Source organism: Lissotriton vulgaris, chromosome 1_1 (genome assembly GCF_964263255.1).
Source record: "Lissotriton vulgaris chromosome 1_1, aLisVul1.2, whole genome shotgun sequence".
Lineage (NCBI taxonomy): Eukaryota > Metazoa > Chordata > Amphibia > Caudata > Salamandridae > Lissotriton > Lissotriton vulgaris.
In genome coordinates, this window is record NC_141685.1 from 124,382,187 (window position 1) to 124,454,275 (window position 72,089).

At 47.0% G+C, this 72,089-nt stretch overlaps 1 protein-coding gene across 1 annotated transcript; it reads left to right on the plus strand.

Annotated features, from left to right (window-relative positions):
* The first annotated feature begins 3,830 nt into the window (after nucleotides 1–3,830).
* Nucleotides 3,831–57,484, plus strand: LOC147737738 (uncharacterized). The gene is made up of 2 exons (XM_086942534.1): nucleotides 3,831–3,958; nucleotides 55,220–57,484. Exon 2 carries the CDS (start codon nucleotides 55,870–55,872, stop codon nucleotides 56,914–56,916), a length of 1,047 nt encoding a protein of 348 aa, XP_086798660.1. The 5' UTR covers nucleotides 3,831–3,958; nucleotides 55,220–55,869; the 3' UTR covers nucleotides 56,917–57,484.
* Nucleotides 57,485–72,089: the final 14,605 nt, after the last annotated feature.

Genomic DNA, 72,089 nt, shown 5'->3' on the forward strand with positions numbered 1-72,089 from the left:
CCCCTGTGTGGGTGAAATACCCCCTCTGTCCTCAGACCCCATCCACTGCGTGAGAGACCCCTGTGTGGGTGAAATACCCCCTCCGTCCTCAGACCCCATCCACTGAGTGAGAGACACCTATGGGTGAAATACCCCCTTTGTCCTCAGACCCCCTCCACTGAGTGAGAGACCCCTATGGGTGAAATAACCCCTCCGTCCTCAGACCCCATCCACTGAGTGAGAGACCCCTGTGTGAGTGAAATACCCTCTCCATCAGACCCCATCCACTGAGTGAGGGACCCCTGTGTGGGTGAAATACCCCCTCCATCAGACCCCATCCACTGAGTGAGAGACCCCTGTGTGGGTGAAATACCGCCTCCGTCCTCAGACCCCATCCACTGAGTGTGAGACCCCTGTGTGGGTGAAATACCCCCTCCATCAGACCCCATCCACTGAGTGAGAGACCCCTGTGTGGGTGAAATACCCTCTCCATCAGACCCATCCACTGAGTGAGAGACCCCTGTGTGGGTGAAATACCCCCTCCGTCAGACCCATCCACTGAGTGAGAGACCCCTGTATGGGTGAAATATCTCCTCCGTCCCCAGACCCCATCCACTGAGATAGAGACCCCTGTGTGGATGAAATACCCCTCCGTCCTCAGACCCCATCCACTGAGGGAGAGACCCCTGTGTGGGTGAAATACCCCCTCCATCCATCAGACCCCGTCCGCTGAGTGAGAGACCCCTGTGTGGGTGAAATACCCCCTCTGTCCTCAGACCCCATCCACTGAGGTAGAGACCCCTGTGTGGGTGAAATACCCCCTGCATCCATCAGACCCCGTCCGCTGAGTGAGAGACCCCTGTGTGGGTGAAATACCCCCTCTGTCCTCAGACCCCATCCACTGAGAGAGAGACCCCTGTGTGGATGAAATACCCCTCCGTCCTCAGACCCCATGCACTGAGTGAGAGACCCCTGTGTGGGTGAAATACCCCCTCCATCCATCAGACCCCGTCCGCTGAGTGAGAGACCCCTGTGTGGGTGAAATACCCCCTCTGTCCTCAGACCCCATCCACTGAGTGAGAGACCCCTGTGTGGGTGAAATACCCCCTCTGTCCTCAGACCCCGTCCGCTGAGTGAGAGACCCCTGTGTGGGTGAAATACCCCCTCCGTCCTCAGACCCCATCCACTGAGTGAGAGATCCCTCTGTGGGTCACACCTGATGGTTCTGTCTCATGACTTTATTGAGACTACAACCTGCTTCTTCCCTTGTTTTATGAGTGAGCCCCTGAAGGGGGAAGTGGACAAAAAAGCAGCAGAGAAATGCAAAGCCTGATGTGGTGCAAAGCAACGGGAGAGAGTTGATTGTCGGAGGTAGTCATTGTGGCGAGGTCCGGTCTGTACAATTGCTGCTCCTCGAGAGGTATCGGTTTTTGTCAAAGTGTACTTTACATTTTATTAATAGCCTGTTTAGCCCTAGTCTAATACCAATCCCCAGAGACACCAGATATTGTCTTACCTGTGCCTCACTAGTTCCCTGGCCAAACACCTTCTAGACACGAGTGGTCAGCGCCAAGATGCTCCGTGGAGTGTAAGTCACGCTTTACAAAAATAAAATTACACTACATTACAATTACTCTATTTAGTAAACAGGCTCTCTTGGTTTCTTCTAGCGAACTTAATTCAGCGCAGCTTACATGCTCAGTATCTATGTAGTAGCTCTCTGTGACAGCAACGTCTGAAAACAAATGTGTGCAGGGCCCTTCTGTTCACCTGGGCAGTGTGCGGGCTCTGCATTCACATCATAATGTTATGCAATTATTTCAGAACTTGTTGCAGAGGCCTGCTTGGGAATTGTTTAGCAGTCATACGAGTGTATGTAATACCGAACCTCTCTTGTTTTGCACATACTCCGGTTCTTAGCTACATGACTGCATTTTTGTCTAAACGATTGCATTTTATTTTCCATGGGCTGTTTCTTTAGTACATTGTGGCGTCTCGAGGTCACCTAAAAGCGATCATGGGAGTTCTGTACTTCGTTTTCATGTTACACCTGACGTAGCGCTGTCATCCGTACTGGAGTGTGCACGTGCCCTGCTCTACACATGCGGCCTAAGCAGAATATTGCTTGTAAGACCTGAACTCTTCTGTTTTTATAAATGACAAAACACAAACCTTTTTTGAAAAGCAGTATGAAGACTGAAAAGGGAGAAATGGTCCCTAATACTTTCACTGAAACGATGAAAATGTCACACATGCAATCTGAAACCTTGGCAGCTATGGTTTGGGGATTCACGGGCCTGTCAAATATACAGAATCACCCCCAGGAACAGGAACATTCGAAACGCTGCTCAGCCTCATTGCAGCAGTTGTGTCTACATTGCACACATTGAATGAAATACAACTCCTCATTTCTATTCACTCCTGAATATCATGTCTGTTCCTTTGCAGAAGTTTAAAAAATGAACAAATTGCTGGTATTTCACTGAGGCAGGGAGCAGAGCTGGCATGAGGGGCTGAATCTGAGGCTCCTCAAGAGCACACCATTCAAGGGTGAGGCCTGTCCTTGGACAGTGAGTGTCTTAAACACCCATGTCTGTGTCTTTACAGGAGCCAATGCTTGTTTCCCATAACACCCATGTCTGTGTCTTTAAAGGCACCTATGCTAGTTTCCCATAACACCTACGTCTGTGTGTTTACAGGAGCCAATGCTTGTTTCCCATAACACCCACGTCTGTGTGTTTACAGGAACCAATGCTTGTTTCCCATAACACCCATGTCTGTGTCTTTACTGGCGCCAATGCTTGTTTCCCATAACACCCATGTCTGTGTCTTTACTGGCGCCAATGCTTGTTTCCCATAACACCCATGTCTGTGTCTTTACAGGTGCCAATGCTTGTTTCCCATAACACCCATGTCTGTGTCTTAACAGGCGCCAATGCTAGTTTCCCATAACACCCACGTCTATGTGTTTACAGGAGCCAATGCTAGTTTCCCATAACACCCACGTCTGTGTGTTTACAGGAGCCAATGCTTGTTTCCCATAACACCCACGTCTGTGTGTTTACAGGAGCCAATGCTTGTTTCCCATAACACCCATGTCTGTGTCTTTACTGGCGCCAATGCTTGTTTCCCATAACACCCATGTCTGTGTCTTTACAGGTGCCAATGCTTGTTTCCCATAACACCCATGTCTGTGTCTTTGCAGGAGCCAATGCTTGTTTCCCATAACACCCATGTCTGCGTCTTTACTGGCGCCAATGCTTGTTTCCCATAACACCCATGTCTGTGTGTTTACAGGAGCCATTGCTAGTTTCTCATAACACCCACGTCTGTGTGTTTACAGGAGCCAATGCTTGTTTCCCATAACACCCACGTCTGTGTGTTTACAGGAGCCAATGCTTGTTTCCCATAACACCCACGTCTGTGTGTTTACAGGAGCCAATGCTTGTTTCCCATAACACCCATGTCTGTGTCTTTACTGGCGCCAATGCTTGTTTCCCATAACACCCATGTCTGTGTCTTTACAGGTGCCAATGCTTGTTTCCCATAACACCCATGTCTGTGTCTTTGCAGGTGCCAATGCTTGTTTCCCATAACACCCATTTCTGTGTCTTTACTGGCGCCAATGCTTGTTTCCCTGCTGGAGGCAGCGGTTCCTTCCGCGGCCACCAGAGGGAGCTCCTCGTCTGCTGATGAATCCACTGAGCTGCACTTGGGATGGAAGGGAGAAGAGTTTCTTCTTCCGGGTCAGCGGCGGCAGAGACAGCACCAGCAGCGGCGGTGACATCACTTCCTGTCTCTCCTGGTGTTGTGTTCAGCCTGCAGCAGAGGAGGAAGGTGCCCTGCCTTTGTGTGCAGTCACCTTCATCTACAGACCCTCAGAGCCCCCCCAGGCCCCAGAACTGCCCCCCTCAGACCCCAGATCTGCCCCCCTGGCGGAGGAGAGAGCCTGGACACGTCTGCGTAGGTCTCTGCTCAGGTAGGAGATTGCCAGCACCTTCTGCTGTGTTTGTAGAAATAGACTGAATAATCCTGGATCTGTGCGCTGCATCTTACTGCACCATGAGGAATCTACACACTGCACTGCATCTTACTGCACTGTGAGGAATCTACACACTGCGCTGCATCTTACTGCACTGTGAGAAATCTACACACTGCGCTGCATCTTACTGCACCATGAGGAATCTACACACTGCGCTGCATTTTACTGCACCATGAGAAATCTACACACTGCACTGCATCTTACAGCACTGTGAGGAATCTACACACTGCACTGCATCTTACAGCACTGTGAGGAATCTACACACTGCACTGCATCTTACTGCACCATGAGGAATCTACACACTGCAATGCATCTTACTGCACCATGAGGAATCTACACAGTGCGCTGCATCTTACTGCACTGTGAGGAATCTATACAATGCGCTGCATCTTACTGCACCATGAGGAATCTACACACTGTGCTGCATCCTACTCCATCATGAGGAATCTACACACTGCGCTGCATCTTACTGCACTGTGAGGAATCTACACACTGTGCTGCATCCTACTGCACCATGAGGAATCTACACACTACACTGCATCTTACTGCACTGTGAGGAATCTACACACTGCACTGCATCTTACTGCACCATGAGGAATCTACACACTGCACTGCATCTTACTGCACTGTGAGGAATCTACACACTGCGCTGCATCTTACTGCACCATGAGGAATCTACACACTGTGCTGCATCTTACTGCACTGTGAGGAATCTACACACTGCGCTGCATCTTACTGCACCATGAGGAATCTGCACACTGTGCTGCATCCTACTGCACCATGAGGAATCTACACACTGCGCTGCATCTTACTGCACCATGAGGAATCTACACACTGCACTGCATCTTACTGCACCATGAGGAATCTACACACTGCGCTGCATCCTACTGCACCATGAGGAATCTACACACTGCACTGCATCGTACTGCACTGTGAGGAATCTACACACTGCACTGCATATCACTGCACCATGAGTAATCTACACACTGCGCTGCATCTTACTGCACCATGAGGAATCTACACACTGCACTGCATCTTACTGCACCATGAGGAATCTACACACTGCACTGCATCCTACTGCACCATGAGGAATCTACACACTGCGCGGCATCTTACTGCACCATGAGGAATCTACACACTGCACTGCATCTTACTGCACCATGAGGAATCTACACACTGCACTGCATCGTACTGCACTGTGAGGAATCTACACACTGCACTGCATATCACTGCACCATGAGTAATCTACACACTGCGCTGCATCTTGCTGCACTGTGAGAAATCTACACACTGCGCTGCATCCTACTGCACCATGAGGAATCTACACACTGCGCTGCATCTTACTGCACTGTGAGGAATCTACACACTACGCTGCATCTTGCTGCACCATGAGGAATCTACACACTGCGCTGCATCTTACTGCACCATGAGTAATCTACACACTGCGCTGCATCTTACTGCACTGTGAGGAATCTACACACTGAGCTGCATCTTACTGCACCATGAGGAATCTACACACTGCGCTGCATCTTACTGCACCATGAGTAATCTACACACTGCGCTGCATCTTACTGCACTATGAGGAATCTACACACTGCGCTGCATCGTACTGCACTGTGAGGAATCTACACACTGTGCTGCATCCTACTCCACCATGAGGAATCTACCCACTGTGCTGCATCTTACTGCACTGTGAGGAATCTACACACTGCACTGCATCTTACTGCACCATGAGGAATCTACACACTGCAATGCATCTTACTGCACCATGAGGAATCTACACACTGCGCTGCATCTTACTGCACTGTGAGGAATCTATACAATGCGCTGCATCTTACTGCACCATGAGGAATCTACACACTGTGCTGCATCCTACTCCATCATGAGGAATCTACACACTGCGCTGCATCTTACTGCACTGTGAGGAATCTACACACTGTGCTGCATCCTACTGCACCATGAGGAATCTACACACTGCACTGCATCTTACTGCACTGTGAGGAATCTACACACTGCGCTGCATCTGACTGCACCATGAGGAATCTACACACTGCACTGCATCTTACTGCACCATGAGGAATCTACACACTGCGCTGCATCTTACTGCACCATGAGGAATCTACACACTGCGCTGCATCTTACTGCACTGTGAGGAATCTACACACTGCGCTGCATCTTACTGCACCATGAGGAATCTGCACACTGTGCTGCATCCTACTGCACCATGAGGAATCTACACACTGCGCTGCATCTTACTGCACCATGAGGAATCTGCACACTGTGCTGCATCCTACTGCACCATGAGGAATCTACACACTGCACTGCATCTTACTGCACCATGAGGAATCTACACACTGCACTGCATCTTACTGCACCATGAGGAATCTACACACTGCACTGCATCCTACTGCACCATGAGGAATCTACACACTGCACTGCATCGTACTGCACTGTGAGGAATCTACACACTGCACTGCATATCACTGCACCATGAGGAATCTACACACTGCGCTGCATCTTACTGCACCATGAGGAATCTACACACTGCACTGCATCTTACTGCACCATGAGGAATCTACACACTGCACTGCATCCTACTGCACCATGAGGAATCTACACACTGCGCGGCATCTTACTGCACCATGAGGAATCTACACACTGCACTGCATCTTACTGCACCATGAGGAATCTACACACTGCACTGCATCGTACTGCACTGTGAGGAATCTACACACTGCACTGCATATCACTGCACCATGAGTAATCTACACACTGCGCTGCATCTTGCTGCACTGTGAGAAATCTACACACTGCGCTGCATCCTACTGCACCATGAGGAATCTACACACTGCGCTGCATCTTACTGCACTGTGAGGAATCTACACACTACGCTGCATCTTGCTGCACCATGAGGAATCTACACACTGCGCTGCATCTTACTGCACCATGAGTAATCTACACACTGCGCTGCATCTTACTGCACTGTGAGGAATCTACACACTGAGCTGCATCTTACTGCACCATGAGGAATCTACACACTGCGCTGCATCTTACTGCACCATGAGTAATCTACACACTGCGCTGCATCTTACTGCACTATGAGGAATCTACACACTGCGCTGCATCGTACTGCACTGTGAGGAATCTACACACTGTGCTGCATCCTACTCCACCATGAGGAATCTACCCACTGTGCTGCATCTTACTGCACTGTGAGGAATCTACACACTGCGCTGCATCTAACTGCACCATGAGGAATCTACACACTGCGCTGCCTCTTACTGCACCATGAGGAATCTACACACTGCACTGCATCTTACTGCACTGTGAGGAATCTACACACTGCACTGTATCTTACTGCACTGTGAGGAATCTACACACTGCGCTGCATCTTACTGCACCATGAGGAATCTACACACTGCACTGCATCTTACAGCACTGTGAGGAATCTACACACTGCACTGTATCTTACTGCACCATGAGGAATCTACACACTGCACTGCATCTTACTGCACTGTGAGGAATCTACACACTGCACTGCATCTTACTGCACCATGAGGAATCTACACACTGCACTGCATCTTACAGCACTGTGAGGAATCTACACACAGTGCTGCATCTTACTGCACCATGAGGAATCTACACACTGCACTGCATCTTACTGCACCATGAGGAATCTACACACTGCACCGCATCTTACTGCACCAAGAGGAATCTACACACTGCACTGCATCGTACTGCACTGTGAGGAATCTACACACTGCACTGCATCTCACTGCACCATGAGTAATCTACACACTGCACTGCATCTTGCTGCACTGTGAGAAATCTACACACTGCGCTGCATCTTACTGCACTGTGAGGAATCTACACACTGCACTGCATCTTACTGCACCATGAGGAATCTACACACTGTGCTGCATCTTACTGCGCCGTGAGGAATCTACACACTGCACTGCATCTTACTGCACCATGAGGAATCTACACACTGAGCTTCATCTTACTGCACTGTGAGGAATCTACACACTGTGCTGCATCTTACTGCACCGTGAGGAATCTACACACTGCACTGCATCTTACTGCACCATGAGGAATCTACACACTGCGCTGCATCTTACTGCACCGTGAGGAATCTACACACTGCACTGCATCTTACTGCATTATGAGGAATCTACACACTGCGCTGCATCTTACTGCACCATGAGGAATCTACACACTGCGCTGCATCTTACTGCACTGTGAGGATTCTACACACTGCGCTGCATCTTACTGCACCATGAGGAATCTACACACTGCGCTGCATCTTACTGCACTGTGAGGATTCTACACACTGCGCTGCATCTTACTGCACCATGAGGAATCTACACACTGCGCTGCATCTTACTGCACCATGAGGAATCTACACACTGCGCTGCATCTTACTGCACTGTGAGGAATCTCTGCACACTCTTTGCTCGGCTGTCCCTGTTAATTTGTTGACTTGCACAACTCTATTGAATGTCAAGGCTACCCTGCTACCTCGTGCCACTTCTCTCCCTTTGCCAAGGTTTCCACCTCTCAGACTTGGCAGGAGCTTCAGTCACTGCAATAGTTTCCTGTGGCATAGGTTGGCCGGTGACATTATCTGCTGCAGAGATTGTGTGTGTGTGGGCAGGGACCTTGGGTCTGGCAGGGTGCAGGCTTGTCAAGCAGTGGAACTTACATGCCTGTGTTTTTAATGTACCTCTGCAGGGGGAGGTGTGTCGGCAGGGTCGGTGTGTGTACCTGAGTCTAGGGTAGGGTTGTCTTTGCAGGCTTTGTATGTACCTTTATGAGGCGTGTCTGCAGTGTGTCTCTTTGCAGGGTGTCTGTCTTGACAGATGTTAGCGGGGCTGTCAGTCACTCTTCCTGGCCTCTCTTCTCTATACAGAGATCTTTAGGATCACTGGCGGAAAAGAAGGTCTGCGCTGTGCAGAATAGTCGGGTACTACTCGGCACACCGCAGACGTCTGAGCAATGTAACATGTGAAGTCTTAGTTTTTCCCCATAGTTTGAAGAATTAGCCAGGTCTGAGACTTCAGCCTGACCTCCAAATGTGTGAGTGCCCGAAGCCCCCAGGATCCCTTGTGTGACAATGCTACAGAGGGTTGCTGCACTGTCTCATCATGCATCGATGAGGAGTGTATTATGATACAGGAGTCTATGTGAAGGGTCCAAGAGACTCTTGAAGTCATTCTGCTCTGCTTATTACTTCACCAGGAAGGGGAGAACAAGATGAGTGAGCACAAAAGCAAGAAGAGGACAGATAAGTAAGGGCGATACAGAGAGAAAAACGCAAAGGGTAGAGCAAAGTAAATAATAGATATTGGCAAAAATATGACAGAAATAGTTCTGAAGAAGAAAGAACTAGAGTTCGAAAAGAAGGGCAGGAAAGGGGTAAGAATAAACCTTATTTATGAATTCCAAAAAGTCGAATTGGTAGTGCTAAAAATATGATTTAAGTGTGATTAGAACATTGGAATGTTGGGAGCTCCATTGCAGACAATGGAATGCTCCCTGCTTCTACGGGCCGGTAAAGGCCCGCAGAGCATCATTCCAATGTTCTACCAAGGCTTCTCGAAGTTCGAGGGGATTTATATCGAGAACCCTTTGTTTAATTTGTTAGAACATTCTGCCCTCTAGTGGCAGAATGTTCTAATAGCCTTATAGCCCTTCGTAGCAGGGCTATACCGGCAATTAAAGTCCAGCTGTTTCGTTAAAGTCCCTCGCCTTGGGCCTTTACCGATTCAGCGGGCCTTTAATATCCGGTATAGCCCGCTGCGGCGGGCTATAAGGCTATAATGTGATTCTTCAAGAGTTATAGGTGTCATTTGCTGTGGAGTGGTACCAATACTTGAACCACGTTTAGTGATATGAATTTGGGTTTTAATTCAAGTCATCAAACAGTGTAAATGCATTATCTGGAGGGATCCATGTATTTTCCTGCGGGTTGTCAATTTCAACTCTAGTGAGGTAGCTAAGGGGTCCCAGGTTCCAACCGCCGTCCTGTACAAAAGAGTTAATTCTACAGCGCTGGGATGCTTCCGGGTAAACTTGCGCTTTACAAATGACAAATACAATACAAATACGATACAATACTGCACAGATCTGTTACCTTTGCATCACAAGTACCAATACTAATAAATTCCTAGTAAAAATTAAATTAAAAAGTACTCCACCAGTTTTGCACTCAAGCCCCCCTCAAGCTGTCCCAACTCTAGACATGTATTTACTACTAAAAAAGAGCTATAAATGTTTCTTATGGTCCAGCTAATATTCAGGTAGTAAGTTGGACAAGTGGATCTCTTTAAAGGGCAAGCTGATTCCTGCATCAATCTGCCCTTAAAACAAGCAGATTTTAAAAATAATTCCACACCCTGTAAATGGTATTTACAGACCTGTATGGTGTACAATTATCACTCACAGTAAGAGGGTGTTTAGAGATTAAGAAATCTGTGCACTCTGCGCTGATGTTTGGCCACACTGCGAGGGGCATTTACTTTTTGTGGAACCTTTCACACACTCTACCACTTATTACTGGCACTCTGAGTGGTGTTAAATAAATGAGGGAGTCTGTGGCCATTGCACTGTGCTGTACTCTTGCTGTATGCAGCGCTAGCAGAAGAGGAAACCTCTACACTGCACTACTGTTTACTTCACTGCAGACTTAATCTGTGCACCTGGCAGTGATTTTTACCACAACGGGGAAAAACAAGTAGGCTATGGATAATGGTATGTTATGTTAAGTGTATTTGTAGAGCGCTCTATCACCTGGGAGCGTGTCCTGGAGCTGTGCAGGTTTGGCAGTCTTGCCTCGTAGGCAGAGTCTTTCGAAGAGCCGGGTCTTCAGCTTCTTGCTTAACCCAAGAAGCGAGGAGGAGGCTCTGATGTGGCTCTGATGTGTTGAAGTCGCTCCATGCTTTAGGAACGATGTATGAGTAGGTGTGGCTCCGGATCTGTTTCTGTGTATGTCTGCGATGTGTCTGAGGATGAGTCCGGCTGAGCGGGGGTACCTATGGTGCTGTTGGAAGGAGTTGCGGTTCTTAATGTAAGCAGGGCCTTTTTTGTGTAGTGCCTTGAATGTGTGCGTGAGTAGTCTGAACTGTGGGTTCTTATGTATCTGGAGCCAGTGGAGCTCCCTCAGGTGTGGTGTGATATGTGTTCTGAGTGAGAGGGTGAGGATGAGTCTGGCAGCTGCATTCTGGGTGGTCTGCAGCCTTCTCGTGAGCTGTTTGATGATTTCCGCAGAGAGAGGGTTCCCGTTGTCCAGACTACTGGGGATGAGTGCATGGATGATGGGCTTCTGGTGTTGCTTGGGTGTCATTTGAAGATTTTCTTCAGCATTTTCAGTGTGTGAAAGCAGTGACGACGTTGACCTGGGCGGACATGTCCAGGCTTTTGTTGATAATGAGCCCTAGGTCACTGGTGTGCAAGCTGGGGGTGGGAGTAGGTCCTAGGGTGGATGCCATGAGGTGGAGTCCCAGGTGTTGTTTCCAAAGATCAACACATCTGTCTTCTCAGTGTTGAGTTTGAGACAGTTGGATTTCATTCATGTCATGCAGGCGGTAGCGTGTTCCTTGTGTTGGGTTTTATTCATAGAGTGACAGTATTAGTTGCATGTCGTTGGTGTAGAAGAGGATGGTGATGTGGTAGGCATGGATGACGTTGGCAACTTGGGGTATGCAAGTTTTGCAGAAGGTCCGGCTGAGAGATGAACCTTTGGTGCCAGCAGATGAGATTTCTGGTTTCCAAGGACTATGACTTCAGGTTGATTGACGGAGTTCTTTTTGTCAAGAAGGAGCAGATCTATCATAGGCAGGACCTTGAGTCCCATCTCGTGAAGATGTCCATGAGGATGAGGTGTAATACCAAGTGAAAAGCCGCCAAAAGGTCCCACTCTCTGCTCTGTTTATGATCATGTGTATAGCATAGGTGGGTGCGATGAGTGCTGTTTCCATGCTGTGGTTGGGCCTCGATCCGGACTTGGTGGCTTTGAGGAGCTGGTTGCTGATGAGGTTGTTGGTCAGACGCCTGTTGATGGTGTACTGTTGGACTTTGGCCGTGTATGGTAGGAGGGAGCTCGGTCAGTAGTTGTAGAGTTTGGTGAGGTCCATGGAGGGTTTATTCGGCAGGGCTGTACCAGCTGCCGGTTCCAAGGCTCCTGGGAAGAGTGCTGCATTGATGGAATCGATCAGGATGGGAGTGAGGACTTCACTGATAGTGTTTAGGCCTTTTTTAAAGTGTGGCGGGGTGGGTCTAACGGGGCACCGGAGTGGATGGCCTTCATGGTTGTTACAGTTTCGTTTGTGTTGATGGCGTTCAACATGGTTAAGGTCCATTCTTTGGTTGAGATTGGAAGACTGGCTGTGAGGTTGATGGGGTCAGGTGTTGGGTTGAAGTTGTCGTATATGGATGTGATCTTGTTCCAAAAGGATTTACAGAGATTGATGCAGGGGTCTTGTAAGGGGTGGATGTTGCTGGTGGTGGCTGCAGGCACCATGAATTCTCTGATGATGGTGAAGATTTCTTTGCTGCTGTTGTTGTTGGCTTGGATGCGGTTGGCATGGGCTGTTCATTTGGCATTTCAGACTTACTGGTGTCTTGGCTCATTCACCACTTGCTTTCCAGTTGCTTACAGTGCTCCATCGCCATCCTGAGTTTGTATACATACAAAGTGACAAAGCAAACCATGGCTGTGTATTCTACGCAGATGCGGCCAAACATTATACAGAGTCAAAACATTCACAGCCGGCAGGTATTCTTTTGTGGGTCGCTGTCGGGCATCAGTAATGCCATCGACTTTCTGACTGGACACTGATACGCTTGGTGCCATAAAACCCGCTCAGATCACGTTGGTGGGTCCTTTTGTTGCTTAAATGTTATTCTTTGTGGCAAGAAGGGATTTTTTGAATGTTTATAACTTGAGACACAGTAGCAGGGACTCAGACTCCATGAGTAGTCCAGCTTATATTTGGCTCCACTTTCCAATTGACTAGTTTTGCTCGAAAACGTTGGAAGAGCTACTGAGTCCTGAAGACTTCTGAGAACACCCAAGCGCTATCCCCGAGGAGAACATTGGACATGGGACTCTGTTAGAGGGAAAATATTCTCATTGTTGGGTTACCACCACCACCGTCTGATACAGGAACTCTAAAAACAGATAAGACTCTACCACAGAGCGAGGAATTACAACAGCATTTATTGTAAACACACTCGAGTTGAGAGAACGCTTCACTTAGAGTTCTCTGCCAGGCACAGGTTCACACAGATATTTATACATCTATCTGCAAATACAAAGGGCACGACTCCTGTGCAAAGTTACATGTAAGCTTGGAACATTCCTAAGAGCATACCGTTAGTCACATTCATCTGTTATCAGGTGGCACGTGTTGGATACTGCAGGAGGAGAGCTGAGTACATAATCATAATCAATTTACTAATTGTCTGGTTTACTTATAGACTCGCACAAGGCTATTTGTAGCTGGAAAACATCATGTGTGGTTGAAGACCTTCAGCACAGACTCGTGTGTCCTGTGATCAGCAAAGGAAAGGGGATGTGAGCAAACAGCACGTAGGAGCAAGAAATGACAGAATGGCTATCCAATGTGGGACATAGGTCAAATGTTTAGCTGATGTTGACAATGTAGGTTACAGGTTAACAACTCAATGTTATTTGAGACCTCAGCTCGTGCAGCTACATATAATAAACGTTTTTGGCTTCGTATCACTCCCCAAGAGGGTATCAGCATCTTCTGTATATTTTAGCTGCTCCTTTCTGTACCTCTTGGTGAAAGTCAAATCCCTATTTATCGTTGTATCTCTGGTTGAACATTGACCTTATTGTGTCTTTTACTATGTTGCACCGTGTCTGATTTCTAACCTGATCCAGGTGAGGCCTTGGCTGCTTGACCTTACTGCTTCAAGAGTCATTTACTCGAAGGAAGCAGCCTGGTCATTCAGTTGAAGTGCTGTAGCATTGGTGTCCCTGCTGAACACTGTGCCTGCCAGTAATACTGCAACTTCACCAGTGACTGATCACAGGACCCCAAGAAAAGGCATCTCCAGCCCCTGTATCTGACGGCTCCTCCCTGAGAGTGCCCAGGTGTAGCGTCTTCCTGGGTGTATTCAGCTGCTCTGGTCGGGACTTCTTCCTGCTCCCTTTCATTGAGCCGCCCTTGTATTTCTCACAGCTTTATTTTTTCAAAGATGGTCTCTCTGATTCCAGGAGGTCACAGGACGGGTCTTTCTAACCATGCTGGAGCCTCTTGTCTCTTCACACTTCTTCTGCCGTACTTCACAAAGTATTACTGTAGTTTGTAACTTTTCAAGCCTCCAAGGCTCACTGACTCAGTTATACTCTCTTGTGGTCATTTGTGTCCAGAGTTCAATTGCTTCACGCACACACTGGTTTATTGATCATTTCCAGAAGTCTCAGCATTTCAACTCTCACCAAATGTCTCAACACCTCAAATGAAACAATAATGGGAATATTTTATAAATGGACATTATTTAAATCGGCTCTTGATACAAAGTCGTTACTGTAGAGACATTATTCCAACTCTAGAACAAGATATGGTGTCTCAGGATTTTTCTACTAGAACTGGAGTCTGCCAAACTGCATATTGGAAGGTCATATCCAAACATACACACTCAAGTGAGGTTGATCCCCCTGCGAATACTTTGTTACAATATTTTATTCCCATTGCTTGTGGTCTATCAAAGAAGTCCATGTGTTGCTGCATGTGCGCTGTGTCAGCAATCCAGTGTCTTGAGCTGTTTCTACACTTTTGTGGTTGCTGATTTTGTTTTTGGAGCCGGGCTAGTGAGCTGAAGTTGTATCTTCCAGTGCACTTGTGAAAGAAAGCAACAAGGTACGTCTGCAGGATTCTTACTTCAAGGTTTGGGATATTTGCAGAGATTCTATCACAAAGATAATCTCAGTCTAATCTAATGACAAAAAGATGAAGTTTTAGCTGTCTATCCAAGCAACCGTAGACTCATCCACAAGTAGGCTTCTGGTCCTCTAACTTAACCAGGGTCAATCAAATCATTGCACCTTGCATCTCGCTCAACGGAAGACTTGCCATTAATTTCTACCTCATCTCAGGCAACCGGGCATTCCATGTCACCCCCACAGGCTATGTAGCCTGTACCAATTGGTACCATGGAAACTCTTGTCCTGTTCGTATACTTCCTCTCAGCCATAGTCCTGTGAGCACCTGTATCTCCCAGGACAATAGCTTTAATCCCTGTGGGCCTACAGAATAACACAGACCCCAAGATATTTGGATGGATGTCCCTATGAACATCTGTTGCCCGTTCCAAAATGTTGATCGCTACCAGATTGAGTGCAACAGGGCCCGTCACCTACAGTCAACACACTCACTATCATGGATGCAGCTGGGACAAGTTCTTTATTTCACCTGACAGTTTTTCTTTACTGAATGACCCTCATTGTGACACCTGTAGCAAGCAGTCCCTTTGAGTTTGGAAGAACATTCCTCTCTTTTGCTTTCGTACTGACTTGGAACCCAGTGCAAGCTTCTCAGAACCTTTCTCTGATAGATATTGCCCAGCTGGCGTAGAGAACTCCTCCTTGAGTCTAAGACTGCAAGCTTCTCAGAACCTTTCTCTGATAGATATTGCCTAACTGGCGTAGAGAACTCCTCCTTGAGTCTAAGACTGCAAGCTTCTCAGAACCTTTCTCTGATAGATATTGCCTAACTGGCGTAGAGAACTCCTCCTTGAGTCTAAGACTGCAAGCTTCTCAGAGCCTTTCTCTGATAGATATTGCCTAACTGGCGTAGAGAACTCCTCCTTGAGTCTAAGCCTGCAAGCTTCTCAGAACCTTTCTCTGATAGATATTGCCTAACTGGCGTAGAGAACTCCTCCTTGAGTCTAAGACTGCAAGCTTCTCAGAACCTTTCTCTGATAGATATTGCCTAACTGGCGTAGAGAACTCCTCCTTGAGTCTAAGACTGCAAGCTTCTCAGAACCTTTCTCTGATAGATATTGCCTAACTGGCGTAGAGAACTCCTCCTTGAGTCTAAGACTGCAAGCTTCTCAGAACCTTTCTCTGATAGATATTGCCTAACTGGCGTAGAGAACTCCTCCTTGAGTCTAAGACTGCAAGCTTCTCAGAGCCTTTCTCTGATAGATATTGCCTAACTGGCGTAGAGAACTCCTCCTTGAGTCTCTCTATCACTATTCCCTGGTTAAGGGCATGAAAATCTTTCAGCTCCATTCCTCTCGCCTTCTCATTTCAGTCACTCAGTACAGCATGAATCCAAGTACCACATGGAAAGCAATCCTCTCACTTGCTTTCCTCTGAATGTACTGAGCTGGAATCAGCCCAAACCGCCTGAGCAGAGCTTCCTTCATTCGCTCGGAGTCCATTTGATCAGCTGCAGCTGTACCTGCACTCTCAAGCAATCTTAAAGCTTACACACCCAGGGCTTGAAAAATCCACTCGCCCACTCGCACTGTCGAGCAAGATTTATTCAGGACGAGCTATTTTTAGGAACTACTCGCCCTTTCTGGTGAGTTGAAAATCCTCTAACTTTAATCCAATAAAAATGCCTCTTTTAATCTTGCCACAGTTGCTGGCTTTCAGAGACCGAGGTCAAAAGCCAGGTTATCTTATTACATTTATTTTTCTTTCTGTGGCTTAAGTTAGAGGATTTTGTAAAGTGAACTGTGTGACAATTGAATTGTGCAAAGTGTGTTAAATGAAAGGCTGTAAGATGGTAGGCTTTTTTCTAGCACAACACTGAAATAGCTAAGGGAACAGTTGAAACATTTAAAATATATTTCACTAGTTATGAAGACCCATTTTTGCAATTATGTGGTGAATAAAATATTTTTAGAAGATCAAAACAAATTAGAACACTTTAGCCTCTTCCATGGTCATGACGGCCTCTGGCCGTCATGAGTCACGCTGGGCGTGTGCGCACGACGGCCGGGGGCCGTATGAGCCACGCCCGTCATTGGAATGTCCAGCACTGCGGTGGAATTCGCACCGTAGTGGAGCCGTTATATATAAATAGCATTTTATCAGTAAAACTACATGTTGGTTTGAAAGGTTTGTGGCCATGTCAATGGAAAGTAACCATCTGTAAATGACACTGCACTACCACATCATGCTTTGGTAATATATTTATGAAATATGAGTATTTAAACATGAACTGGGAATTAGTCCTGCTCCTGCCCTGATGACAATGCTATTAATGAACTAAGAGGCAACCCAGGGATCATGTGTACCCTATATATGGACTTGATTCTTCTTAAACATGGAGCAAACATTAATTCTAGTAAATGAAGAGTTTTTTGTCTCACAGAAATAGTGAACTTGCATATTTGAAGGCGCTCTGTTATGTGATAAGAAAAAAATGAAAGGCGGCTCCATAAGACAAAATATTTGTCTAGGATCACACAATTTGAGATCAGTTCATAGGTTAAAGTACATTACAGTTAGGTCGAGTAGGTTATTTATGTTATGATTTTTCTGGCCTTGAAACCGTTCCAGCATACCTTCCCCCCCACATACATGTGCTGTAGCTCTTTTGGAACCTTTGCACATACTTCTGGTAGGTTGGATTTGGGATTGCCTTTCCCAGAAGTAGCTGGCTCTGCTGCCGTCTTCTTTGAGGCTATCATTTTACTCTCTAATACTCTGTCTTTTTCCTGTCTTTTCTTTTCCCTTTTCTCTACCCATGTCCCTTTTTATGTTTACTTGAGTCCATTCCTCCTGTTTCTCCTGCCCCCTTTCTCTTTTCCTCTTGTTCCTGCCAAGCCAATCTCACCTCTTTCTCTTTAACTTCCTGGCCTTCTCGTCTTCCACACTCCTAGCTTGCTGGAGAGCCAAATGTAAGTCCACAGTCTCAGTTAGGCTTAAATCAGACCGCGGTGCGTTGGTGCAGGGAATAATTAAGAACAGGAAAATTGACTCTTAACACACCTACACTCTGACTATAGGTGACATCACTACACAGACTGCAGAGATGCTGCTTTGTTGCTTCCACTTTAGAAGACTGAGCCAGGAGTTCCCACACTAATAGTGTCTGACTGTTCCTTCTGTGTGCAACCCAACAGTACAGATTCACTGCACTGGAGAATGACTGGATTGAGGGGTTCAAGAGGGAAACTAATTAGAAAGAAACAGCTCTGGGGAAAGATTATCATCTTACAACTCTCAAAAAAGTGACAGATGCAAATCTTTTTGGACTAGACCAGCGTTTGGCTGTTTTACAGAAAAGACAAGAGCTCAGAGACGTGCTATTGAATGTCAAGCATCCTGATTCTGCCACCAGTGAAGAGGTTTGGCCGTTCACAGGAGACCCCTAAGCAGGAGATCCAGTATGCAGAGTCCTGATAAAAAAGTATTTGGACCAGCGTCTCACCCACCTGTACCTGTGTTGGGGGTAAAAGGCGCACAAACGATTATTCTGTCCTTCTGAATGTCTCAAAAAGAATTGACAAGTATCAAAAAGCATGATATGGCCGATTCACTACAGTCGTCTCACTCCGCTACAACAAAGCAGGCCTCCGCGTAGATCCTCTGGTCCTCTCCCTACCCTGTAGGAGATCGAGCTCAACCATGAAGAGAACTTGAGTTCCTGGCGAAGGGCAACAGGGACTGGTGACACTTCCAGTTACAATCGTACAATTCCATGGAGGAATCTGATGACTCTGTTTCCGCAGGCACAACGGGGCACTTGAATACTGTGGTTTATTATGAACCCCCTAGAGAGACAATATCTATGAGATGCTTCTCATCCGAGCTAGAGCTTCTGGTGAGACTGAATATGGACACATTGCAATTGGCTTTTCATCAAAGTCTTCAAACGCAGCGTGACAGAAAGTTTCTACAATATCGCACTAGTATCGTGACGGGTATTTGATACCACCGTGGTCCCATGTTTGGATTGCTACAGGAATGCTTTTCCTTATCATGTGGCTTATAATGCTATCTATTGAGGACATTATATTCCTGTTAGACCCGTGCCACAGACAGTGGGAACGGAACTTCAACCCCATCTCTCATTCGCATTTTACCTCCTACCTCAGGTAGGTGGTAACTCATTGACAAATGGGAAGGTGTCCCAAGTGGTCCCTTCCCTATTGTGAATGTTTGTAAAACATACTTTAAGAGCAGGCACTTGTTCCACGGACCACTGCCTACTCTTAAACAATGTGAAGAAAACTTTTCATTTTATTTTTTTAAACACATCACGTTTGCCTTTAAGAAAAACGGGCTGCATTTCCAAAACAAAACATTGCTTTATTGAAAAGCAGTCACAGACATGGTAGTCTTTTGATCCTAGCAGGCCACCATCCCTAGGAATTTTTGCGATTCCCAGTGAGTCCCAAACCGAAACCCACCTCATTAATATTAATGAGGTAGGTCTATTTGCAACCCACAGGGAACCACCAACAGTGTAAAACACACATTTGTACACAGCTGTTTACGATGATCAAAAAGCGAATCACAAAAAGATACTTTTTATTGCTAGTTACATGTATTCTTTTTTTCTGTGGGTAGATTTGTACATATGGCGCCAATTTCCTCCAGTGTCTTATTTATTGCACCTGCTTCTGTTTGTGCTCTATTAGTGCTGAGGTCGTCTTGGTAGCTGGTTGTGCCCATGCTCTGGTTTGCTTTGTGAGTACTGTTGTACATATGGTATTTCTGGCCTACATCCATTATTGTGGATCCTTTCAAAATTTCCTGAATGTTCCAGTCCAGCAGACATCTTTCTTTAATGATTTTTCTAGTTTGGGTTACATTTGAAGTCTGTCCCCCTCATTCAGAGTTGGCGGATAGGCCTCCATCTGCCAGTGGAGCAGAGGTAACAACCACCCACCGTGATTACAGATCTCCAACACCTGGCAATAGCTCCGCCTTCAGATGAGCCACAGCAGCTGCTCTGAAAGTACTGGAACTGATATCTACTCCCAGATGTCACAAAGCTACCTGGGGTCAATCAATCAATCAGGGGTTTGTTAAGTGCGACTACTCACCCGTAGGGGTCTCAAGGGGCTGGGGGTGGAGGGGGGTCGCAGGTTCCAGTCCTTAAAGGAGTGGGTCCGTCGAAGAGCTAGGTTTTGAGGTTTCTTGCGAAGATGGGGAGCGATGTTATCTGTCTGAGGTGGAGTGGAAGTGCGTTCCAGGCTTTGGCCGCGAGGTAGGAGAAGGAGCGGCCTCCCGATCTGGTCATTCTGGTGCGGGCACCATGGCGTAGGAGAGCTGGGCTGATCGTAGGATCCTTTTGGGGTGCGTGGAATTTGAGTCGGCTGTTCAGGTAGGCTTGTGGCAGGAGTTTCACAGAAGCCGCCACTAAACTATCCCCATAGCCATTATATCACTTCCCTCTCTGTCTGCCTTTGGAAGACCCTGAAAACTTGGTTGTTCAATAAATAGAGGTCCTTGCTCTCTGTAGACTACCATCACCAAGACATCTTTTGGTATTCGTGCGCATAACAAATTCATTAACATTAACATTAAAGCTTACTCTGTGGCTACCATGTTTCACACGGCCACTCAGCAAACCTTTTTATGCTTGGTAAAACAAAACAAATAGCAACCTTCACACCCTGGAAGTTCTTTACCATGGAGTTGGGGGTCATTCTCCTTTTTTGTCCTTTGTTGTGTTACTCACTCTGGACAGTTTCCACAGCACAGTGGCATATCTCTTAGTGAGAGGAGTTCCTGCGTCCAACCATCTGAACAACTCACAACCCCACGGTATAGGGACCCCGATGGAAACTTGAATTGAAGTAAACACTGGTAGTAGGAATGTGATGATAAAACTGCGCTGTAAAACAGTGATTTCATCTGACCCTTGGGGAGAGAACACCCAGTCTCATAATACACTCACCAAATATGGTGTTGTGAGAAAGTTATGAATCTTTTTAGCAAGGAGTTCTGCTCTGTGGTGTGGGTACTCCTGCTTCACTACATTGTTTTGTTGATAGTCAAATAATATCCTTACTATGTCTTGGTGCTCTTAATTTCCATTATTTAACAGATGTGGGCGAGCCGGTGAAGGGTGCCTGGCTTTAGCTCTGCTCTGTGTTTACTTGGATTCGCAGGTCAAAGCACGCCAAGCCACTTGTCTGCCTCAGGAGGCCTTCTTTAGGGGTGACTGACATATATTTAAAATTGTGTCTGACTTTGCCACACATGGTGAAGGCAGAGTCGAGATCAAGCAGTTTAGACTCTTCACAAGTCTGGATTGGCCGACTTTCTGTTAGTAGTTTACTTGGGCTACTCAGGGTGGCACGAATAGTGCCTCAGGCCCTGGTGACCCATTTAACAAAGCAAACATAAGGAGATGATGGACGGAGCGCAGAAACTTTTCAGACACTCACCCCCAATTGCAGATCTGGGTTGAATCCAGCACCTTAGTTCAGACCCAGCTATATGCAAATCAGTCTTGACCCTGTGCCTCATGCAAACAGTCCAGCCCGAACTGCCAAACCAGATCTTTCCTGAACCAAAAACAAGCATCCTGGGACCGGTTTCGGGTTAACACCCCTCATCAGCCCGGTTAGCTTGAATACAGTGGCAAAGTAGCAAGGGACCCATGTCTGGGCATACCCTGCCAACTTAGGGCCAAAAAACCAAACACAAGGTGATGATGGACGGAGTGCTGAAACTTTTCAGACACTCATCCTCAGTCACAGATCTGCGTTGAATCTAGCTTGTCTCCTTTCTGGTGAAGAATTGGCTTGGTAGTTTAGTCTGCCCTGTTCCCAAGATGCACTGGGCCAGGGACAGACTGATTTGCATATAGCCAGGTTCTGAGCTGGGATGGTGCAGTGAGATAAATAACGGTGATGGATCAAGCCCTGATCTTTGGACTGGGTAAGAGTGGTCTGCTTAATTCAGACACTCTGTTCATCACCACCCCCTTTTCTGAATCGTGTTATTGGAAGCCAGCATCCTCCTACCCAGTTCTTTTTCTCAAAATACTACTGAGCTATAAATGTTTTATTTCTGTCTGATCTGGGCCTGCACCCGCTCTACCTGTCATAGAGGAGATGCTACTGAGGAATCAGCACACATGCTGCTGCTTTCAGGCTCTTCGGTCACAATGCAGTAACAATCCACTAGCCAGCTGCCTCACCTGTCACTCGTTGACTCTGTCCTTCCCTTGGACCCGATAGGGAGCTTGGCTGCTTTTTGGTTAGTTTTGTGATGTAGAAACACCACATGCATAGCACCTTTTTCAAAGGAAGAACGGTTTGGTGCCATTAAGCTGTGCTGCTGTATGAAGCAGCTGAGATAGTAAAGACCCTTGGGGCCTGCGGCACGCTTTGGATAATTTGCTGGTGGTTTTCACACTGTGAATTAATGTTATTTTACATTGTTGAGTTGTGTCTATGGCATTTTGTGTGTATTTGAAAAGCAGTGCTAAGCATGTGGGCCTTTGTAAAAGCTGTGCAGGGGCTGTGTACTTGCCGGGCATGTGCGAGAGTCGCAGAAGGCATTTTATCTTAGTGTGCTGTGCAGCGTGCACTGTTGTGGTGCATTCTCCATCTTGTGTCAACAATGAGCACACTTCAGTATTGTTCCATTAAATGTGTCCACGCTGGTTTGTACAGGTGATGTTGCAAAGCGTGAATAGGAGGAGAGCACTATAGAAAGTCATGGGAAGTGCGTGGTTCGAAAATCTTGTTCACAGGCTGAAAGCTGCAAAAGGAATGTTGAAAGCAGGAATATGCTAGCGAGGTGCAGATGAATAAATGTAAGAACCGGTCCTACCTTTATGGTTAAAAGCGTGGAGAGCAGCCGAGGTATAGGAAGTCTGGACAGAGACATTTGACTAGAGTGTTTTGGGTGCTGGGCCTGGTCCAGGAGTGAAAGGATGCCAGCAGGCTTTCGGCCACCAGCCGTGCACTCGCTGCACAGATGCACCACAGCTTTGAACTCGTATGCAGCCAGGCTGGTGTGCTCTCTCAAGCTCTAAAGTTAGAGATGCAACAACTAAACAACAGACTAGCCCAGCCTCAAAACTGGCAAACTAAAACTAGCTAAAAACATTTGAGAAAAGTAAAACCAGAAAGTAAATAAAATCAATAAACTGCTGCTCTACAGCATAATGTGGAAGTAATTTATTTATTTAAAGTTTTACATAGTGCAAACATGACTCGGGACGTTATCAGAGCACTTTACAAATTATCAGGGTGCGAGAAAGAGGCAAGGCCCACAATAATAAACAATACTATCAATCACAGTAACAATACAGGAAGTAACAGTATCCAAGCGGGGGAAGAGCGCCTATTAGTCCAAAATAGCGCTACTTAAACGATTAGGATGAGAGAAACCAGTGATGGCAGGTAAATGTGTGGGGCATAAAATAAATATAATGATAATAGAAATGTGCGCAGGGAGCACTCCAATTTTGATGAGCTCAATCTATCTTAATCTAATGGTGCTGTGACTATTAAGGGTTGTCACTCCTTGATTAAACATTAGTTAAGACTAGCATGAAAGTTAGTCAAGTCACGCACTGTTCACACGGTGTTATCCCACACCTTAAATAATATTCAAAATATTCAAAATTCAATCAATAGATTGTATCAATCACTTTTCATACATTTAATTTTGTTTAGTCACATCAAAACCATTCATGTTATAAATCACATATTTTGAATCAATGCCAAATATATTTTATGACCATTATTAATTCACAGAGACTCAAATATCATCCTAATTTTTAGTTTCAAAAAGCTTTAGAACATGACACATCTTTGTAGCGAGCCCGATGCATTTCGGTACTGAGATGGTACCTTCTTCAGGGGTCATTCTAAAATGAAAACAAGAAAATAATAATATAACTGTTATATATGCCCATGGTTGCTGTTGTGTTATCTGTATTAGATGTATGTAGTCGTACCTGTTGTCAAAGGAATTGATATACTGTGCCAAACTTCTGCAATAAAGAAGAAGCCCAAATGAGGCTAAGTACAATGTTCTACTCTCACCGCGTAAAACATTAACATTATTATGTGTTTGTTTTTTTGTTGTTCTTAAAAAGATTCTTACTCGTGGTTGCTAAGGTAAGCCAGTAGTGTTCACTGTAAATGAAAATAATCCATCAATGTCCGATATATATTCGATTAATATTCACAAACAAACTGCTTCTAAAAATCCGTGATCCAACTCAAAAACCCATAAGACATACCTGCTTATGAAGACTTATGACTTTCAACCTAAAGAGCGGTAGAAAGCGATACAAAACCATGTCAGTTACTTGTCTGCTGCTCAATCAACATTGCTTTTACTACCCCAAGGGTCCGAACTCATACCTTTAATATGTTCTATTCCCGAATCTGAAAAGATTGAGAGATGCAAAAAGCTGACGTAAGTGTTTTGTTACAAGACTGTTGAAGGTCTAATAAACCGTAATCTATTAACAGACTCAAACATACCTCAATATTCCGTGACCGCGCTCTACCTTCAATTCAAAATTTCTTCGTGCCTGTCCGACTTCCGCTTCCCATTTAGACTTTAGTGCTACGTCACTTACGTTCATAACATGAACGACGGACTATTCCCGGAGCGCTCTATTATCCGTATATCACCATGGACGCCATATTGTAACATCACTCCGCTGGTGATGACTGCAAGTTTACTTAGCTGAATACAAATTCCGACCGTCATTGTGTAGATAACATTTCCGTCCTAAATGAACTCTCTACACCATAATTATAGCAAACACCTTAATCGTCTAGTGGAAGTTTCCTCGATATTTCTATTGTGACTAATTTCGATCCTACGCCAGCCACTATACCGTGACCAGATAAGAAGAAATTGAAATTCAAATGTCAAAGGCGACCTACGATGAGTATGGTGTTACGGTTTAGTAAATGCGATATGAGGAGATGGAATAAAATATAAACTGCCCCATGGCAGCTGATGGAGATGTGATAATATGTAGTAATCTCCAAATTGTTGTAATGTCAGTAATGTTCTCGTTGTTGTTATGCCCTAACAATGTTTGTGTTATGTTACTGTTTGCCCAATGGCTAGTTATACATTTCACATGCATCTGGACACTGCATTACAAATTGCTGACAGTTATTTCGACTTGATGTTACAATAGAATATTACATTATGTAACCCGATCACATTTACATTTGCAATTGATATTCGTGTAGTATACTACAAATAACAGGATACATCATATCTGTCATTAAGCCCTGTGGGGGACATTGTTTTCAACATTTTGATCCAATATAACTCCCTTTGGAGCAATTTCTGTCGATTGTCAACTCCTTGTTGCAACATAACTTTCTCTATGATAAAGAAACGTAACTGAGAAACTGTGTGTTTCATATCTCTCCAATGTACTGCTAATGGTGATGCCAATGATTGATTCCTGATCTTGCTTTTATGTTCTGTAATCCTTATTTTCAATTTCCGTTCAGTTTTGCCCACGCACATCTTGCCGCAAGGGCATTTGATGCCGTAGACCACATTCTGTGTATTACAGTCGCTTGTGTGTCTTAGTTTTACCAGTTGTCCGGTGGTTGGATGATTAAATGTACTTCCAGTAATAACATTATTGCACTCGATACAATTCTGACATCGGACTGTTCCTTTATGCATGATCTTGTTGGTGCCAATATTGGGCCGTTTCAATAGTTCTTTGCCTCTTGTGTATGCATGTATTGGTTCCTCCTGAAATAAACCTTTAAAATCAGGCTCAGTGGATAACAATTCCCATCTCTGATTAATTATTCTCCTGATTGCTTACGAGTGAGTTGTAAATGTGGACAAGAAAACCATCTTTTTGCTGGTGGTCCTGACTTTGGTTTGTAGAAGATCCTGTCTGTTGATGTTTGAGACTCTGTCCTTACTGTGTTTCAATACCTCATCTGGATAACCTCTTTCCTTATATTTAAACAAATGTTCTTCAATTTTCATTAGACAAGTTTGTGGTTCAGAGCAAATCTGCTTTATGCGTATTAATTGTGAAAAAGGCTGATTTCTGATTAGGCTCCTCAGGTGGAAACTGGTGTAGGCTAATGCATTCTTTCGATCTGTTGGTTTTGAAAATAATTCAGTTTGAAAGCCCATTTCCGTTTTGACAATTCTCACATCTAGAAAATCCATTGTCTGTTTGTCAATTTTTTGCAGTCATCACCAGCGGGGTGATGTTACAATATGGCGTCCATGGTGATATACGGATAATAGAGCGCTCCAGGAATAGTCCGTCGTTTATGAACGTAAGTGACGTAGCACTAAAGTCTAAATGGGAAGCGGAAGACGGACAGGCACAAAGAAATTTTGAATTGAAGGTAGAGTGCGGTCACGGAATATTGAGGTATGTCTGAGTTAATAGAGTACGGTTTATTAGACCTTCAACAGTCTCGTAACAAAACACTTACGTCGGCTTTTTGCATCTCTCAATCTTTTCAGATTCGGGAATAGAACATATTAAAGTAATGAGTTCGGACCCTTGTGGTAGTTCTACCGCTCTTTAGGTTGAAAGTCATAAGTCTTCATAAGCAAGTATGTCTTATGGGTTTTTGAGTTGGATCACGGATTTTTAGAAGCAGTTTGTTTGTGAATATTAGTCGAATATTTATCGGACATTGATGGATTATTTTCATTTACAGTGAACACTACTGGCTTACCTTAGCAACCACAAGTAAGAATCTTTTTAACAACAACAAAAAAACAAACACATAATAATGTTAATGTTTTACGCGGTGAGAGTAGAACATTGTACTTGGCCTCATTTGGGCTTCTTCTTTATTGCAGAAGTTTGGCACAGTATATCAATTCCTTTGACAACAGGTACAACTACATACATCTAATACAGATAACACAACAGCAACCATGGGCATATATAACAGTTATATTATTATTTTCTTATGTTTTCATTTTAGAATTTCCCCTGAAGAAGGTACCATCTGAGTACCGAAATGCATCGGGCTCGCTACAAAGGTGTGTCATGTTTTAAAGCTTTTTGAAACTAAAAATTAGAATGATATTTGAGTCTCTGTGAATTAATAATGGTCATAAAATATATTTGGCATGTATTCAAAACATGTGATTTATAACATGAATGGTTTTGATGTGACTAAACAAAATTAAATGTATGAAAAGTGATTGATACAATTTATTGATTGAATTTTGAATATTTTGAATATTATTTAAGGTGTGGGATAACACCATGTGAACAGTGCGTGACTTTACTAACTTTCATGCTAGTCTTAACTAGGGCATAAAATAAATACAGAACATTAATACATGAAATACATTTTTGGAAAAAAACAACGGCTTGTGCAGGCAGGTCCTTCTTGCACCGGTCCTCTTATTTTCCAACGTCACAACCAGTGCCCCAGCTAACCTACTGAACCAATCGAGGCACTGCTCTCTGCCTGAGAGAAGATCCAGCATTGGAGGGAGAGGTGTGTCTTGGGGCACCGGAGGACAGTAAAGGCGTGTGCAGGCTCTCAACACATCTGTCTAAGACGGCTGAGTTGAGACGTTTATAATGCGTATTTCAGGCTGCCCTTCGGAAGACGGCCGGCCAAATGGACATGCGTACTATAAACTAGTGCACAGGAAGCCCACCACTGCTGCCACTCAACAAACCCCGTCCCTTCCTGAGTCAAGCCGGGTTGACGTAAAATTAAATGGTAATGAATTAACTTAATTATCATTGTATTTGTCGTCTCTGGGGCTTTTCTGGGGGCATTTAATTGGGGTGACGCTCCTTCCGTCAAATGGAGGAGCCACCCGCAGAGACACAGATAAGACAGGCAATAATAAACAATAATAACCATCGCAATAACAGTATCAAGAGAGCTAAAGCAAGAATATGCTCATTAGTAGCACTTTCACATATTTTTTAAAAGGTGGAGTTGAATAGTAAAATCGGATTTCAGATGGTAGGAAATTCCAGTTTCTCGGGGCAATGCCAGAGAAGGTTTGATTGTAACTTTTGTTCTTGAATTTCTGCAGTTTCAACACTAAAGACGTGGTGCTTCCTGAGGTTCTAAAACCACCAGGCAGCTCCAATTTTTTGTTCGATGTACTTTGGGGTTTTGGAGTGTATGGCTTTGTGTGTCATGCAGGCATTTTAAAAATTAATTTGTGTCTCGTAAAGGAGCCAGTTAAGTGATTTCAAATAAGGTGTGATGTATTTTTTTGCATTTAGATACAGTAATAAGCCTTGCAGCTGAGTTAAGGGAGACCCTAATCGGGCCAACTTTGATCTAGGAAGGCCGCAAAGGGTTACATTTCAATAGTTCAGCCTGGAAATCACTAGGGCTTGAGCACCTGACTAAGTCATTGAGGGGGAGGAAGGGTTTGATTTTCCTTAAGATGCCCATGTGGAAGTAAGCTCCTCTGGTATCTGAACTGACATGCTCCTGCATGTTCAAGTTCTTGTCCAGCATTATTCCCAGTGATTTTGTGGAATAGATGACAGGCGGCATGCAATTGAGAGCTCTTAAATGTTTCATTAATTCATTCATTCATTGTTCTGTGATATTTTGGGGGTGCAATTAAAAGAGTTGGGTTTTGAGAGTATTTAGCTTGTGGTGGTTGCAGAACAATGTTGAGTTTTTTGTAGAGTTGCATTGAGAGACCTAATATCTTCAAAAGAGGAGATTCTCAGGTAATGTTGGGTGTCATTGGCGTACATGTGATAATTGATGTTTAATGATTTCAAATTTTCAGTTAACGATTCCAAGAATAGGTTAAAGAAAGCGGGTGCGAGCGAGGAACGCTGCGGAGCCCCTAATCAGACGGGTGTGGAGTTGGACAGCGAATGATTAATGTTTATTCTTTGAGTTCTATTGTAGAGGATGGAGGCGAATCAGTCTAGGACGGGACCAGAAAGCCCCATCCTGCTTTGCAGTAAGTCAAGGAGGCTGTCGTGTTTGACCGTATCAAATGCTGTTAAGAGGTCAAGGAGGATTAGAAGGCAGGATTCATTTTTATCAAGCATTTGTAACACGTCGCCAGCTATGGGAGCCATGGCTGCTTCAGTGCTGTGTCCCTGATGGAAGCCAGATCTGAATTGGTTTAAGAGTTGGAATTGCTCTGTGATTGCATAGCTGGGTATGGGCACATTTCTAGAAGAACATTAAAAGAGTCGGGATGCTAGAGATAGGGCGGAAGTTATGCAAATCAGTGTGTTCTGCTGTCGTTTTTTAAGAATGGGGGTTATCTGTCCAGACTTGAGGCAGTCTGGTATAGTGCCTTGAATTAATGAACCATTTACTGTTTTGGTTCAGAGTGGGAGAAGAGGGTTTAATCTCAATGAACAGATTTGAAGGAAGCGGATCGCTGAAGTGGTTTGAAGGTTTAAGTGTTGACAGGATTTCTAATATTGTCATTTCATCAGAGGATTTGAATGAACTGCAAATGGAAATATTTTTGGGGGGGGGGGTGTGCAGGAAGCTCAGGCCACATGGGTGGGTGGGGGCTGATATATGGAGGCGTCGGGAGGAAATCCTTTTTAAAAAAAAATATTTTTATTAAACAACTTCAGTTAATACAATGATCCATAAGAAAAGAAAAACAAGAAAATAAGGAAATATTACATCCAAAACCAATATTTAAAAGACAAAGAAGATTTCATGATTTATACAAAATAACTAGAATATGCTATACATCTCATTTAAAAAAAAAATTTAATCAGTAAAGTAATGAAAAATGCTTAGTAATATTATATTTTAAAAAGGTCTTATGTCGTTCTTAAAGCCGTGCTCCAGGCTGCTATGGGGGACCAGATCTTACTGCCCCGCATTCTAGATTACCTTCCCCTGGTTGCGTAAATGGCTTTTTCCTGATTACACACACCCAGGAAACGAATTAGCCACATTTGAAAACTAGGTGAATCTAGGTCCTTCCAGCTAGCCGCGAGTATTATTCTACACACTGCTGTACCAATAGTACCAATAAAAAGAGAGGATTCTTCCTCCAAACTTAGTTCCAAAGTACTATCATAACCTAGCATATATAGGGTGGGAGATTCCTTAGAATTCTGATATCATTTTCTTTAATAGTGTTAATTTGTTGCATTCATAAAACATGTGTATTAGGGTAGCTGCACCTATACCACATCTTGGTCATTCATCATTTATCCTTTTACCCCATGCGTGCACCTTTGCAGGAGTGTAGTACACATTACAGATAGTTTTATATAACTGGGCTTTAAGGCTAGATGATAGAAACAGGCGTGATGTTAATAATAAGTTCATGTTGATATCGACATTTGGATTATCCAGCTTACCAGCCCACAATACTTCAGTGTGCTCCAGGTCATCTTGTAGTTTTTCCAGAAGCATCCCATATATTGTACCCATTCTGGTTGGGCTTCTACAAATAATCTCTAGTAGTGTGACCCTTTCCAATTTAATGCTAGAAGATTTTAACCTTAAAATTGTGTTAACTTGAATGAATTTGAAATAATCACCATTAGATATGTTGAAATTTCTCTGTAAATTCGAAAACTGGCTCGCATATCATCCCCCAGAAAGTCCCGTACTGTAATAATCCCCATGCCTTCCCATTTTTTAGCGATGTCATCGTTATCCTGCATAGGCAGCCAAGAGGAATGCCACAAAGGAGTGTATCTATTACATCTAGGAATCAACATGTATTTAGAGATTTTCAACCAAACTCTCCAAGCGCTAAAAATAACTCTAATTGTCTCAGCAAGAGGCCATTGGCTTTTCTCCCAAATGATAGTTCATAGTTAGAAGGTATTTATATGTCCCCTGCATTCTCAGTGGAAGGAGTGGTGTTAAAAAGTGGTGCCATTTGTTGGAGAAATGCAGCCCAAAAGTAGAGCAACATGTTGGGAATTGCTAGGCCACCTCTGTGTTTTGGGAGCGATAGATATTTCAGGGACCTCCTAATTTTACCGTATTGCCAAACAAACTTGGACATTGGAGATTCAAGGGACTTAATAATATTATCCTCAATAATCATGGGGATAGCGTGAAATAAATATAATACCCTGGGAAGTATATTAATTTTTAAGAAGTTCCCCCTGCCGATAATTGACAAATGTAAGCTGTTGACTCGTGCTAGATCTTTTCTTATGGTGTCCATTAGTGGTTCGTAGTTAAGTTTAGAAATGGTTTGGACATCTGGACTTCTGGGATCGATAAAATCAGAATTATCGGTACACAGTATAATCGTTTTGTCTATTGAGAGAATATCTAGAGTAGTGACCATATGTCTGTAATAGCTTCTATTTCTATAATTGCTTCAGTCGGGTTGGGTGTTAATACTGCGACGTCGTCAGCGTACGCCAGTATTTTTGTTTCATATAGGCCAACCACCACAGGTTTAATTGCTTGACCTTCTAGAAGTTTCAGAATAAGGGGGTTAATATATAGAGCAAACAAGATCGGGGAGCCGGGGCAACCTTGCCCTGTTCCTCTTGAAATTTGAATTGTGCAGGATTCGAGACCCATTACTTGGAGCTTGGCTTTCGGATATTGGTACATTGCTCTTATTGACCTTACAAGTTTAGGCCTAAAGTTGTTATACTCCAAGACCGCCCACAAGAACTCCCACAAAACACGGTCAAAGGCCTTTTCGACGTCTAAGAGGGTCATCAACATCTGGCCCCCCGTCCCGGACATGATGTCAAATAGTGAAATAGCTCTACAAGTGTGGTCCCTGGTGCCCTTTCCAGGGATGAAGCCATGCTGCCAGGGGGAGACCAGATGTTCAACAACCCTCCCGAGCCGATTGACCATGATTTTAGCATATAGCTTGGAGTCCAAATTAATTAGTGAAATTGGGCGGTATGATGATGGAAGATCAGTGGGTTTGCCCTTTTTGTGAAAGATAATTATATTTGTTTCTTTCCATGATTCAGGTGGAATGCCACTCCATTCTATACCCAGAAATAGATCAAGTTGGAGAGGTACTATAAACTCCCCCAAAATTTTACATAGCTCTAGAGGAAATTTATCGGGGGCTGCTGCTTTCTATGAGGATAGCCGGGAAAGAGCGATTTGTAGTTCTATAATAGTGATTCCTTTCTCAAGGTCTTCTCTTGTTATAGCGTCTATAGCCTTGCTCCCACCTATATCGGTTGTAAATTCCCTTAGAAAATTTATAGTTTCTTCCATATCGGCCAAGCTATCCTTTTGGTAGAGCTTTTGGTAAAACTGTTGAAACACTTCAACTATATCCTCTGTTTGTGTATGTACGTGACTTCCAGACTTAATAGATGTAATCACACTGTAGGACATTTTCTGGCGAGTACGCAGGGCAAGTTGTTTACCAACCCTCTCCCCATTCTCATAAACATTTCTTTGGTGTACTCTATAGGTTTCTGCAGCTTTTTGGGTCAGCCTGCTGTTTAAGTCTGTTTTTAATAATAGCATTCGACGCATTATCTGGTACCCATCTTCCCCTCGAGCTATTATTGCGATATGTTCTTCTTCTACTCTGGCTAATTCAATCATCCTTAGGTTGATCTCGCAATCATGTTGTTTTTTTTTTTTTTTTTTTTTAAATTTTTAAAACCTTTATTTGAAAAAAGCACACAGCTATTCAGCCTAACATCCCGGAGGCAAGGCAGCACGGTGAATCAGGAGAGCAATAGTGCAAAAACACTCGTAACAGTACAATGCAGGTTGTTTTTATATTTTATATAGTAAAAGGAACATAGAACAAAGAAAGAAGAAACGCCAAGTGGCGCGAAAGAGTGGCAATGGAGTAGAGGAAGCCTTCGAGGTGCTGGTAGCGGGCAGGGGATAACAAGCACTGAGTCACTGATACAGGAGAGTGGAGCAGGATAGTAGAGGGGAGGAGGAATAAACAGGATTAAGCAGTACAACGTATCACAGTTGGTGTCACAGGCTATGGTGACATATGTTCATCCAGAGAAACAGGCTCCGGTGGCAAGCAAATATCTCCCCGGTAAGCATTCCAGGCCCCCCACACTTTCGTCCATTTCTGGGGCTTACCCCTGGCAACGTAGACCGTCTCTTCCGTAAACATACACCAATCCATGTTGGCCTTCCATTGTACCACCAGGGGAGCCGTGGCTGCCCCCCATTTTTGCGCAATGTCACGTTTGGCCACCATGTTGCCCAGGGTCACCCACTGAGTCTGAGCCACATTGTGATCGGATGGTTCCCAGATGTTGAGCAGACACCTCCGAGCCTCTGCATTCGCCACCACCCCAGTCACCTCGCCCATAATCCGGTGCACACGTCTCCAGTAGGAGGCTATGACGGGGCATTCCCATAGAATGTGCATGAAGGTAGCAAGGACACCACAGCCTCGACGACAAAGCCCGTCGGGCGAGTATCCCATACGCACAAGCCGGGGGCCAGTCACGTACACCCTGTGCAGGATTTTGAATTGCACCAGCCGAAGACGAGAGGAGATGGCAACTTCCTTAGGGGAGGACACAGCACTCTGCCAGTACTCGTCGTCAATCTCCAGGCCATCGCGCACCCACTGATCTCGCACTCCAAGGAGAAGGTCAGTGCGGACATTAATTAGTTTTTTATACGACAGTGAGATAGCACTATCGGGCATAAGGCCATCTAACACTCTGTCTTCCAAAGGGGAACTCTCTGGAATCGCCCCCTCCGCCGGCTTGGCAGAGAGCAGCGCGTGCCGCAGCTGGGCATAACGGAAGGACTCCGAGCCGCCCAACTGGTATTCAGTCTGCAGTTGAAGGAAGGTCTTGATCTCGCCCTTAGAGATCATGTCGTCCACCCTGGAGATACCTATGAGGTCCCATTTATCAAAGCCCTTGGTGTGCCACAACCTGCCCAGAATATCGGAGTCATACAAAGGGGTGAATCTAGTCAGCCTGCCCTGCCAGCCCTGCGCCTTGGTGATCGTCCGCCAGATGTGGACCGCTGTCTTTGTTGGACCCGACATCCGCCTATCCAAAGACCTCGAGTACAGAGCCCTATAGTAATTACCACCACCCAGAAGCCATCTATCCATTGCGGCTGTTCACCGGACCGTAGAGACCATGATTAATAGCCGCCAGTTGGGAGGCCCAATAATACCTACGCACGTCCGGCAGTGCGATGCCCCCGTCGTACCACGGAAGCGTGAGCTTCGTGATAGCGACGCGGGGACGGCCATCCCAGAGCAAGGCACGTTGAAGGCCCTCAATCTCTCGAAAATAGCGGGCCGGAACCGGATCTTGGGTGTTCTGCAAGGCATAAAGGAACCTGGGCAAAGACATCATCTTAAATAATGCCGCGCTGCCAAGCAGGGAAAGCGGAAGCTTGCGCCAACTCTCCACATCGCGCCGAAGACGCAGGAGAGGAGGAAGCAAGTTGTGGTCATATCGCGCCTTCGAACTCCCGGAAATGTAAATCCCCAAGTACTTAAATCCCTGACTGGCCACCTGAATGTTGCAGCCTCTAGGGAGGCGTGGCGTGTCCCCCTTTAGTACGTACAGGGAGGACTTGGCCCAGTTAATAACGAGGCCAGAGTATCGTCCAAAAAGTCTAAGTACATCGCATGCCACGATGAGTGACTTGCAGGGGGAGGTTAGGTAGAGCAGAATATCATCGGCATAGAGGGAGACTCTGTCCTCGAAACCGGGGGCCCAGGTTATGCCATGCAGATCAGGGTGCGTGCGCAACATGGCCGCGAGCGGCTCAAGAGCAAGCGCAAACAACAGAGGCGACAAGGGGCAGCCCTGTCTGGTGCCCCTATGAAGGGCAAAAGATGCTGAAATGCGGCCATTGACAGCAACGTTGGCCAGTGGGCCAGCGTAAAGGAGTTTCACCCAACCCACGAACACCGGGCCAAAACCGAGCTTCGTCAACACTGCCCAGAGGTAACTCCACTCAAGAGAGTCAAAGGCCATCGTGGCGTCCAAGGAAGCGAGGACTGCCGGCTCCTCAAGGGTATGGGCCCTAGCCAGGGCGCCGTGGAGTCTACGCAAGTTAAGGGCAGTGTTGCGGTGAGGAATAAAGCCCGACTGGTCCGGGTGCACCAAGTCGCCAATAACTCCAATCAGTCGATTGGCGAGTAGCTTGGCGAGGATCTTAGGCTCAGCATTTAGGAGAGAAATGAGACGATAAGAACGACACAAGTCTCTCGGCTTCCCTTCCTTGTGGATGACCACAATGGTGGCCAACCTCTGGTCCAGGGGAAGAAGGCCGGTGTCTCGCGCTTCCAAAAACATAGTACGCAGGTGCGGGGAAACCACATCCGGCCGAATCTTATACAACTCGACCGGGATGCCGTTGGGACCAGGTGCCTTACCCGACCGCAACGAACGGATCGCGAGGGCGGTCGTCACGTTCTTCATCAGAGAGACAGGGAAGGTCAACGGCCGAGAGAAGCGCAATCGAGTCGACCTCGGAGCGGTCCGAAGTAGAGGTGTAGACACCTCGGAAATAGTCAGCAAAAGACTCGGCAATGGCGCTGGGGTCAGAGACAACAACACCGTCATCTCCCATAATCTCGGGTACGACCCGGCAAGCCATCTCTCTCCTGTCCAGCCAGGCCAGCAACTTCCCAGCCTTGTCGCCAACGTCATAGATCCGACCTTGCTGTTCCTTAGCCAAAGCCAGGGCAGCATTCGTGGCAAGATCGCGGTATTCAGACTGTTTGAGGGAAAGGGCATGCAGGAGAGCGGGGTCGGGTTCTGTCTCCAACTGGGAGTCAAGGCCCATGATCTCCTCCTCGATGCGTACCAAGTCGGCATCTCTGACTCTACGGGCCTCCGCTATGAGAGCGAAAGCCTCGCCCCTCAAAACAGTCTTAAACGCCTCCCATAAAGTCGCGGCCGAGCCAACCGAACCCTCATTTTCAGAAAAGTAAAGGTTGATGGCCTTGGCTAGGAGAGTGCGAGTTTTGGGATTGCGGAAATACCACGGATTAACCGCCACCGGCCGGTCCGACAGGACGATGCCAAAATCAAATGAGACCCACAACGGGGAATGGTCAGAAATGCCCCGCGCCAGAAACCGGGCCTCAGACACGGCAGGCGCATGTGCTGCTAATGTGAGAACGTAGTCTATACGAGAAAGACTACCATGCGCGCCGGAATGGAAGGAGAAATGACAGAGCGTAGGGTGTAAAAGCCGCCAGCTATCCACTAATCCCATGGTCTCGAGGAAGGACGGTAACCACAATTGGGAACCCCGGAGGTCTCTAGGCGGGTGACGGTCCAAGGAGCCAGAGCAAACTGAATTGAAATCACACCCCATAACCAACAAACCAGCAGGCAAATTTAAAATGGCGCCACCAAGGTCTTGGAAAGTACTAGATTGCAGGCCCGGGGGAACGTAAACTGAAAGTAATGTCAAGGCACGCCCTTCCCATCTTCCCGCCACTGCGGCGTACCGCCCCCTCTCATCAATCAGGGTGACGTCGATCTCAAGTGGAAGGGACGCACGTACAAGGACACCCGCCCCCCGAGATCCCGAAGAGAACCCCGAGTGGGCCACCATTTTGTATCCCTTACGATTGAGTGCTTTGCACATGTTCCCAACCAAGTGTGTCTCCTGCAGAAGGACAACATCAGGCATGTGGCGTTTAAGCAGTTGAATCACAACCCCTCTCTTGATATGGTCACCCAACCCATTAACATTCCAACTGAGTACTCGTAATTTCCTACCCCCCATCCTCGTGCCGCGTGCCCCACCCAACCCCTACAATCCTCAACAGCAAATGAAACTTAGCAGTGTATACGATCCATTGCCTAAGAAATAAAGGAAAGAAAGAACAAACAAACAAACGAACTTGCCCAACCCCACCCCCCACCCTGCACCCCTGCAGCAGACTAAAGAGCCCCCCCGACCAGCAGTGTGCCTGTCGCCCCATAAACTAGTCTACAAAAAGCCCCCAGAGGAGTAATGAATCTCCACGAACTCCTCCCGCCACCCTCCATGTAAACGACAGGAGAATTATCAAAGTCAAAGCAATAGCGGTATCGATAGTCACATACAGCAGGGCCACCAACCCCCAAAATCCGTGCAGTAGAGCCAAGTCTCATTGATCGGAACCACCAGTCGCACCTCCAGAGTGTTCGCCGTGGTCATCCCGGCGTTGTGGCAGAGTGTCCAGCCAGTCGCTCACATTTTCCGGAACGTCAAAGAACAGAGCATGACCATCGTGCTCGATCCGAAGTTTGGCAGGGAACAGCATCGAGTATTTAAAGCCCATGTCCCTCAGGCGCCGTTTCACACCCGCATAGCTCTGACGCTGTCGCTGAACAGCCCTGGAGAAATCTGGATAAAAGTGCACTTCAGAATTCTGGAACTTAAGCGGACCATGCCTTCTGGACGCCTGTAGGATCGCGTCCCGGTCCCGAAAGTTGAGGAGCCGTGCAATGATGGGTCTAGGCGCCACGCCCGACTTTGGCGGGCCGCCTGGAACCCGGTGGGCACGCTCCACGGAGAAAAAATTACTCAGGCCAGAAGGCGCTAGATGCGTCTGCACCAGTTCTTCCACAAAAAGGTCCACTGCCGCTTCCTCCGAGCCTTCCGGAACACCAATAATACGGACATTCTGCCGCCTGGCACGTCCCTCAAAATCCTCCAGCCTCCTGGAAAATTGATCAGTGGTCAGTCGCAAAGTCCGGACCTCCGTCTGCAGGTCCGAGATGTCGGTGGTTAGGCTAGAGGTCTTGATATCAAGCGATTTCACACGATCGTTAGTCTTACCCAGATCGGCCCTGATAAGAGTAAGATCCACAGCCAAAGTGTCCACCTTGTGAGCCAAGACCTCATGCTGTTTTTGCATTTCGGACCGAATGCCCGCGATGGCCCCCATAACGTCACAAAGGGTAGGCTCGGACCCATCGGGCGAGCCCGCTCGAGGAAGGTCTTTAGAGGAGGCCACCGCAGTGGGTGAGGTCCGTGGCTGAGCATACCGATCAATCCTGTTCAGTTGCGTCTGAGTCTTGCTGCGGACACCTTTGTTCGACGTCTTGTCGGGGTCCCCTCTGCCCGCCATGATGGGTCCGATGAGGACATAGGGCTACACCGCCCAAGCCAAAGCCAAGTGAACAGAGGAAAGTCGAAGTCGATATTCAGACCAGGCCGACGGTAGATAACTCCGCAGTCACAAGCACTTCGCCAGCGGGGACCTGAAGCAGCCGCTTCGCATTCCAATCATGCGGGGCGACGGAGAAAGCAGCAGCCACCCAGGAGACAATGGCGCGTCTCTGGCACGGAGTTCCGCTCGACGTAGCTCAGCGTAGGAACCACCGATTTAGAAGCGGAAAGCGGCTCCCGCGTCTGTGACCATTCACCAAGTAGAATCCACCAACGTGGATCAGGATTTCCAACAGGATATTTGCAGAGGATCGGAGGGTCCGCGGAGCTCCGAGCTTACGCGGCCATCTTGGTTGCCCGCGAAGCTCCTCCCCGTATCATGTTGTTTTTTGATTCTAGCTACATAGCTAATTGTCTCCCCCCTAAGTGCAGCTTTAAAACAGTCCCATACCACACTCCTAGGGGCACTAAATCGATTTGTGTCAAAGAATCCTTGAGCCCAGGTAGTTATGTATTTAATATAATCACTACTAGCCAAGAGTTTCCTATCGAACGTCCAATTCGAACGTTGTCTACTAAATTTTGCTAGGTCAATTGTGAGAATTAGGGCATTATGGTCAGAGATTACTTTGGGATATTTAAGAACTTTGGCTTGGTTAGATAAGTCTCTTGTTAAGAATATGTAGTCAATTCTGACATACTTATGGGGATGTGAAAAGTATGTGTATCTCAGATCGGGCTGATTTTTAACATCCCAAATGCCCGCAAGGTCATAGCTATCCCTAAGCAGGCTGATAGCGTTAAATACTCTCGGTTTGCGGCATGAATATCTTTGTTGCCTCTGTTTGCTAAATGCAGACCCAAGTGAGATATTAGAATCACCACAGAATACAAGTGATCCTGACCAGGAAGCAAGTTCAAGTTCCAGATTTTCTAAAATAGAGGGATCATCATGATTTGATCCGTAAACTGAGCAAATAGTTATGCCCAGAGCCAACTCGACAATAATCCACCCGCCTTGAGTATCTGCTGCCTTACGTGTTTCTTGACCTATAATGTTTTTAGCTAAAATAGCTACGCCACTGATATTTGTCGTTTGAGTAGTACATGCCAGCAGGTTATAACCCCTAATTTTCAATAGGTCCTTCTTATCCCAGGGCAAGTGAGTCTCTTGAAGACTTATTATATCAGCAGAGTTATGTTTAATTATTTCACTCAGACGGACACGTTTATTCCTATCAAGAAGACCAGCCACATTCCATGTGTAAATCGTTAGTCGCCCCATAAAAGTTTATTGATTGATTCCTTGAACTACTGTCCTACTAGCATTCTAGCTACTTTTACTTTTGTGCATGCTACATGATACTTTGATGTATTTTTTAAAGGAAATGTAAAATTAGTTATATCACTAGTTATTTCCATTTTCAAACTGAAGTTGTTTTTTTTTGTTTTTAAATGCGTTTACCCCCTGCCCCCCTCCACCACTCCCACAGCCCTCCCCCTCCCACCTCATACCCAAAGCGAGGCAAACAGACTCCGTGAGAGTCTGGTTTTGATGAGCATTTAACACATTATCAGTGCCTGATCTAAAAAAAAATGTCACTTTTATATATAGAGAAACCGATCAATACATATCAAATCATATATATTAATACATGAATACGGTCTAATCCCCTGTGAAGACACAAAAAATACAAAAAAAAACATACAATTAGGTGCTATTCATTTCACTTCACTCAAATACTTTAATACCCATCAAAAATGTATATATTTGAGCGCGACTATCTTATCTTATCGCATCCAGATACTCTTTAGCTTTGATTTTGAAAGAAAAAATTTCGTTTGGCCCCCGCAGATCACCTTAAGCCGTGCAGGATTGTTTAGATAAGCATGTGCTTTTTTTTCTTGAGACGGCTTAATTAACTGGTGCAGCCTCCACCTTCTTTAAACGGTAGAGCGGCCAAAATCGGGACGCACAAAATAAGAGATCCCTTTGCTAGTGTGCTTGACCTCGGGCCTGGCCTTCTCAAAGATTGTCTGTCGAAGGAGAAAATGACTCAAAAAAAACAAAATAGCACAAGGGTAGGCCCCGGGTTTCATCTGTAATTTCAGAGTAAATGGCATACGATGGGCTCGCTGGACCTCTACATCCCAGTTCCAGCTCGATAGTTCTGGCAAAGAGTCACGAAGGAGGTTGTTCACAAGTGAGCGAGTATCTTTCCCCTCTGCTGCCTCAGGAACTCCCAAAATGTGCAGGTTATTTCTGCGCTGGCGGTTTTCAAACTCCTCGAGTTTCCATCTAACGTCCGCCAGTTCAGATTTGTGGGATTCAACCCGTTCCTGATTCGTAGCGGGTTCTGATTCATTAGAGAGCATCCTAGACTCCAACTCAGTCAGTCGATCCCTAAAAGTACTGCAAGTTTTTGTTAGCTTTCCCACCACCCCTTGTACTTTACATAGGGCTGCCTGTGCTTTGCGCCCTTCATGTGATGTTTTCTCCCGGTGGGATGCAATAGCTTGGAGCACCGTGTCAAGAGTTGTGTCTGGCGGGCCTACGGGTGACGGGTGATCTGATTATTGAGTCAGATTTGTAAAAGAAGAGGGACGAGTGAATTGGACGGTTGGGGTATAGTCCCAAGCTAGGTCCGTCCCCCCATAATGTTTCTTTTTACGTTTCCGAGCTGTTTTAGGTTTAACAGTGGAAGCTTCAGCTTTGTCTCTGCTAACGCTAACGCTTTCATCTGTCAGATATGATGTAGAATCATCTGACCATTCTGCCTCTACCTCTGCTTCATCAGAAAAAGAGAAGAAGTCACTAGAGTATTTTTCAACAACGGTATTCACCTCAATATCACCTTTGTTCAAATCAGTCATTTTGGTGTTTGTAGTGCTAATGCTGCTTAATTCTAAATTGAGGTTTAGTGTCACAGACTGAGGTGTTTGTAGATCGGGGGCCGACTTTTGTGAAGTCTGCTCCAGGATAGTGTTACACGCTAGGCTAGTTATATTCCCCTCATCAATTATGCCAGTGCCATTGTCAGTGTCAGTATCAACAATCATTAGAGAGGGAGAGGGTCGCCTACCAGAGTGTTTCCCAGTGCTTACTTCCTGAGGGGTTGCTGGTGCTTCATCGTGGATTCTGAGGGCCTCCGCGGCATTGTTTTTACCCGATTTCGTCTTCCCCTGTCCGGGGCCATCATTCAGCGTTAATCCGTCTATGGCAACGATCATCTCCGCAGCCCTCTGTTCGCTGGTGGTTGTGGTCTGACGCTTCCTCTCATGCTCCTGAAGCGTTCCCGGGGCCCTGCGCAGCAGGTCGACTATCGAAGGACCGGTCGCATTTCTTTTCCGGGCCGCAGCTCCCTGCCTCAGCGACTCAGCACCCGCAGCATCCGAGGCAGCCTTCTCTACAACCCTCTCTGGATTGCCGCCGCCGCTCTGGCCAGACCATTCAGCGATCTCGCGCTGAGCCAATCTGGCAGCCCTTGCTCTCGCCGCAGCGGACGCTGAAGCTGCAGCAACCTTCGGGGCCATATCCGCGCTGCAGCCAGTCTCGTTGGGATTTACGATGGGATTTTCAAGGTAGTCACAGGTATCCGCTTTGATTTGTACGCTTGAAAGTGGCCTCAGCATATACCTAAGAACGGCCCAACCGATCACTGTGTACAGGGTAGTAATTTGGTTAGGACCCGGTTTCAGCAGCTTCTGGTAATCCTCTAGCATCACTTTGCTCTTTATTTCCTCTCTGATTGCTTTAAATCATAAGCACTGTGTCATCGGGGTTGGTCGGTGTTCTCAGCCATGAGCCATCGGGAGCACTTATCCTGTGTGTGCACTGCGGTTACTGTCAAACCGCCATCTTGCATCCTCCAACCTGCATTCAAGCGTCAGGAGGAGATCCAATGCAGTCTTTAAGTCACTTTCAATCTTTTCCGCCTTTCCCAGGAAGAAGGCCAAGTCAAGTCAAGTCAAAGAATTTATATAGCGCACTACATACCCATAGGGTCTCAAGGCGCTTAGGGAGGGGAGGAGGATTACTTGTCAAATATCCATGTTTTAAGTTGCTTTCTGAATGCTAGGTGGTTCTGGGTAAGGCGAAGGTGAGTGGGGAGTGAGTTCCATGTTTTAGCTGCCAGGTATGAGAAGGATCTGCCTCCCATGGTGGTCTTGTTGATGCGAGGTACAGTGGCGAGGGCTTCGTTGGAAGAACGTAGTTGGCGGGGGGGGGTATAGAAGGACAGTCGTGAGTTGAGGCATTCTGGTCCGATGTCGTAGAGTGATTTGTGTGCGTGGGTTAGCAGTCGGAAAGTGATCCTCTTATTGACGGGTAGCCAGTGGAGGTCTTTCAGGTGACTAGAGATGTGTTCGTTACGCGGGATGTCTAATATGATCCTGGCTGAGGCGTTCTTTGCGGTTATGCTGCAGATTTGACCCTGAAAGCAGGTTGGGTTTCCTGTTAGATTGCAATTTAACGAGTTCAAACAGTTTTTAGGTTGTTTAGCTGTTTCCTAAAGACGTTTGCTTTTGAGCTATGTATGCGTTTGTTGTAAATGCTTCTTAGAGATTTCAGGCGCTGGAGGTGTTCGAGTGAGGAGGAGAATCTCCATGACCCTTCACTCAATCGTAGATTGCATCTTTCAGCGTTTAGACTACCATTGTACCAAGGCTCTGGGTCTTTTGTGGAAACTCTTTTTAGTTGGAGGGGTGCCATAGTCTAGAATGTTTGTCATTGAATTAGTGTAATGATCAGTAAGGTCCTGGACATCTGACGTCCTCGGGAGGGGTTAGCATGAAATTGCTGATAGATGTCAGTTCATCAGGTTTATGTTTCAAGGGTTCTTTTTCCAGTGCCTGTTTTTTTATTTGAACCTTTTTTTAGGACAGCGATTCAGTGATGAGCAAAGTGATGCAGTGGTGGTCTGTCCAGTCACATGGAATGATAAATGAATGAATGAATGAATGAATGAATGAATGAATGAATGAATGAATGAATGAATGAAAAATATTTGTAGAGCGCGCGATGGCCGAACGGCTTCCTGGCGCTGGGAGCTCTGAAGAACCGAACAGACAGGGCCAGGAGGTTTAGCAGGGGTAGGCCAGGGCAAACAGAAAGGTTTTCAGCGCTTTACGGAAATGAGAAAAAATAGGGATCGAACGCATAGAAAGAGGAAGAGAGTTCCAGAACCGGGGAGCAAGAACAGAAAAACGGGTTCCACCAGTGCGAGATTTGTGAAAGCGGGGAACAGTGAGGAGGGCAGAAGATGATGAACGGAGAGTGCGGGCAGGGGTGTGACGGGAAATCAAAGAATTGATGAAAGCCGGTGCAGAGTGATCAAGGGCCCGATAAACAAGGCACCCTAGTTTAAACAGAGATCTCTGCAAAATGGGCAACCAGTGAAGGGATTTGAGGACGGGAGTGATGTGATGGGTTTTGGGCAAGTGAAAGATAAGACGGGCGGCCTGATTCTGGATAGCTTGTAAGCGGCGGGTTTCATAGGCAGGGATGCCAGCGAACAAGCTATTGCCATAATCAAGGCGGGAAGTGATAAGGGCGGAAATAATGATTTTAAGGGAGTCAAGAGAAAAGAAACGAGAAATTTTCCGAATCATTCGGAGGGAAAGAAAACAGGAGGACACCACGGCACTGACCTGGCCATGCATGGACAGGTCCTGTCTAACCTTGATGCCCAAAGTTTTAACAGAGGGAACGGGGGTGGGAGGGGGGCCAAGAATGGGAGGCCAGAAGGCAGGGGACCAGGGACTGGATGAGCCGCCAATCAGGACAAGCTCAGTCTTATCTGGGTTGAGCTTGAGGTGATTGGCGCTCATCCACCCAGAGATAAAGACCATGGTGGAGTGAAAAAAGGATAGAGAGTGAGAGGAAGAGGAAAGATCAAAGACGAGCTGGAGGTCGTCAGCGTAGTTATACACAGAGACCCCCAGCTCAAGAAGGGAAGAGATAAGAGGGTGAATATAGAGATTGAAAAGAAGGGGAGAGAGAGAGGAACCTTGGGGGACCCCACAGGGCACCGGGAGGGGAGAAGCAGAGAAGCCGGGAAGGTGAACAGCTTGAGAGCGCCCTGTCAGGAAGGAGGTGATCCAGGAGAAGGCAGAACCTCGTATGCCCGCTGCACTGACACGGTCCAGAAGAATGTTATGGTCGACCGTGTCAAACGCAGCGGACAAGTCGAGGAGGATCAAAGCTTGGGGGGAGTTGACGTCGGCCTTGGCCTTAAGCTCGTCGAGGACGGCTAACACCACGGTTTCGGTCGAATGACCCGAACGGAAACCAGCTTGGTGAGAAGCCAGAAGCTGGTTCTGTTCAACATAAACAGAGAGACAGGAAGTAACGTAAGATTCAAGAATTTTAGCAAGATAAGGGAGAAGAGAGATAGGTCTGAAGTTAGAGGGAAGAGAAGAGTCGAGACCAGGCTTTTTAAGAATGGGGGAGACAATAGCAGATTTGAATGAAGAAGGGACCAAACCGGTGGAAAGAGAGGCATTAAGAAAGGAGAGAGGGGTATCAGGACAGGAAGAAAAAAGGGTTTTAAGAATACGGGCAGGGGCACAGTCAGTGGGGGAACCAGACTTGATTTTGGTGAGCAGAGCTAGGAAGGAGTCCAAGGGGAGGGGGGGAAAAGAAGAGAAGGAGGATTTAGGCGCAGGGGGAACAGAGTGAGGAGGAGTAAAAGGAGTGACCAAGATGTTAGATTTGATTTTTACAATCTTCTCGATAAAGAAGTTGTTAAGAGAAGAGCAGAGGGCCTGGGAGGGAGTGAAGTGAGGGCAAGCACGATCAGAGGTGGCCAAGTTGTTTACCAAAGAGAAAATTTCTTTAGCTTTGTTGGCCGAGAGCGCCACTTGTTCAGAGAAGTACTTGGTCTTAGTGGCCAAAATGGCCTGCTTGTACTCCTTAAGAAGGGTTTTGTATTTGGCCTTATGGTCAGGGCAGTAGCTACGGCGCCAAAGGCGCTCTGAGCGTCTAAGCTCCAGTTTAAGAGTCTTGAGCTCCGGGCTAAACCAACGGTGAGCCTCGTGAGGGCGGATGGATTTGACTAGCTTGAGGGGGGCTACTAAATCACATGCAGAAGAGAGCCAGTTACCAACTGCAGCGGCCTGTGAGTCAAGGGGAATACCAGTGAGGTCTGGGGAAGAAGAAGCAAGGGAGTGAGAGAGGGAGGCCAAGTCAACACGATTCCAGCTACAGGAGAAAACATTCTTGGGGCGAAGGGGCTTGTGAGGGGAGCCAGTAGTGATAGAGAAAGAGATGAGGGAATGGTCAGACCAGGTACATGGGAGGATACTGGGGGGGGAAACTATGTCCTGGGATGACCAGACTTGGTCCAGGATGTGTCCGAATTTGTGGGTGGGAACCAGGACGTGGGACTTAAGGTTGAGACAGAGGAGAGTGGCCGTGAAGTCCTTAAATGCTGAGTCCTCCCTGGGATCGCCAGGCCAGTAGTTAAAATCCCCAAGCAAAAGGACAGAGGAGTTATTAACCACCAGCGTGGCGAGAAGTTCCTGCAGGGAAGCCACGAACAGGGGCATGTTCAGGGGAGGGCGGTAGACAAGGACAACGGTGAGAGGTGCCGGCAGATTGGAAGAGCGAGCGACCAGGAAGTCCACTCCAGCGATGGGTGCTTGGGGGAGAAGCTGGAATTGAATAGTGGATCGGACAATCATGGCAACACCCCCCCGACCATGTCCGCGGGGCGGTCAGCCCGAAGGACATAGTAGGAATGGGGAAGGATGGCAAGAATGTCGGGGAGGGAAGCCTCCGAAAACCATGTTTCTGTTAGGAACAGAAAATCAGGGGAGTCTGTAGTAAGAAGATTAAACAGGTCAAGTTGGTGTTTGCCTGCCGAGCGAGTGTTGAGGAGGTAAGCAGAAGCAGTGTGAGGGGGAGGTGAGGGTCCAATGGGGAGGGGATCGATGTCTGGCGTAGGGAGGGGAAGAATTGGGTGAGGAGACACAACACGGTCTGAGCGGGGAACATAGATGTCTAAAGCAACAAGATGCTGCATGAGGGTGTGGGGGAGAGGCACATCAATGGTGTAGGAGAGAAGCTGAGCAGGCGTGTATGACAACAAGGAAGCAGGGGGTGTGGCCCCTGGTCCCGGCCCGTCGCGGACGGGCGCAGACGGGCTTAACTTAGGCGCAACTTCGGCGCGCCTTCGGCGCGCCCGCTGCACTCGTCCGCTGCGCGGCCGGGATAATAGTGCCATAAGTAGGAGACCGGAAGTAGCAGGGCGTGGCAGGGGGTGGAGGGACAGAGGAGCTGCCCCGCCAACCAGAGAGCAGCCCAAGATGTAGCACACGCCCGTCCCCGCCCTCGTGACCTGCCCGTCAGAGGGGGAGGGAACGCTCAGCGTGGGGCGCTCTGGAGGCGGCTAACAGGAAGTCCCAAGAAGATAGGGGGTGCGCGGTGTCCTCAGCGCAGCCCCTGAAGCAGAAGCAGGGTAAGTAAAAAGTGTCCAAGCACTTAATTAAAAAGATCGTTGCGCCGCGCCTCGGCAGCGTTGTTGCTCCCGGCGAAGCCTCGGGAGGTCTGGTGATTCAACAGAGCTAGGCGGGACTAGCCCGGCAGGAAGAAATTGCCAGGGGGGGAGGGACAGAGGAGCTGCCCCGCCAACCAGAGAGCAGCCCAAGATGTAGCACACGCCCGTCCCCGCCCTCGTGACCTGCCCGTCAGAGGGGGAGGGAACGCTCAGCGTGGGGCGCTCTGGAGGCGGCTAACAGGAAGTCCCAAGAAGATAGGGGGTGCGCGGTGTCCTCAGCGCAGCCCCTGAAGCAGAAGCAGGGTAAGTAAAAAGTGTCCAAGCACTTAATTAAAAAGATTGTTGCGCCGCGCCTCGGCAGCGTTGTTGCTCCCGGCGAAGCCTCGGGAGGTCTGGTGATTCAACAGAGCTAGGCGGGACTAGCCCGGCAGGAAGAAATTGCCAGGGGGGGAGGGACAGAGGAGCTGCCCCGCCAACCAGAGAGCAGCCCAAGATGTAGCACACGCCCGTCCCCGCCCTCGTGACCTGCCCGTCAGAGGGGGAGGGAACGCTCAGCGTGGGGCGCTCTGGAGGCGGCTAACAGGAAGTCCCAAGAAGATAGGGGGTGCGCGGTGTCCTAAGCGCAGCCCCTGAAGCAGAAGCAGGGTAAGTAAAAAGTGTCCAAGCACTTAATTAAAAAGATCGTTGCGCCGCGCCTCGGCAGCGTTGTTGCTCCCGGCGAAGCCTCGGGAGGTCTGGTGATTCAACAGAGCTAGGCGGGACTAGCCCGGCAGGAAGAAATTGCCAGGGGGGGAGGGACAGAGGAGCTGCCCCGCCAACCAGAGAGCAGCCCAAGATGTAGCACACGCCCATTCCCGCCCTCGTGACCTGCCCGTCAGAGGGGGAGGGAACGCTCAGCGTGGGGCGCTCTGGAGGCGGCTAACAGGAAGTCCCAAGAAGATAGGGGGTGCGCGGTGTCCTCAGCGCAGCCCCTGAAGCAGAAGCAGGGTAAGTAAAAAGTGTCCAAGCACTTAATTAAAAAGATCGTTGCGCCGCGCCTCGGCAGCGTTGTTGCTCCCGGCGAAGCCTCGGGAAGTCTGGTGATTCAACAGAGCTAGGCGGGACTAGCCCGGCAGGAAGAAATTGCCAGGGGGGGAGGGACAGAGGAGCTGCCCCGCCAACCAGAGAGCAGCCCAAGATGTAGCACACGCCCGTCCCCGCCCTCGTGACCTGCCCGTCAGAGGGGGAGGGAACGCTCAGCGTGGGGCGCTCTGGAGGCGGCTAACAGGAAGTCCCAAGAAGATAGGGGGTGCGCGGTGTCCTCAGCGCAGCCCCTGAAGCAGAAGCAGGGTAAGTAAAAAGTGTCCAAGCACTTAATTAAAAAGATCGTTGCGCCGCGCCTCGGCAGCGTTGTTGCTCCCGGCGAAGCCTCCGGAGGTCTGGTGATTCAACAGAGCTAGGCGGGACTAGCCCGGCAGGAAGAAATTGCCAGGGGGGGAGGGACAGAGGAGCTGCCCCGCCAACCAGAGAGCAGCCCAAGATGTAGCACACGCCCGTCCCCGCCCTCGTGACCTGCCCGTCAGAGGGGGAGGGAACGCTCAGCGTGGGGCGCTCTGGAGGCGGCTAACAGGAAGTCCCAAGAAGATAGGGGGTGCGCGGTGTCCTCAGCGCAGACCCTGAAGCAGAAGCAGGGTAAGTAAAAAGTGTCCAAGCACTTAATTAAAAAGATCGTTGCGCCGCGCCTCGGCAGCGTTGTTGCTCCCGGCGAAGCCTCGGGAGGTCTGGTGATTCAACAGAGCTAGGCGGGACTAGCCCGGCAGGAAGAAATTGCCAGGGGGGGAGGGACAGAGGAGCTGCCCCGCCAACCAGAGAGCAGCCCAAGATGTAGCACACGCCCGTCCCCGCCCTCGTGACCTGCCCGTCAGAGGGGGAGGGAACGCTCAGCGTGGGGCGCTCTGGAGGCGGCTAACAGGAAGTCCCAAGAAGATAGGGGGTGCGCGGTGTCCTCAGCGCAGCCCCTGAAGCAGAAGCAGGGTAAGTAAAAAGTGTCCAAGCACTTAATTAAAAAGATCGTTGCGCCGCGCCTCGGCAGCGTTGTTGCTCCCGGCGAAGCCTCGGGAGGTCTGGTGATTCAACAGAGCTAGGCGGGACTAGCCCGGCAGGAAGAAATTGCCAGGGGGGGAGGGACAGAGGAGCTGCCCCGCCAACCAGAGAGCAGCCCAAGATGTAGCACACGCCCGTCCCCGCCCTCGTGACCTGCCCGTCAGAGGGGGAGGGAACGCTCAGCGTGGGGCGCTCTGGAGGCGGCTAACAGGAAGTCCCAAGAAGATAGGGGGTGCGCGGTGTCCTCAGCGCAGCCCCTGAAGCAGAAGCAGGGTAAGTAAAAAGTGTCCAAGCACTTAATTAAAAAGATCGTTGCGCCGCGCCTCGGCAGCGTTGTTGCTCCCGGCGAAGCCTCAGGAGGTCTGGTGATTCAATGATAGGTTCAAGTTAAATGGAATTAGCGTCCAAGGTCGCTCCCAGGTTGTGCATAGGACTTTCGCATATTTGGATCAAGTTTAGGTCAGCTATAATGGTTTTTAGGCTAATCACTGATTGGTCATTTGGGTCATTCCAGTAGAGGTTGAAGTCACCAAGGAAGATGTGGGCGCAGTGTACACCGGAGTTGGTATTGATGATTTCCATAATTTGTTCAATGGATGGGAGGTTATCTCCCGGAGGGTGGTAAAACGCATGCAGTTTGTATCGAGGCCTATCTTTACTCAGGATATCGATGCCTAGATATTCACACGAGATGAGAGTAACGTTTTGTGCTTGCTTCACACAGAGATTATTGCAGTGAGTACAGGGGTTACCTCCACCAGGTCTGTTTCGTCTATCTAATCTGATGATGTCGTAGCTGGGCGGTGCTAGAATGTCGAGCGTTGGTGTGGACGAGTCATTTAGCAAAGTTTCAGTCAGGACTATGAGGTCAACATCATAAGTAAGGATAAGGTCAGCAATATCCACCGCGTATTTAGATGCCGATCTGCAATTGAGCAGTGTACATTTCAGGTGGGGTATGGCAACAGCGGAGGCAGCCTGAGTGATGGGAATTTGCTTGAGGATCTCTATGTGGATTCGACTGAAGTGGGAAGGAGTAAATATTGTTGTCCGATAGAGTATCTTTCATCCTGATGGGTCGGTGGAGGGGTGGGGGCAGGGAATTGTCGTCCAGGTCAAATGAGGAGACATTGCGATTGCTGAGATCCCATTGGATGTGCGGGGTGACATCCGTCTAACGTGGTTGTTATTGGATCCCCTCTGTGGTGGGATTAGAAACATATTTAAGTCTGGTAAGAAACACTTCGTATAGATTCTACTTAACAAGGCTAAGATTTGGCACACTACATTATATAACAGCATTCTCAAGAAAGGAAATATGGTCCTATGTTTCACCATCTGCCCGTGTAATGGAAAGACCCCCCAGTCCACTTTGCACTTCCTACTGTTTTGTACCTTTTATGAAGATATCCAGAGAATTGTTATAAAACCACTTTTTTAACCAATAGGCTTTTCCATTATAAACGCGCTTTTAACTTTTTATGTACTATGGATAATGTAAAAACTGTTTATGCTGTTATTAATTTTATACAAAGGGCGATTAGGAAAAGAAAGGATTTGTCACATCTGAATGCATTAATATCTGAAAAACCTGATGACTGCCTTTAGTTGTATCATTATTGCGTAATGTTAATATAATCTATCATCCTAATCTTAAGTATGTGTATGAATAATTTTTTTTCGTCCCCTTTTGTTATATGTTAGGATTTTGCACAAAAATGCTCCTTTTGTACATGTGCGATTTTTGCACTGATAATTATCAGAGTACTGTATATTGAATAAAGATGTGATGCCTGTTATGAAATACTGTTTGTTTAAAGATGTAAATATTTGAAAACTGTTTTTATTTATGTGTATATAGTACCTTCTGTCTAGTATGCTTTATGGTTGTATATTTTACACCGAATAAAGCTGGTTTGACTTGACTTGACTATTGGATCGCTAAAGGGAGTGTCTATTCTTACCCATCGGCCTGGTGGGAAAATTAGCGAGATCTGAGGTGAGGGATATTAGGCTTTAAACCTCAGCCGTAAGTTGATAAAGCTCTTTAGAGAGATCTCAGTGAGTCTGGCATCATTAGTAATGTGGGAACAGGAGGTCGTGATGTGGGCCAGCAGTCCAAGTGAGACTGCTCCGGTTTCTGGTGTTAGGGAGAAGCTGAGTTGGGAGAACCAGGGGAGGGGGGAATAGAGCTGGAGTCACGATTGAGGAGTGGGGGTGTGGGACTAATAAACTGATCGATGAGTCGATAGGCCCCATGTTATTGGTCGTGCTAAGGGGTTCCGAGATAGCAAGTGTCAGGGTATTTCCAGAAAGGGTGTCACAGATGCATCAGCGCTTACAGCGGGGGCTCAGCACTTTCACCCATTCTTTTTAATCTTCTCATGGAGCCCCTGGCAAACGCATTGAACTCGGCGAACATTCTAGATCACCTATATGCAGACGACGCCCAACTGTATATGAACAACTCCTCACCAGAAGACTTCATCTCCCTCAACGCTATTCCACAGAATACTCAAAGTTAGCTCACTGGCAACCACCTCTTGCTTAACACCAAAAAAAACGAATTCTCCCCACCCACTCACACACCCAAGATAGACTTATGGTTGAAACATCTAACTTCCTTTGACTGTGCTCTACACATCATTGACTCTGCGAAATTCCTGGGATTCACCACAGACAAACACCTGAACATGCAGGCACAAATCACTAATGCCACCAAGGGAGCTAATCACCAGATGAGTATATTAAGGAAACTTAAACCCTTCCTCCAACAAACTGACTTAAAAATGACAGTACAATCCAGAATGCCCTTAACTATATTCGGCAGATCCGCCATCTTCAAAATGGTTGCGCTCCCACGCCTGCTGTATCAGCTGCAAAACTACCCCTACCCTAGTAGCCCGCAGTGGTTTCGGCAAGTCAACTCGGTGCTGGGCCACTTCCTATGGGCTGGAGGGGCGGCCAGGGTGGCGCTACGGACGTGTGTCTTGTCCACCTATTGTGGTGGTCTGGCCACCTCCGATCTGCTGTCTTATTACCAGGCCTCTCAGTTGCTTATTCTTAACGAATGGTGGTATGGCGATAGGGGGGACCCAGCCTATGCTTTGGAGCGTTCGCTCATGGGGGACAATACGCTTCACACCATTTTGTACTCAGCCCGACTGCGGCGGACACTGCCGTCTGTCACGAGGGTGGTCTTTGCTGTGTGGAGACAGGCGTTGCGCTGCATGGGCTGGTGGGGCAAATTGACAGCGGAAACGCCACTGTGGCATAACGGCCTGCTCCCGGAGCTTTCGACTCTGGCCGGGTTTGAGGGATAGGAGGCCATAGGAATTTCGCTACTCGACCAAGTCATGTCTGGCACTACCCTTAAATCATTTCAGGAGCTCAGCGCGGAGTTCCACATGCCTCGATCCCAGTTCTTCCGCTATCTACAACGACGTCATGCACTCGCCCCTAGTATGGCCAACTTGGAGTCTCTTCCTGAGTTCAGTCCGGTCGAGGCGAAGGTCTTTATGGGAGACCTGAAGGATAAAAAGGTCTCCCGTATCTACCAGACGCTGGTTACTCACTGCTCCTCTACTTTGCTTCCCCTCCGGGCGGCATGGGAGGTGGATGTGGGCCCTCTAGACGAGGATGATTGGAGGGAGGCCCTGGAATCCCCGCGAGGGGCCGCTATCGCTGTGCGGCTTCGGCTCATCCAATTTAAGTACCTTCACAGGGCCTATTACACCCGAGAGCGACTGTGGAAATCAGGATTGATTGAGTCTCCGGAGTATTTGCGCTGCGGGGCTACACCGGGTTCTCTGCTGCATACGGTGTAGTCGTGTGCTAGACTGCCTGGTTTTTGGAGGGGTGTGTGGGGCTGCTTGTCTGAGGTCCTGGGTTGGGATCTCCCCCGCACTCACCGGCTGGGGTTGCTGCATGTTATGGAGGGTATTGGTGGGAACATCTACAAACGCCACTTACTGTTGTTAGGACTTGTTGTCGCTAAGAGAGATCTGTCCCGGGCATGGAAGGGAGAGAGAGCCCCCCCCCTTGTCTGCATGGAAGGCAGGGCTGGACTATTACATGGGGCTCGAGAAACCGGTGTTTGAGGCAAAGGGCTGCCCCCGTAAGCATTTTAAAATCTGGAAGCGGTGGGCTGATTACAGGGGGCTGTCGTTGGATCCCCCAGTGGACCGAGAGGAAGACATATGAATGAGATGAGTTGCATTGGCCTGGTTCTGTGGCATGCCTGCCACACCGCACCTAAATCCTACTCGCTGCTATATACACACGTGCGTGGGGGGGCGGGGGGGAAGTGGGGTGGAGTTCTGGGGGTAGTGGGGTTCTGGGAGTTGGCGGGATAGGGTGGGACACGGGGTTGTTTTTCTTGAGCCTTTCCTCCTTTTCTTGATTGAACACTTATACATGCGTAATAAACTGTGTAATGACTGTTGGTGGTGATCTCCGGATTGTGGGGAGCCACGATTTTCCCTTGCCTGAACTGCTCAATAAAATTGTTGTGAAAAAAAAAATGGCAGTACAAGCCATAGTGCTACCAAGATTAGACTATGTTATGTTATGAAAAAGGGTTAACCCAAACAAAGTCAAAGGGACCTGGGTAGCAAATTGTTATATCTAAAGGGGTCCCAGACTGAATAGAGGGGACAGAATTAGAAGGAAATAGGTGTGAATAATCAAAAGAGGTAAAAGATAAGATCGTACGATGTTTTTATTCACAAGGTACACAGCAACCATAAACTAGGTTAAGCATAACAATGTTTTCAATATTTTTAGTAGCATTTGTGTGCCCACATGCACAACGCGAAGGGAAGGGATAGTGCTGTGAAGGGATTTCGGTGAAACAGTGCAAAAAAGTGTACTTGTTCTTAACAAACAATTAATTTCAATTCTTTAAGTTTAGTAAAAACATTATTCCACGTGGTTCCCCATCGCGGGGCCAAAAAAGACAGCAATAAGTCAAGCAAATTCCAAGACCAGGCTCCTATTGTAGCTGTATTAATCTTGCTTGGGGATAGAAGCTGGTACGGGTGGAATGAGTAGTCTACGTTTCGACCCTGGAATGGGTAGGGAAAGTTACCCTTACAGAACGGGTCTTCGGAGGGATGTGGTGGGCAGACTACCTAAAGGGAAAAGTTAAAAAGCAAAATTATACTCGGGGTCTATTGAAAAGATCCCTACATTGCCCTACGCAGGTAAACACCCGCTTGGGTATAAAATGGAGAAATTTCACATACAAAACCAGAGTGACTAACAATCATTGGACCAGGCGTGTGTCGCCTATCGTATATAGAACTGGGCTTGTATTTGAAGGACATCATCATTGGAAATAAGGGTTTCTGGGAGAAATTTGAGAAGCCTGTGATTGAAGTTCTTGAACACGCTTTTATGGGGTATATGATAGTGTAGGAATTTCAGGCATATGAAACTAGTTTGGAGTCTAGTGATCTTCGAGAAAGGGAATCCATGGCAAAGGGCTCCACATTTCCAGTGTGGAAAGAGGGGAGGGACCAGAGTACTACATGCTCACGTGGGGGGAAGTGGAGGGGAGTTGAGGAGAAGGGGGTATGGTCAGATGAAGGAAGGAAGGGATGGAGCAAACCATGGGGCGGCCGGAGGAAAGTTCCATGACTCCGTTCTACAAAGACAGCCCATTAAACATTATCATGACAGAAGATGCCAGGAGAGAAGAAGGTACTCCTTCTGTTTTGGGCTTCCCAGCGTTATATGCATGCGATTACTAGGTGGTAAACAGCAAATCCTGAAGAGAGAGCCCAGCTGCAAATATAAAAAAGGGAAGTTGAAATACATTAGGTCAAACTAGATTAAGCAATTAGGAAGACAGAATCCAGATTAGAGGGATATGGGGGATAGGATGAAGAGTTGCCTAGGATGCACTTGGAAAATCGATAGACCGAGCCAGTCTGGAAATCTAAGCAGAATTATTAAACAACATCATTCTAAGATGGGCTGCCACTGTGGAAATACTTTGAAGCTATAGAAAATTATAGTCCTTCTTACATGTCCATAAGAAGGACATGCTAAGTCCTATGCCAATATCTAGATTCCTAGAGTCTTATGCCACAAGGGCCCCAAACACAATCAGTGCACAAAAGGCCCTCGTAATCAAGCCTTGAGACAACATCGAGGGGAACCCTCCTGAAAAAAGACTCAGTTGTGAATAAAACCAGGCACCTCCGTGAACAATAAGATTTGTTTTGTGGCACAACATCCTGATGTCCACCGTGCTGTCTTGAGTCTTCCTGATCCATCTCTTACTCCAAGAGCTGTTCGTGTTCTAACAAAACCTTAACCATATGCATCTACCCAAAGCTGTAACTATATATAACCATATCATATGCGTGCTATGCGAGCGCCCTTTTTCTGTTAAGTTACTCTATGAAACCTTTGCTGAAATAAATAAGATGTGGCGTATTCAAAGGAACTTTTATGCAAAGATCTGTGTGTGATTAAATGTGTCTTAAATATGTCTTCATAAGTTTCAATAGTAATAAATGAGATGCTTTTGCAATCAACAAAAAATTGAATATGCACATTCTGGTATTTTCCAATTAAGTAATTTAAATCTCTTTACATCCGACAGAAAACTATCCTTGACTGCACAAAATGTTTAAGAATGATGAAGATAATACTGTAAATCTGCAAAAGCAAAGTCCGAAACATTGAGTTCCAGTATTCAGGAAAACATAAGTGCCGACAGGGGCAGCCGAACCTGAACATAAACTGACAGATATTTGAAGTACCGTCAAGGGCAATTCGGTGGTTCTACGAGTCTCAGCTGTGCACTTCCATGCCTCAAGATGAAGAAATTACCTCTAGAAAATTAAGGAAACACTGATCAACCACTTCTTGTGTAAACATGTCCAATACCAGCTCTGATCATGAGGTGGTTACAGCAGTACTCTGCTTCCTAAAGTGAAATAAGACCACCATTCAGAGCTAGAGGTGTATTGTAAACTCCTTCAGGGCATTCCACGGCAACCAGCGAAAAGCACAGTTAACTGAAAGTTAAAAGAAATGGGGGTTCTGCTATATAAAGCACAGAGTATATTTACCAAGCCTAAAACTGCATCACATAACACACACAGGGGAAAAGCCATACAAATGCAATAAATGTCTGAAGAGCTTTAGTCAATTATCAGGCCTTAAAAAGCATCAGCGAATACACACAGGGGGAAAAAAACATATCATTGCAGTGAATGTGGAAGTAGTTTTACGGAATTATCTAAAGTCATGAGTCATCAGCGAACATACACAGGGGAAAAACCATTCAAGTGCAATGAATGTGGGAAGAGCTTTATATATTTATCAGACCTAAAACTGCATCAGAGAACACACACTGGAGAAAAACCATATCCTTGCGGGGAATGTCTGAAGAGCTTTCGTCTATTATCACACCTAAAACGGCATCAGAGAACACACACTGGAGAAAAACCATATCCTTGCAGTGAATGTCTGAAGAGCTTTAGTCGATTATCACAACTAAAAATGCATCAGAGAACACACACAGGGGAAAAACCATATCATTGCTGTGAATGTGGAAGTAGTTTTAGTTACTCATCAACATTAAAGGTTCATCAACGAACACACACTGGAGAAAAACCATATCATTGCAGTGAATGTGGAAGTAGTTTTAGTCACTCGTCAACATTAAAGGATCATCAACGAACACACACTGGAGAAAAACCATACCATTGCAGTGAAGGTGGAAGTAGTTATAGATCCTCCTCAGGATTAAAGTATCATCAACAAACACACACAGGTGAGAAACCAAATCTTTGCAGTGAATGTCTGAAGAGTTTTCATAACTTATCGCACCTAAAGAAGCATCAGAAAACGCACACTGGGGAAAAACCATTCCAGTGCAATGATTGTGGGAAGAGATTTTGTGATTTATCAAATCTAAAACTGCATCAGCGAACACACACTGGGGAAAAACCATACCATTGCAGTGAATGTGGAAGTAGTTTTAGTGTATCTTCAACATTAAGGATTCATCAGCGAACACACACTGGAGAAAAACCATACAATTGCAGTGAATGTGAAAGTAGTTTTAGTGAATCTTCAACATTAAGGAATCATCAGCGAACACACACTGGAGAAAAACCATACCATTGCAGTCAATGTTGGAAGAGATTTTGTCTCTTATCATACCTAAAACAACATCAGAAAAGACACACTGGGGAAAAACCATTCCAGTGCAATGTTTGCGGGAAGAGATTTAGTGATTTATCAAACCGAAGACGGCATCAGCGAGCACACACTGTGGAAAAACTGTAGTGTGGCCCCAAGGGTCACACTATTCTTTGCTAAAGTTAGCCTTAGCAACTATTTTAGCTGCGTGTCTTTATATTTTTGCGCACTCTGTATCTTCTTGTGCAAGACGCCTTTCTGCCCTCATGAGCTCATATTGTTATAGTTTGCTCACAGCGTACAAGGTTGAAAATCAAGCCACTGTGCTTTCCAGTTCTGGTCAGTCTGTACTACCTAGACATAACATTAGGCACTTCTTGGCACAATTGAGAAATGCTTGCATTATACTAACACGCAGCAGCTTCCTCAAGACAGATGGAAGATTCCTGCTATGAACTAGAGCCTTGCTGAACCTATGATGTAACTTTACTCCTACGTTCTATGGTGAGGGGTTCCCCAGAATTGTCCCAGAGATCTTCTTTTATATAAAATACATAATTCTACCAGTAGGGGGTGGTCTAGGCACTATAGCCGTAATATCCAGTGGTCATTCAGAATGATCTCTCCCTTTTTATTTTATGGTATTGTAAATTTGATCATTGTTTTTATCTTATGTATTATTCTGCTGGTGCTAGCTCATTGACTGCATTATAGAACAACGCACAGAGTTTGTTAGTTGAAAAATAAACATTTTAAACTTTACATAGACTCTGCATTATTTGGTGTGGACAAGCAAAGGTGAGTGACCAAAAGGGTGTGCATTGCTACCGCGACTCTGAGAGGTCGGGAGTTCCGTGTTCTGGGTTTGTCTAAGCATTAGGTATCTTCGGAAGGTCTGGGGAGCTAATGAGACACTATAGCTAGTCAGTCTAGGGATTGTGGGTTCTTAGGTGTAAGTGCAGTGCAACCAATCTTGCAGCACTCCACCATCAATGAAAGTGTCTATTCTGTGCTATTGTTTATTTCTCTACAGCTAGGAAAAACATGGAATATCAGGAAACCTATTGGGAGACTAGAACAAAGTGGACTAAAAGTAAAGAAACATTGCTGGTTTTTGTTCTGTGAGAGTTTTACTAAAGAAATCCAAGCACACCTGGCCATGTTACCTGTAAAATCAACACCATGAACAATGCTTGGATTGAAAAGGGTACTTTCAGCTAATTTTAAAGATTAGTACTAAAACATATAAACCCAACACACTCAAAACAATTTAACAAGCACAAAATGAAGATTCTTCAGACCTGGCTGTGGTTTTGGTCATTTTATGCATCATTAATGGTTCTATGACAGTGCCCAGAGAACTGTGTAGAAAAGCAGAAGTGAAAGCAGGCAAATGTGAGAGGCAGCTCTCTGGGTTAACCCTCGCAGTGCATGACATTTACCTCGGAAGCAGGAGAATGTGAGCTGGAGCTCTCACGGTTAACCCTCGCAGTGCGTGACATTTACCTCTGAAGCAGGAGAATGTGAGCTGCAGCTCTCCGGGTTAACCCTTGCAGTGCAATGCATTTACCTCTGAAGCAGGAGAATGTGAGCTGGAGCTCTCACGGTTAACCCTCGCAGTGCATGACATTTACCTCTGAAGCAGGAGAATGTGAGCTGCAGCTCTCCGGGTTAACCCTCGCAGTGCATGACATTTACCTCTGAAGCAGGAGAATGTGAGCTGCAGCTCTCTGGGTTAACCCTCGCAGTGCGTGACATTTACCTCTGAAGCAGGAGAATGTGAGCTGCAGCTCTCTGGATTAACCCTCGCAGTGCATGACATTTACCTCTGAAGCAGGAGAATGTGAGCTGCAGCTCAATGAGTTAACCCTTGCAGTGCATGACATTTACCTCTGAAGCAGGAGAATGTGAGCTGCAGCTCTCTGGGTTAACCCTCGCAGTGCATGACATTTACCTCTGAAGCTCTGATGTAGAACAAATGAGGACACAAAATTCTTCAGCCATGAAAATAATGATTCTGTTTTAACTGTGAAACTATGTGACAACAATTGAATTGATGTTACTCTTTTGGTCTGTCCTTACGATGTAGCAACTGTTATACAATTATGTTAAAAATTAGACAGTGCGTCTATATAGAAATAGGCAATGGATGAATGTGGAAGTAGGCCTGTATATCTTCAGTAGGGACCATGCACCAACTAAGTGCTGAATATTGATCATCTCCATCACAATTGCATTGTAATGTTTTTTGATACACTGATTTTTATATTGAGTATCTGTCTCCGTGATACATTGTTCTCTCAATTTTTCAAACAAAAAGATAAAATTATATATAAATATTATAAAAAAATAACATATGTGAAAATAAACATATATTTTATTTTTGAAAACTCATTATACTTGGTTGTTCACAATTTGTCTTTACCTAAAGGTCCACTTTGTTATTATATTTCCTAACTGTTTTTTTCACGCTTGTAGGACAAATGATGATCAGAGTCCGAGTTTCCGTCTACGAGCCGTACTCGTCAGCACATTACACAACTTCACATTTCATTAGCGACAAAAAAGTTAAAATCTCAAAGAAACTTGGTCCTACACCTGGTTAGGAAAACTCCAGGCAACATAAGCTCATTTAACAACTACAAGCAAGCACAAAAAGCCTTAAAATCATCTATATACAGGGACAAACAAATAGTGTCTGATCAGTTCTGGCTGAAGCTGATTCACGCAAGCAAGAACTCCAACACAAAGGTATTCTGGTCTCTAGTTAACAGGGGTCCTTTAGGTAGAAGTGGGCATGGTAGCGCAAATATAACCTCAGAAGAATGGACTCAGTTTTTATCTAAACATTTCCGCGACCACTCAAACAGGGGCGGTCATTCTAGCCCTCCCGCAATCAACTAATTTAGAGTTATTACCTTTTGAAGCCAAATGTGGCGGCGGAGTGGCAATTATTTTCAAGGACACACTCACTCTAACGTCCTCGGCTCCTACCACCATCCCAGGCATAGAAGGGCTTCACTTCTGCTTTCAAATTAACCCCCAGCTATCTCTAGCTGGCTTGATTATCTATAGACCCCCGGATTGTCCCTCCTCACGCACTGATGAACTTCTGGATTTAATTACCCTAATATCCCTAGCTCACCCACACTTTATTGCAGTGGGCGACTTCAATGTCCTTGCTGATAGGCCTGACTGCCCCCAGACCACTCAACTCATTGCAACGTTGCAAGCTGCCAATCTTACCCAGATTACCTCAGGACCGACGCACCGGGCTAGCCACATGCTAGACCTCATTTTCTCCAACATACGGGATTCTACAACTCTCCCACCACTACCATTAGTATGGAAGGATCATTTCCTAATTCCCTTCTCCATCTCCCTCCCGTCCTACTCTCAGAAATCAGGCAAACGCTCGTACATGCGTAGGAAATGGGATAAAATATCTGAGGATACCCTATGCCCGGCGCTGGCAGCCGCCCCCCCAACTGACTTCAGACGCTAACGCTGATGCAATGATGCTAAACCACTGGATAGGTAGCACAGTGGAATCCATTGCTCCTGCCAAAATTGCTACTTCTCGAAGAGAATCTCCTACCGCCCCCTGGTTCTCCACTGAGCTGATGGCAATAAAAAGCAATTGCAAAAAGCTGGAGCGCCTCTGGAGGACAAATTATTGTGTAGCAGCTAAAACTCGCTACAAAAAAGTCCTCCGAGGTCTATATCGATCCATAAAAAAAGCTAAAAAATCATTTTATGCGACCTCCATTCAACAAGCCGAACAATCTAGTAAGGAAGTATTTAAGATTGTTCAATCCTTCCTCAAACCGAGGGCCATCGAGACTGAGATTACCCCATCAGAGAGACTCTGTGAGGACATCTCAGATTTTTTTTGATAAAAAAATCGCTCAGGTTTATGAGTCCTTCTCTACCCCGGTGCATACAGCAATGGCAGTCACAGAAATAAAATTCTTACCCCCTCTCCCCCTAACACAATTCCGTCTTATCTCTCGCGATGAGGCGCTGAACGAATTAAATAAATGCAAATCAGGAGCCCCGGACGAACCCTGTCCACCAAAACTTTGGAAAATTATGTCGGATGTGATTGTAGATCCACTCCTTCATATATGGAACACATCCATTGTAACTGGCACGTTCCCAGATTGCTGGAAACATGCCACACTTCTCCCCCTAAAGAAAAAGCCCAGTGGTGCCTCCGACGACTTGAGCAACCTCCGTCCCATCTCCCTGCTGGCCGCTCCAGGAAAAATGCTCGAAAAACTGATTCAGCGTCAACTGAACAGTTTTTTCGAGGACAACGGAACCCTACACGAAACACAATCAGTTTTCAGGACTGGGTTTAGCACCGAAACGGCCCTCATTGAGGTTGCCGAGTCGATTAGATGGGCTTTAGACACAGGGGCATCAGCTATGCTGGTGCTCCTGGATCTTTCGGCCGCTTTCGATACGGTGGACCACGCAAGACTAATGGCAAGGATGCAGGACACGGGCTTGGAGGACAAGGCACTATTTTGGCTTCAATCCTATCTAACAGATCGCTCTCAGAAAGTCGCATTGGGTGCCTTCTCCTCCAAACCAAAACGCCTGTGGTGTGGCGTCCCTCAGGGGTCGGCACTCAGCCGCTCCTTTTTAATGTCTATCTAGCCCCTCTTTTCACCCTGATCGCCAAATGGGGGGTCAAGGCAATCTCATATGCCGACGATACACAACTAGTTTTCCCCTATGTTGAAGTATCAGAGGCAGCTTTTAGCCAAATAAGGGGCTGCCTTCAAGACGTGGCCAAGTGGATGAATACCAACAAACTTAAGTTGAATGCATCCAAAACGGAGGTTTTATTTTTTGGGAAAAATACGCATCCTCCATCAGACTTACGGTGGCCCTCCGAAATGGGTCCTGCCCCAGTCCCTGGGACCAATGCGAAGAATTTGGGAGTAAGATGGGACGTGAATCTCTCTTTCTCCTCGCACGTTCAGCAGGTTACTACTGGATGTTTTCACAAACTCAGGAACCTCCGGAAATTTCTGTCTCTTCTACCTGCTGAATGCTGCAAAATGTTGGTACATGCGACAATCACGTCCAGACTGGACTATGCAAACGGCCTTTACCTTGGCCTGCCCAAATATTTGGTGCAGCGCTTACAGATCGTGCAGAATGCGGCTGCGAGATCAATAAAACCAATTCCTTTCAGACATCATATCTCTCCGCATCTGCGCAAACTGCACTGGCTTCCAGTAGCAAGCAGAGTTAAATTCAAAGTTCTTACCTTAGCGTTTAGAGCATTGAAAGGTACCTGCCCTACCTACTTAAAACTCAGACTCCCCCGCTACCATCAGGAGAGACATTTACGCTCTAATACTCGGCTTCAGCTAACTATTCCACGAGTTAGGAAGGCCAGACTGGGGGGCAGTTCTTTCTCCGCTGGCACGGCGAAACTTTGGAACGCCCTGCCTCTGGCCATTCAATCTGCCTCGACAGAAGCAAGCTTCAAGAAGCTCCTAAAGACCTGGCTTTTTGTGCAATAAACTTAAACCACTTAAACCATCTCACCTAGCTTCCTCCCAGCTGAAAGCACTCTCTTAGCACCAGGACACCTCCTTGAGAGGTAGCTGCTCGCGCTCTACAAGCATCTGTATTATTATTATTATTATTATTATTGTTGTTACTTGCACGCTTGGCCGCACGCCGTACCAATTTCACAGGGTAGTCCCTTTCTACCAAGTGAGATGTAAGTTTCTGGGCATGTTTTCGGAAATTGTCTTTAGTGGAACAATTCCTGCGGATTCGCAGGAACTGGCCAGAGGGTAAATTATCCTTCAGAGCCCTAGGGTGATGACTATTGTAGCTCAAAAGGGAATTCCTAGCCATAGGTTTAGTATACAGTTCAGTCTCAAGGCCACTGGGAGAGGCGACGATCAATAGGTCCAAAAAAGACAGCTTGTGTTTGTCAACCTCGACCGTGAATCTAAGGAAGTTGTTACAACTATTAAGACAAACCAAAAAATGGTTGACACTGGTGACGTCACCTCGCCATATGACCAAAATGTCATCAATATAATGCCTCCAAAGGCGTATAGACTCACGGTAAGGATTAGATTCATTAAGCATGTGCTCCTGTTCGAACCCATCGACATACAGATTCGCCAAGCTGGGAGCAAAAATGCTTCCCATGCTCGTACCTGACGTCTGGAGGTAGATAGTGTCTTCGAATCTAAAAAAGCTGTCTTTCATCGCAATTTGTGCACAGACCATAATGAAAAGTGCCTCATGTGCTGTTATCCAGCCCTCACTCAATGCCTCTTACACCATAGTGGAGATGTTACTCTTGATTCTTTCAGTAGGGTCTTCTTTCAGAGGGCGGTAAGCACTTCTCACTCCCGGCTGTCTCAAACATTCAGTCCGATAAGTCTCAGAGTCTAGGAGGACTATTGCGCCGCCTTTGTCAGCCAGTTTGATAGTAATCTGAGAGTCTGACATAAGGCTGCGCAAGGCTATCTGTTCCTTTTTAGAAAGACTAGAACATTTCTTCTGATCTCTGTCAAGAATACGGGAAATATCATCACTCACTGCCTTCTCAAATGTGAGCACCTGTGATGGCACCATATGTGTAGGGGGATAGAAGGTGGACTTCTGTCTCAATCCAGTATTGGTATCAATAGGCTCCACTTCCTCATTCTTATCTTTAAAGAAAAAATGAAGTCTCACCTTACGGAAAAAGTTTGCCATCTCCCAGTTTGTCTTAAAAGGATCTCCATTTGTTGTTGTGACAAACCCGAGTCCTCCATTAAGAACCTTTTCTTCATCTACACTCAGTACTTTAGAACTAAGATTTATAACTAGTCCGACTCCGTGCTGGGCCCTGCCTGTCCCACTTGTTTCTTCTTGGAGCTGTGAAGAGTACGGGGAGATGGTGGTGGGTTCCAATGGACCTGAGTTCTTTGATTTCTGCGTCTCCCCCTCAGGTGTCCCCGGCCAAACCCTAATAAAGGCTGATTTGGAAAATTCCCTGGATAATTGGGTTGAAAAGGCCCCATTGGGCCCATAGGTCCCATCGGGCCTGTGGGGAAAGAAGGTTGTCATGGGTTTGGTCGCCACCATTGTTGGTAATGATTAGGTGGACCCCCAGGCCATCTTGGTTGATAATTCTTGCCTCTCCCTCTACCCTGTTGACTACTCTTCAAGGATGTGTCTGAATCGCTAGAATTTGATCTATCTTCCGATGAGGATGAACCATATGTGGACACTAGCCTGTGTCCTTTATTGTTATATTCAGGAGGGACATAGTTATCACTAGTATATGGATACACCTTATCGAAGGCAAATATAGCGAGATCCTTCTTAAATTTTTCAATATGGGTAAAGAGAATGTTGTCCTTAAATTCTCCATTACTTTTGTTTGTTTCATCTTGATTTTTCTTAAAAGACGTGCTGATGGTTGTTTTAATTTGTGATTCTAGCACTTGAATTTCGATCAGGATGGTGTCTGCCACACGCTTGCCTGTTTTGATGATTAGTATAAGACAGTCGCGTGTGCATCGCCACGCAATCATTGACCAGTCCTTTAAGAATTGTTTATCCTTAAGGAACTATCTAGGGGCATTAGTTACCACAAGACCTGTTGGGGCACAGTTCCCTCTTAAGTACTCCGCCATTGCAAGGCCATGGACAACAGTACGTGAATGTGACTTTTTCAAGCCTAGGACTTTATACCACTCGTCCTCATTACTTGTCGCAGTCGATGGAAGACTATCCAGAATACTGGGATTAAGGGATAAGATGGACTGTAATTCGTCATCATCGTAAGCCAGACCCCAATTTTCTGCCATGATAAATAAGAAATGTGTGAGAGTGAAATAGCTCTACTGTGACAAAAAACAAACAAAAATGAGAAAACGGAGCGATGTCACACAATTCGAGTAACTCCAAACAAGGTCCAGATACAATGCAAGACCTATAACAAAGACCCACAGCCGTAGCTGAACAAGAACATAATATACTATATTTTGGGTAGGGTCAGAGGCCAAAATTTAGAGACTCAACGGGATACGCAGCCCCATTAAAACACAACATATATCCCGGGGTCTAGTGATAGGGAACACAAATGCTCTAACTATCCAAGACTCTAGTGGAATATACAAAAATTGTATGGATTCCCATCACTCACAATTCCAGGTGACATGCTTCATCATCTGGGTCTCCTTAAATAGGGCTTCAACTCCACCCTAATGATGGAGGAGCCCAAGGATGTTTTAGATGTCAATACAGATGTGAGCAAATGTTTTTATAGAGTTTATGGGAAAGTGCAGTGCAATAAGTGAAGTGAACTTTAAAATTGAAGCGTAATCAGACCCCAAATTTATTATTGTCTGAAACGATCAAAGGTTAAAAACAGTGTTATTTGAATCACTTTTCACTATTGCAGTAGCATTAATATTAAATAGGTTTTGATGAAAGCACTAGGTGTACATCTACCTTCAGGTGCTGAAACATGTTGACCAATTGATTATTTACGGACAGCTATCTATCGAAACTGTTCTTATATCCTTGGGCTCCTAACACCCCTCTCATACCCCACTCAACAGCATCACAAAGTACATCAAGGACCTTATGAAACTCATATCCTCAGAACCTTAGACCGAAAGCCCAGGTCTCAGGAAGCGCATCCCACCCCACAAATATAGGAGACGCTATCTCCCGAACCAATGACAAAAATAGGAAAAATGAAGAAAACAAGCTCTAAAACATCAGGACACAAGCAAAACTCGAAACTGGCAGACGCATACTCCCAAAATATCTTCACAACCTCGGAAATAAATCGAAGCTCTTCAAACAAAAGTGGGTAAGATGTCGCAGGACATTTCAAACGCATTACAAGCCTTGGAAACAATACTGGAAATCACGGTAAGCACCCACGCCAAAGTCGAACGCGCCCAAAAATTAGTGCATAGCCCTCAAGAAAAGAGTAGAGAGACACTCATGCCATTATCACACAGACATAACAGACCAGACAGAAATCTTAAATACCTATTAGATGATTATATGAGCCGGAAACTAGCAGCAGAGGGGAAGTAATTAAGTCAATCCCGATGGATGCCAATAGAAAACCCTGGCCCAAGAATAGGAAACCCAACCTTAGCAACCTACAACAAGTCCAGCTCACCGCCAACACTCGAGAAATGAACTCTAGTAGCGCAGGGAAACCACTACTATGCCTACTGCTCAACTGTCGACCTGCAGCAAAACATGCCTCGGACATCGATGCCCTCATCGTTAGTCAGGAAATAGACATAACGATCCTCAAAGAAACATGGCTTATGGAATCACCTTCCCTGTTCATGGATCTTCTGGTGCCCCCTCATTATAACATTGTGAGATTAGTCAGACAAAAAAAGAAAGCAGGCGTATAGCATGCATACACCGATCGCATATAGAGTTCAACCAAATATAGTCAGGCCCTCTCGAATCTTGTAAATACCTAATCCTCAATGTAAGAACAGCAGGCAATCAAAGATGCAACCTGTATGTGCTTTACCACCCACCAGGCAATAATGCTTCTTTCATATAACAGTTAATGGAGATCCTCATGGCTAACTCTAACAGTCACACTAATAACATATTCCTCGGCGACTTCATTTTACACTGGGATAACAATAATGACAAACAATTTCGAACAGATCTAAACCTCACTCAAACCTGCACACAACCAACCCACTTGAAAGAGGCAACCTTAGATTGGATAATTTTAAGGAGCAAAAATGTTACAGTCTTGTCAATTGTTGCTTGTGATTGGTCAGATCATCATACCATAACCTTCCTGATACCCACATTAAAAAAGAGCAAAACCGGGCAGCCTGTCAAACTGAAAAAATAGACCAAGGACATCAAAGATCCTAATATTGAGCTACTAATAGCAAGATGTGAGAAGGAACTAAATCCGCCTAACAACTTGCTGAACGCTAACGAACTCACTGAGCACTACACTAAGTCAATGAGGAATATAGTCAACTCACCATGCCACAAAAACAAAAAAGAATATCTGAGAAGGATAAAATTCCTTGGTTTAATGGGACACTGAATGAAGATAGGCGTAAACTGAGACTTTCAGAAAGAAAATGGAGACAGCACACATCATCCCCCCACCTTAAAACACTCAGAAAGATCAGAAACGAGTACAACAAAAAAGTACTTAACTCCAAGAAGGAATTCTTTAGATCGGAACTAGACAGCGCCAAAAACGGACAGCAGAAACTATTCGAGATGTTAAAGCAACAATCAAATAAGCAGGCCGAATCCACACAAGAAACTACTAAAACTCAATTGAGCTGCGAATAATTCTCTACATTCTTCACTGACAAGGCCAACATGCTAGAAAGAGAGCTCAGGTTTGCAACCGACAACCTTCATAGTCAACTACCAACACAAAACAATGATACCTCGACAAACGATCATGATAGATTGAAAAACAATGCACAATGGGCAACCTTCAAGCTATATGACCAGAATACTATTGACAAAGCTCTCTCGCATATCAAACCTAACAACCACTAAAAAGACCCCCTCCCCTCTAAATGCTTAAAAAGAATCAATCATGGGATGTGGCCAGCAGCATGGCCGGAGCTCCTGCCGAGCTGCATCGAAATCCGACTAAAAATTGTACCCCAGGAAGCACAGACACTACCCAGCGGAGCCCAAGACGCACTAACAGCTGGAGAGCGTACCGGGACAGCGGAAACACGCTGGGGTTAGCGGACAAAAGAGAGACAATACACCGGGACCGGAGAAACCCTATGAGCCCAAGATGGCGGCCGCGACGCCCGGCTGATGCAGAGGAGCCGAGGAGCACACCCGCAGCCCTAAGGAGCAGAAATCCGCAAGCGGAGGCACCGCAACGTGCAGCCCTGCCCAGCGGTACAGTATAACCGCGACTGGAGTGCCCGGAGGGGGATCGGAGGTTCCGCCGAAGACCGGCCGCCTTTACCAAGATGGCGGCCAGCACGATCGGTACCCAGTGACGGGAGGCGGGGGCCGTGCGCTGCCGTCCCCACATTGAGGCGAGTCTGAGGGGCGGTGGTAACTGAGAGCGGAGGAGCGGTGGTTTGGCCCGCAGGTGGAGGAGGCGACCAACGGAGACCGCGGTGAGAGCCTTTGATTTCGCCCTCCGGCTTCACCCGCCTCACTCCCCCCCCACCCCCCCCCCCGCCATCGGGGCGCTGCACCGGCAACTGGGCCCTTGGTTGAGGGGACACCCACAGGAATAGCGGGAAGAACGGATTTTGGAGGGCTTGGGCGGCCAGTGACTGAGAGAGGCGGTCACCGCGGTGCACGGAGGGGCATCCAGCACGACTCAAGTGGTGCAGAGACTCAGGACAGAGATCACGGTATTGAGGGGAGGCACGAGGCAAAGGTTCCACTGTGAGGAGGCTCCAAGGGACACCATATTGCACCACACTACGGCTCAAGGTGCTGAAGGACGGACAGCCGCCGCCCCCTGATTGGCCTCAACCACGCCTTGGGCATTCCGGAAGTTGGTGGCCAGCATCCCACTGCGGGAACCCTTCCCAAGACACGGGCAGCCATGGGGAAAAGAGACCCGGTACCTAAATCCACGAAGCAGTGCCCCATGGATAACTTTGCGGCGCCACGACAGGCCGCGGAGCAACGGTCGTGACATCCGGAGCGCAGACGGATACGGTGATGTTGCTGGCTGCCATCCAGGCATCCAGGAGTGACATCCAAGAATCTCGGGCGGCCCTGGAGGTGAAGATTGGAGAAGTGGGTTCGAGGTTAAATTGCTGCGACAGGATTTTCGGAATCTGATGGACAGGGTGGCAGCAACGGAAACGAGAGTCAATGAAAACGATGCATCGATATCATCCCTGAAGAAAGATATGGCGGAGCTACAGGCCTCACACCGTCAGTTGCAATGGAAGGGGGATGATGCGGAAAATAGATCGAGCGCAACAACCTTCGCTTTGTGGGCTTTAGGGAAGGAATTGAGGGGAAGAACATGGCCTCCTTCCTCCACGCCTGGCTGAAGACAACCTTCCCAACAGCGCAGTTCTCCACATGCTTCATTATTGAGAGGGCACACAGGGCTCTTCTGGCCAAACCGCCGGAGGGGGCGAGACCGCGACCAGTCATAGCGAGATTCCTGAACTATGCGGACCGAGATTTAATCCTACGAGAAGCCAGGAAGCTGGGAGAGATCCATTTGGAGAATACAACCATTTACCACGGATTACAGCCAGGAAGTCTCGAAACAGCGCCGCTCATTCGATTCCGTGAAGGCCAGACTGAGAACCTTGAACATAACGTACATGCTCCTTTTCCCCGCAAAGCTCAAGGTGCTCTACAAAGACAAGTCCATATTCTTCTCCCACCCAGAGGATGCGTGGCAATGGCTTGAGGAACGTCCTATCCTGAATAGCAGAGAGGCGGCCGGAAGGGAAGCACTGCGGGAAAGGTCGCGATGGTAGCTTCTGAAACCGCAGCGACGGAAAACTAGGAGGATAAGGAAACAGACACCGGCAACACCTTATCAGACCCGTGGTACAAGTGACAGAAGGGGAGGCAGATCAACTTCGCCGGGAACTGACTCTGTGGCGGGCTCCAGGTTCAGTTGTTTGCGGAATGGCATCCGTTCGGAAGGAGATGAGGAAGACAAGTCGGAGGGCCGCGCCTCCGGAGGAGAAGAGGAAGATGGCGTTGGAGACTCAGTGCACCCGCTAGTCAAAGAAATCCAACATTTGGAGCAGGACTCATCGGGACAGGTGCCCACTATGGACACACAGGACTCGCACTCATGAACGATGGTGCTCTTGGACCAGGGAGATTGCAGCTCGACTAAGGGGAGCACGCACGTTGACACGCCCTTCAATGTTTTTTTAGTTTCATCTACTGTTCTTTGGTTTGTGATGGGAGGGAAGTGTGGGAGGGCGACAGGCCTTCTCCCGTGGATAGTTTGGTCCCACGTTGGGATGCGACTGGAAGGGGAGGGAGGTGGGGAGGGGGGTCGGGGGGGAAGGTTTTCGAAATCCCTCGAGTTGGGGCCAGAGAGGGACAAGGAGGGGAGGGGGGGGACAGTTAATGAGCAGCAGCAACGCACCTTGATACACCTTGTAACTCTTCCACCACAGGGACTCACTAGGGAAAAGAGTCGCGTTACACAATGGCAAGTACACTAGACACCCCGCAATTGGGTGACAAAGGGGTCACCGTTTTAACATGGAATGTGAATGGCTTAGGGTCGAATATCAAGAGGGGCCTGGTGAATGCCTACGTCAAGAGAGTAGCGCCAGATATCATCCTTCTACAGGAGACTCACCTCAGGGGCAATAAGTGCGCGTTTATAGCGAGAGGCCGCCACGTAGTACTAGCGCATGCAGGGTACACATCGGATTCCAGGGGGGAGGCGATCCTCATAAAAAAAAACAGCACCATTCAGTATCACCCGCACCTGGCTGGATCCCCAGGGGACTTACGCAGGCATGCAAGGGACATGGAAAAGGCGTAGGTACACTATCATTTCGATATATGCGCCTCCAAAGCTCCAGGCGCGCACCCTCAAAGCAATCACCTCCATTCTCATGGATACAGCAGATACCGTACAAATAGTGGGTGGAGATTTTAACGATGTTATGTGTGAAGCACAGGATCGGACAGGGACGGCACGTAAAGTGGGGACAAGTTCGGCCTTAGCACGACAGATGAATGTCATGGAACTCACTGATGTCTGGAGGTAGCTCCACCCTACATAAGTGGCCTACTCATTCTACTCAGGGGCACACAGGGTCTTTTCAAGACTAGACTACATATTCACATCCAGACAGAACCTTACCTCGAGTGACATAGCGGAATACAAAGCGAGGGGATTATCAGACCACTCTCCACTATATGCACAGTTGGGGAGAGAGAAGGGAAGGGGGGGGGCTGAATGGCGCCTGGCGGCGTGGGACCTCCAAACACCGGAAATACTGCGGGGCATCAGAGCAGACATCAGGGTCTACGTGGCCGAAAATGAAGGTACGGTCGACTCAGGGGTCACCTTCTGGGAGGCGATGAAGCCGGTCTTGAGGGATCGAATACAGAGCAGGTTGGGTGAGGTACGGCGAACACAACAGGCCGAGGTAGCTAGCATGGAAACGTCTATTTTGGCCCTAGAGACGGAATACCCGCAGCGGAAGGAGGAAGTTTTACTTAGACAACTGTTAGATGCACAAAGAAATAACAGGGAGGTGGTCGCTGATGAGGTACGTACTCAATCATTGGCAACCCTCCACCGATTGTATGACGTGGGGGACAAGTCCGGCAGACTCCTGGCTTGGCTTGGCAGGAAAGAAAGGGCGGCGAGGTGGGTGGATCGGATCACATCGGCGGAAGGTAGACAGGTACACACAGACGAGGCCATAGCACACGCCTTTGCGTCCTATTATGAGAGCTTCTATGGGGCCAGGGACTTGGGTACGGGTGAGGACGCGCAGGGTTACATAGGTGACACGGAGATACCGATACTGTCCCCCGAGGCTAGCACAGCTTTAGAGGCGGAGGTGACCCTGGAGGATATATCTGATGCCATAGCCTCCCTGAAGCCGGGAAAAACCCCCGGGCCGTATGGCTTTCCGGCAGAATTTTTCAAACGGGCTACTGATCTATTGCAACGTCATTTAAAAACCCTCTTCTCAGAGGCATACCAGGCGGAGAGCCTACCACCGGACCTCGCCTTGGCCACTATCGTCCCGATCTACAAGGAGGGCAAGCCAAGAGACGAATGTGCCTCATACCGCCCCATTTCCCTCCTCAATATGGAGGTAAAGATCTTGGCCACTATATTAGCTAAACGCCTGCGATCGGTTATAACGGATCTCATACATATGGATCAGTCAGGGTTCCTGCCAGACAGGGCGACCAAGTTGAACCTCCGCCGCACACATAATTGGCTGCAGGAGGTTAAGGGGAAGAGTGCGCCCCATTGGTTCCTCTCCCTGGACACGGAGAAGGCCTTCGACGCGGTACACTGGCCTTTCCTAATGGCGTCACTACAGAGGTTTGGGTTTGGCCCTAAGTTCCAGAAATGGGTTCTGCTCCTATACACAGCTCTGAGGGCGTGGGTTCGGGTTAACGGGAGGCTGTCCCGCGAATTCCACATCGGTAGGGGCACACGCCAGGGCTGCCCACTGTCCCCCCTTCTATTCACACTCACCATAGAAATCCTAGCGATAAAGGTCAGACAGAACCATGGGATTCGGGGCTTTTCCTGGGGAGACTCTGACTCTGCACAGGAAAAAATATCCTTATACGCTGAT

What these genes read in the sequence shown, in the direction of transcription:
- LOC147737738 (XM_086942534.1), top strand. Translation starts at nt 55,870, where the DNA reads ATGAGTCATCAGCGAACATACACAGGGGAAAAACCATTCAAGTGCAAT.